The 66,621-nt window shown below is 43.5% G+C and overlaps 1 protein-coding gene across 2 annotated transcripts; it reads right to left on the bottom strand.

The window, feature by feature from the left end:
• Positions 1 to 28,433: 28,433 nt before the first annotated feature.
• LOC120025718 (tight junction protein ZO-2-like) lies at positions 28,434 to 65,597 on the bottom strand. 2 transcript variants are annotated; one of them, XM_038970298.1, is made up of 24 exons: positions 65,354 to 65,597; positions 55,941 to 56,079; positions 47,728 to 47,781; positions 43,314 to 43,438; positions 43,092 to 43,194; positions 42,216 to 42,924; positions 41,969 to 42,072; positions 41,640 to 41,793; positions 40,831 to 40,942; positions 40,512 to 40,654; positions 37,118 to 37,202; positions 36,791 to 36,941; positions 36,493 to 36,601; positions 36,165 to 36,384; positions 35,885 to 36,069; positions 35,543 to 35,638; positions 35,237 to 35,316; positions 34,840 to 35,050; positions 33,851 to 33,951; positions 31,034 to 31,261; positions 30,381 to 30,482; positions 29,981 to 30,271; positions 29,677 to 29,762; positions 28,435 to 29,505 (listed from the first exon to the last, which is right to left on the bottom strand). In XM_038970298.1, exons 3-24 carry the CDS (start codon positions 47,770 to 47,772, stop codon positions 29,340 to 29,342), a joined length of 3,606 nt encoding a protein of 1,201 aa, XP_038826226.1. In that variant the 5' UTR covers positions 47,773 to 47,781; positions 55,941 to 56,079; positions 65,354 to 65,597; the 3' UTR covers positions 28,435 to 29,339. The 2 variants fall into 2 exon arrangements, with proteins under 2 accessions (XP_038826225.1, XP_038826226.1); XM_038970297.1 differs by lacking the exons at positions 55,941 to 56,079; positions 65,354 to 65,597 and adding an exon at positions 51,055 to 51,304 and having other exon boundaries at positions 28,434 to 29,505.
• Between the last annotated feature and the right edge of the window lie 1,024 nt (positions 65,598 to 66,621).

The following is a 66,621-nucleotide window of genomic DNA, read 5'->3' as shown; positions in this document are numbered from 1 at the left end:
TTGTTATTGCTGATCATGTTATGTTGCTACCATGTTGTTGTCATGTTGTGTTGCTACCATGCTGTGTTGTCATGTGTTGCTGCCTTGCTATGTTGTTTTATTAGGTCTCTCTTTATGTAGTGTTGTCTCTTTTGTCATGATGTATGTGTTGTCCTATATTTATATTTTATTTAAAAAAATGTTTATCCCAGCCCCTGTCCTTTTGCCTTTTGGTAGGCCATCATTGTAAATAAGAATTTGTTCTTAACTGACCTGCCTAGTTAAATAAAACATTTAATAAATAAGATCAAGACAAGGACACACATGTTGAATAAGCATCCCTCTTTATTTCAGCATTAATCTAATGCATATTATTTTGAATACAACACAGCCTCTATTGCTGGGAAAATGTTGACTGACTACTACCAGTTTCTCTACAAAGAGCAAGTAGGGTCAGGTGTGACTGATAATTAAAAACGTGTACAGTGATATAATTTGATTGGTTGTAATGCGGAATCTCTTTTACTCAATTCGAGGCATTTTTTGTTTGACCTCAATATGTGCAAAACAATTCGGTGCTATTAGTACAGTGGCAAAATAAAAAATATGTTTGTGTACATTTTTGTCCGTATGTGCAACATAGTATTGATGCATGCATCTTATTCAGCACTCTTCCTGTCCTGCTCCTTCACTCAATGTCATTTGAGTTTCCTGGGGAATGGGTCATTTTGACTTCAATATCTGTGGACAAAAAATAAAATTAGCCATGAGTTAAAAGATTGCACAAAGCAAAACAATTCAACACAATCCTTGTTTGTAGAGGTTGTATAACATTAATCGGGAAACAGATACCTGGGCATGGTCCACTTTCAAACACAATGTCATCGATGGCTATGTCACTCCTTATTGAGGAACCCCTGATGGCCTCAAAAACAACCTATAACAATAGGAGAAAAAGGACAACAAATGATGCTCAGTAAAAAAGTATTTAGCCTGACCACATGTGAATAAGACTGGGTGCTTTAATTCTTCAAATCGTTGCCTGAATATATTGTTGTAATTTGGGGTTGGTGTGTAGAGGATAAGTTTTTCACCACTTGCCTGATGCTGTTGGTCACTCTGGTATTCCACAGTTGCTTTCAGCCAGGTGATGCTCTGCTCTCCAGTGTGTTTCCATAGCAACACATCCTTTCCATCCTGTCTCAGATGGATGCTAAGCTCACCTGTGCCTGAGCCGTACATCTGGTAGAAGAAACGTAGGCACTGAGGACCACTGGACCCCCTCAGAGGACTGGAGAGTAACCGGGCATTCTGACCAGGCAGCATGTTAGACGCCTCAATGTGCATGTAGTACCCTAACAGAGTTTCACAGGGTCAAATTCCAACTACCACAGTATAACATGGAAACAGACTACAATGATGTCACAATTACTCCTTTTAAGGAATGTTATAGGGCATTGGATACTCACCGACTCCTGTGGTGTGATCCCCCTTCGGCCCGGTGTAGGAGGTAGGGGTAGGCCCTCTCACCAATACCCAGTCACCCTTATCACCCTCCTTGTCTTGAATATACCCACAGTGACCCATCTCAAAGTTACAGTGCCCAGGGACAGACAGGAGTAAACCTGCAGATGGACACCCAAAATGACTCTCAAGGGACAATGTGTTTATCTCAGAGACACTATAACTCCCAGAGATCCTGTGGGCATCAGTGAGGGTGAAGTTACCTGCTGTAAGATCACAGTCCCCGAGGCTCACACTGATGTCATCCAGAGCAACTGAACCACAGTCCCAGAAGTTTGTACATGTGCTGACAAACACCACCTGGACAGCAGGGGCAAAGTCTTCAACGACATACATTCTCAGAGGATATGTCTTCTGAAAAAATGTAACTGCTTAATGCATTTCCAGACAGAGTTACACCTATTTAATTAACTGTGATAGGGTAATGTTTCGATTTTGAACAAATAATGCATGTTGTATCAGGGCAAAAGATTTTACAAAGAAAAACCAGTGAGGACAATCTCTGACTACTGACTTCGGCATCCTGTTTCATTTTATGTGAAACGTATTAAACCTTGTCATCTAACTGCTGCTGCTTACAAAGCTGGAGCCAAACCAAAGGACTGAGAATAAAAAAAATATGTCAAAGATATGAGCTATGTAAGGCTGAAGAAACTTCAAAGCCCCCAACACAACAGTTTCAGTTACATATAAAACATTATAGGCAGGGCATGCACAGGATATCAATTGTGACGAGGAATGAAAACAACTGACTAACTAAAGAGGGAATTAACCCTCTACTGGGGTTAATTAACCCTCTATGGCACATCATTGCCCTCAGGCATTATTTTGAAATTCATGACAATATGTGATATCATGTCTGCAAAAGTTCCAATGGGATGCAGAAGTTGGTATGATGTATGAATTGGGGGAGGGACCTTATTTCAGGAAGCAGAGCAATGTGAGTGCATGGTGTGAGCAATACATTTATTTCATTATTTTGCATGTTTAAATAGAGAGAACTTGACAATAAAAGAATATGTCCTTGTGTAGGGACCTCTAAATTAGCATATTTTATAGGTTTTGAACATATTTTGTTTTTATATATATTCAAAACATTTGCAACGTTGTGCAGTTAGGCTAATTTTCAGGGCAATATCATGCTCAATAAAATTATGTAAAATGATGGCCTTGGTCAATGTGTTTGCCAACATATCTATTGATATTCACAGGCAATGGACACAGGGACATTCTATCAGTGAAAGTAGCCTAATCGAAGAGTTAGAATCATACCATCTGATAGTGAGGGGGGGGGGGGGGGGGGGTCTGTCAGCAAGGAATAATGGACCCCAGAATCAGGTTAGAGAGGCAATGAAATGTAACTGTTCTGAAAATATCAGATTTTCCTTGGTGTTTTAGTACCCTTATGGCACAGCGTTGACCTGAGGCAACAAATACATTTCTGGGTGTGGGGGGGTAAAAGTTTTTTTTAAATTCTTATTATTGATACATTATCAGAAAGCCTAAATCTTCCAAAAAATAAGATGGAATATATATATATTTTTTAAACCAAAATGTGTGCATTAGAGGGTTAATATATTTGAATACATTTTACCTTTGCAGCCTGTGGACTCTGGAAGGTGATGTCCGTTGCTATCCAGACACCTCTGGACTTGTCGTTCTGGGTCCATATCCTGTCCTGTGTGATTCCACTCTGACCCTGAAGGTAAACGGTGAGAGCCTGGTCTGTCTGTAGGAATCCACGGAGAGAGTAGTGGAACCTCAGACAGTACTTCATGTTGCCGGGCAGAGGAGGCCCGAGCAGCCGGCTAATATAGCCAGCACGTGGATTCAGCCGAGAGTGAGCTAGAAGAAAGGACCCTGTGGGGAGAGAAATAACTCTTATTATTGTCTTTGGCAGCTCTGTTTCCTGTCTATCGTTTTGCCATGGAACATTTTCACTTTGCACCAGGCACTGGTCTTTCTGACACTTGAAACGCTTCAGGTTTTTACCAAAGTCAAATTGAATGCATTGCAAATGGTCAACAGGAGCAGCTAGAGAAACAATCTCTTGTTTACTCATTGCTCTTCTCGTATCTTTGTGTGATCAACATTGTATAATTTCTGACCTGCCCCTGTTGTGTGGTCCCCAGTCCTGTAGATGTTGGGCTTGACTGACACTCTCTTCCATGGGGATCCTTCCATCTGATCCTGGGTGTAGTGGCAGAAACCCACCTCAAAGTCACAGTTGGCGATGGAGGGATCAAATGTTGGCTCTGTAGCACAGATGGGACACATTAGGACGCTGCAGCCCAATACTCTTTAACAAAATGCTTTTCTCCTCTTTTACCTTTCAACTCCATCCATATCAGTCATGAGAGTTAATGTAAAGTAAAATGTAAATCTACTGTGTGATGGAAACAGGAGGAGAGAGACCAAACAGACCCACCTGTCTCTGCACTACAGAACTCAGGAGAGAAGGCAATATCATCGAGTGCCACGTGACCGCCTCTGGGGCTGTTGAAGGTGACTTCAAACACCACCTGTAGAGAACATACAATCACACTCATCGAACATCCGCAGATCAGGCCAACACATGAAGAAGTGAACATGCTGCTCACTGTACTCAGTATTCAATCAGAATGTAAATCCAATGTGCACTCCTTGTGAAAATATCTGCACCCCACTGACCTGCAGAGGGAACGGGGCCTTGATGTCCACCTGCACAGGTATCCACTCCAAGGTGGTAGCAGTCCAGTCATTAAGGTTCTGGTCCTCTGGGTCTGCTCTCCACAGCTCCTGGTACTGGCCTGCCTGGTCCCTGGTGTAGACAGAGAACAGGTTCCCTCGCTCCTCACCCCGCTGGTACTGGAAGCTTAGGCAGCCCGACATGGGCACCGTTGTCATAGCAGACACCAGTTTGGCTACCTCCTGGAATGTCTTGGCGTACACAGAATCCACATACATGTAGTGACCTGGGAGGGCAATGGCAGCTTTGATTTTCAACTTGAAGCCATTATGGATGATACCAACCAAATTTCCTAGATTCTGTTGTCCATTGTACTACCTCAAGCTACAATATTTTGGCATTCTGCTGCCATATGAAAAAAAACAAAATAGATTTTGTGAACTTAGCAGGAGGCCAATTGAGTGTCCCCTGCTGAATGTACGAAATGCCGTTGTTCTGTTGAATGTTAATACTGTATTGAGTTATTTGTTTTGGTTCTTGTTCATTTTGGCTGTGTCATTTGCTTGTGGCCTGTGTTGAGCAGTGGTATATTCTTTTTGAGTGTTGAGCTGCGATATCTGCTATACATCTACTAGCATTTAAATGTGTGCGTTGCTAAGGCTTCACCTGCTCCGTTGTGCTGTGTGTGGATGGAAGGTATGTTGCTCTGAGTGTCCCGGGCAGCTCCTCCTCCCCTGTACCAGTTGACATTGGTGTTCCACTGGTTTCTGTAGCCACAAAGGTGGGACTCCTCGTAGTCACACTCTTGCGACAACAGGACAGTAAACCATTAATACAACACTTCACTGTGAGGAAGCGGACCGAGGGGCCTCTCTCATTACAACCTTCTTGTTATATTTTATTATAGTAAATAGAGCAAGTTAAACAGGCAGATGATAAAAGGAGTAAAAGAGGAAAGCACATACATTATATATCATTAACATTTCATATACACTAGATAAAATATAAATGTGACTATTGTAATGTTATTGTCACATAATGAACATGTTTTGTTGGATGAAAAGTGATACGGAATGAGTCATTATGTTGTCATCGCGCACGTGTGTGTGTGTGCATTCATGCGTACCTGTGTGTAGTGCATGATATCAGTCACTTTCAAAGTCTTACAAATCTCGAGGGTATATGATATGGGTGTGACTCACTGACCTAAGCAGTATCCAGGGTTGATGCGTATCTCAAAGATGGCCACACTACTACCTTTGCTCTCACCAGGTCTGCCGTCAATGGCAATCTGATGGGAAACAGATGTTCAGTAATAGCCCTCAATCGGTAATGAATGAGGAGGGGATATGGAGGTATTGTACAGTATGTCTGTGCCCCATTATGTTGGGTGTAAATGTACGACATATAGACTATACCACCATAGGCTAATGGTACAGTTCCCAGCTCCCAGGTGAGTGGTTCCCAGCTCTCAAGTGCATGGTTAGTTACTGTAATGCTCATGCCTGACTGCCTGTGTGCAGTGCATGTTTCTATCATGCTCCCTTATTTCTATCAAACCAGTCAGGAGTGCAGCAGGAAGCACCTTTAAGATGTCACATGCAGTACATAGCAGCAGTTATCAGACCAGACCGGAGATTGAACAGCAGATACTGTACATGCATGTCATTTCATGTTTGGACTTATCAATGTTTATCTTTTGGGGGGCTCTTTAGAATATTTTCCAGGCCCCATTCCTCCACCTAAGTATGGCAGTGTTTATATTAGCCCATACATTTTAACAGTGTGTATGTGCCTCCCATGTTCCTGAGGGTGTGTTGTTTACCCTGTACGGCTCGGTGCTGTTCTGGAGGTCAATGCTGGAGATGAGCCAGCTGTCGGAGGCAGTCTGGGTGCTCCACAGGGCCTGGTCGAAGCTCTCGCCCTCTCTGCGCTGTTGGACCTGCAGAAAGCCCGACCCGGAAAGTTGGTACACCAGCCTCAGACAGCTCCAGTCCTCCTGCTCCATGGATGGGCCCAGCAGAACTGCCCTGCCCTCCCCCTCTGACCTCTCCTCTCCCTCTGACCTCTCTTCCTGCCCATCCTGGTCCTCTAGGCCTGGGTCCACTGAGATGAAAGACCCTGAGAACAGAGAAACAGTTTGAATAGAGGTTCTATGAAAAGAGCAAGAGAGGAAGAGAGTATAACAGGACCTCCATTGTCATTAGGCTTTTTTCAAAGGATGCCTAGGGTGACAGTGGCAGGGAAGGATGAATGAAAAAAGGAAGAGAGGAACCAGATGATGAAGAGGAAGGAGGGTGGATGGTCTGCCACAACAGGACACAAGTAATAGACAAAAACAGGAAGAGACACATTCTGCTTACAGTTTACATATAGTAGTCCCTGTCTTAAGGCAAACATAATGATTACATATAGTAGTCCCTGTCTTAAGGCAAACATAATGATTACATATAGTAGTCCCTGTCTTAAGGCAAACATAATGATTACATATAGTAGTCCCTGTCTTAAGGCAAACATAATGATTACATATAGTAGTCCCTGTCTTAAGGCAAACATAATGATTACATATAGTAGTCCCTGTCTTAAGGCAAACATAATGATTACATATAGTAGTCCCTGTCTTAAGGCAAACATAATGATTACATATAGTAGTCCCTGTCTTAAGGCAAACATAATGATTACATATAGTAGTCCCTGTCTTAAGGCAAACATAATGATTACATATAGTAGTTGTCATAAAAAATCAAATCTGCATTCTAATGTGTCCTTTGATCATTCTGGGATATAATAGTACTACTAAGTACCAAATCTGAGAGCTGTGAATGCCTAAATCTGTTATTTCACTGTTTCCAGATGTGTGCTGGAAACACAGACCAGATGGTTCTCTCCCCACTTTCTCTCCATCAGAGCAACAACTGCATAAACCACATCAACAAGTACAACTAGTACAACTAGGTCTACTACAGACACTACTACAGACACTACTACAGGCACTACTACAGGCACTACTACAGACACTACTACAGGCACTACTACAGGCACTACTACAGACACTACTACAGACACTACTACAGGCACTACTACAGGCACTACTACAGACACTACTACAGACACTACTACAGGCACTACTACAGGCACTACTACAGACACTACTACAGGCACTACTACAGACACTACTACAGGCACTACTACAGGCACTACTACAGACACTACTACAGGCACTACTACAGGCACTACTACAGACACTACTACAGACACTACTACAGACACTACTACAGACACTACTACAGGCACTACTACAGACACTACTACAGACACTACTACAGACACTACTACAGGCACTACTACAGACACTACTACAGACACTACTACACGCACTACTACAGACACCACTACAGGCACTACTACAGACACTACTACAGGCACTACTACAGGCACTACTACAGATACGAATACATGCACTACTACAGGCACTACTACAGACACTACTACAGGCACTACTACAGACACTACTACAGGCACTACTACAGACAGAAGAGAGGACAGTCTTCTCATGTTTTCAATAAGCAACAAGTTGCCATGTATTTCAAGCACTTTAAGGGGGATAACCCACAGGGCACATGCTGGTTGAATCAACGTAGTTTCCATGTAATTTCAATAAAATTTAGTTGAACCAATGTGGAATAGACGTTGAATTGATGTCTGTGCGCAGTGGGAAGCTACTGTATTATAGGCACTTGTCAGTGTTATTAAAAGGGACAGTCTTCAACCTTTTTCAAAGTCTCCTACCATCTTTGTTGAGCGTCCAGCTTAAAAAGTTTGGGTCTGACGTGTATCCACAGGTGCTGGACTCAAAGCTACAGGAGCCTGGCAAGTGCTGGATCTGGGCTTGGACTGTGGCTGGGAGAAGAGAGAAGATGGATGAATCATACAGACACTAAAACAAGCACCACTGCATGTATAAAAACATGCACATATTCACTGTAGATTTGTTTTCTATACTCACCAAACAGGGTGAAGAGGTAGAATGGAAGCATTGCAGTCTTAAATTTAAAAAATCCCAAACCAGGAGACAAGCGGAAGTACCTTCAAACTGATGCACGAGCGATTGTGTGTCCCAACCAAAATCAAAGCCAGCCCGAGGTCCACACTGTCAGTATTTCTCTGTCTGGTCCTGTGTGTCTGTCTGACAATTAATATCAATCTCTCAAGCTCACAAACTGCCAGCACACTGTACAGTCTCAGATAAGAAGACTCTGTCCAGACAGCAGTGCCGTGAGGAGGAGGGAGGGAGGGAGGGAGGGAGGGAGGGAGGGAGGGAGGGAAGGAAGGAAGGAAGGAAGGAAGGAAGGAAGGAAGGAAGGAAGGAAGGAAGGAAGGAAGGAAGGAAGGAAGGAAGGAAGGAAGGAAGGAAGGAAGGAAGGAAGGAAGGAAGGAAGGAAGGAAGGAAGGAAGGAGGGAGACTAGTAATAATCTGAACCAGACTCTTACAGAGCTCCAGAACTCTCTCTCACTCATTTTGTCTTAATTTACATTGTGGGAAGTAGCCTTTGAGGTATACTGCTTTTGTATTTATACTGAACACAAATATAAATGCAACACTTTCAAAGATTTTACTTTTACAATTCATAGAAGCAAATCAATCAATTTAAATAAATTCATTAGGCCCTAATCTGTCGATTTCACATGACTGGGCAGGGGCGCAGAAATGGGTGGGCCTGGGAGGTCATAGGCCCACCCACTTGGGAGCCAGGCCCAGCCAATAAAAATTTGTTTTTCCCCACAAGAGCGCTTTATTACAGACAGAAATACTCCTCAGCACCACCCCTCCCCCTCCTCAGATGATCCCACAGGCGAAGAAGCCGGATGTGGAGATCCTGAGCTGGCATGGTTACACGTGGTCTGTGGTTGTGAGGCCGATTGGATGTTCTGGCAAATTCTCTAAAACGATGTTGGAGGCGGCTTATTGTAGAGAGATGGACATTTAATTCTCTGGCAACAGCTCTGTTGGACATTCCTGCAGTCAGCATGCCAGTTGCATGTTCCCTCAAGATTTGAGACATCTGTGGCATTGTGTTGTGTCAAAAATGCACATTTTAGTGTGGCCTTTTATTGTCCCAAGCAAAAGGTGCACCTGTGCAATGATCATGCTGTTTAATTAGCTTCTTGATATGCCACACCTGTCAGGTGGCTGGATTATCTTGGCAAAGGAGAAATGTAAACAAATTTGTGCACAACATTTTAGAGAAGTAAGCTTTTTGTGTGAATGGAACATTTCTGGGATCTTTTATTTCAGCTCATGAAACTTTACATGTTGCGTTTATATTTTAGTTCAGTATAATGGCAATTATTTTTATTTTCTATTTTAATTTGTCTCTTATAATGCTGGTCATCACTGCAATTGTATTGATGAATAACATAGCCTATCAACATCGGTGTGTTTACCCCAGGGTATTTCTTGACCAGTCAGTCCCCAAGTAACCTCGACACCAGCTGTTCTAGGCTGGGTTCTCCAGAATGTCAATCACTGGCTCTCAGTTCACAAGAATATGATGTTCAGTTATGGCTCGCAACTTGTCTACAGGAAACAAAATAATAATAATACAAAACACAAAACAATTTCAGCAAGTAAGACATGCTACCAATAAAAGCTGAAACTTTTGTAAGCTGCTATTCCTTTTGCCTGCCCGGTCTGTAATGCATGTTGTAGGTTTGTGTACATGTCCATGACATGCAAAAATGAACATCATGAACTAGCCCTTAATTCCTTGCTGTTAAAACACACACACACACACACACACACACACACACACACACACACACACACACACACACACACACACACACACACACACACACACACACACACACACACACACACATGGAAACTTTGTAGCTGAAAAAGTGGCCTGATTGGAAGGAATTATGTGTAAAAAGTATCAGAAGTAAATCACAAGAGGACAGCCAGCTTTAGAGTGGCTTTTATAATAAGATGGTTCTCTTATATTTTGTAATTTCTTCAGAACTGAAGCAAATGAATGTCAGAGGGAGGTAAAAGTAAAGAGGCTTCAGGGTGATGGATTGTGCAGAGAGGGTCTGATGCTAGTTATAAGACACATGTTATCCCACATTTGTTCTCCATATGTACTTTAACTGCCTGGTCTGTCTTTCCCTCTTTCATGAAGGTGCAGGGAAATGCTATGAGAGAAAAACAGATGGAGTCCATTCTGGGTGAAATATTACAGTATATACACTTGATTATGTGAAGGAGGGCCAGACTTGAGCAATCAATGCATTTCATTTGCTAAGAGAGAAGAGTGGGGTCATTTCTAGTGTAAGGCCAAGCATTGAGAGAACTGAACCAGCATGCTACACAGAAATCAATTTTTATGGAAACAACCACAATCGTCATGAAATGACAATCAACAGAAACAGTATAAATAACAGCATGCCATTTCTCAAGCACCTTGTAAATATTGGGACAATGGTATCATTAACACCCACGTGTGGTTTAAAAATATGACATCTGTAGCCTAGTTTGGGTTGGCACAGTGCAGTTGTGTGTAAGCTGATACCCTGACGTGTTCTGTTCAGAATGTGGCAAGGTGCCAAGTCCTTCTGGGCCCCACCTATCCGCGGGGTCTGCCCAGCCCAGAGGGCCTCATCAGGGGCCTAGATGGATAATAGCTAGTCCCCCCTTTCCCCCCTTTCAGAACAATCATCAACGACAGAATCCCAAAATCATTTGTCTCTCAACCAGAAATTACCAGTGTGAGTTTGTATGAACTCCCTGTTTTTGAACTGCACCAAAGATCATCTGAGTAATAATATTATTACTGTAATAATGCAAGAGATAGGACATTAACTTTGAATATATATTCAAATGTCACACATTGCTTATGGGAGTGGACTGTTATGGAAATAGTTTAAGCCATGCAGCATATATTCTATTAACACAGGAGATTGATACCATGTGGTTGGTCAGCTCATATCAGAAGATTAAGAACAGTTCAGCTATTGGACAGTGCCACCTGCAGCCCAGCCCAGGCAATACTACACCATCCATCCCTTGCTTTCTTCAGTGTAGTTTAAGCCTGGAAGAAGGCTACTGCATGAACAATTCTGGAGGTATTGCATGTGGCCCATGGGTTTTCCGTGACAACACTGTAATGAGCCTGATCAAACATTTCTGAATGATATTTTCAGAGATGGGTTTTAAGCATGCTCTTAGCCAGTCATGTCAGTTAAGAACACATTTTTATTTACAATGACGGCCTACCCCGGCCAAATCCTAACCCAGACGACGCTGTACCAATTGTGCGCCTCCCTATGGGACTCCCAATCACAGCTGGTTGTGATACAGCCTGGGATCAAACCAGGGTCTGTAGTGACACCTCTAGCACTGAGAAGCAGTGCCTTAGACCGATGCGGCACTCGGGAGCCCAAGTTTCCATCTAACCATTCATGCAGATGAATTACCTGACACATGAAAAAAGTAATGACTGGGCTGAAAAACATGAAATGCCGACAGACAATTTGTTCGTTTGACATGGTGGGATAATTTGGTGTCGGTAAAATGAACGATGATGGTGGAAATGCCTTTATGAGCAAATATTGATATAATAACCATCATATCGAAGTAAACTTGGAGTCACACGATGATATGTTGTGTGATGCTCCTCTCCAATAAATATTGAGGGTCTTCTGATGCTGTCTGGTCAAAAAGAGTATGATATTGTTGCCGCCCGTAGCATTGAATGCAAGGGAAGCCAGCAAGCATTTGGCCTCCCTTGAATTTGTTTTACAATTAAATAATAACCAATAAGCTGAGTGAGCTCACATTTCAATGGTCCTGGCACACACCCCTAAAAAAGTGTCAAGGGAAGGCAGTTTGGATTTGGCTTCACACCAATCACATCACATCAAAAGCTTAAATCCATTTACAGAAAAAAATATTATTGTTGCATCTCATTGTTTTTCTCCTCCAGTGGCTAGCTAGGTAGCTAAAATTGGCCCTTTCCTAAATTAGCCATGGATGGAGATAGCGATTTGGACTTGTGGTTTTACTTAATTCTCAGTACTGGCCAATGATTAGAATGGTGATTCTGATCCAACCATTATTTCATACATTGTGCCCCTTGCCTGATAGGATGGAAGTTCAATATGTAGCTAGATGTAGAAGGCTAATGTTAACTTGCAGGCTCATCATTGCCCATTAAAGGAAGTTAGGCTAGCGATCAAGCATTTTAGCCAGGTAGCCTAGGACAACAAAAACTAAAAGCGTGTACTGTATGACAGAGTCATAGACCGTTTAGGCAACATGAAAGTGAGGAGGATGGCATTGGCGTTTCTCTACAAGTAGGGTGAGTCAGCAAGTTTTTCAGTGCGCACACATACACACACACAAAAATCAGTAGCATGGACAGCAATATCATATTTCGCTTATGTTGATTGAAGTAAATTGTTTTAGGTATATTTTAGTTGTCACTGTATTAGACTAAGTATTGGTGATTTGATGAGGTTGAAATGTTAACGTTTAAATGGTGCTAGCTGGAATAGTGGAGAAATCTCTTGTTTTCTTTGTGACTTGCGTAAACTCGTGATTCTAAATCACGTTTAGTAGTCTTGAAAATGACAGAAACATTAACTTGCTTGACCACGCTGTAGGCCATGTAACTGTTTGTAACATACAATATTCTTTGTGGACTTCACCAGACAGATGTTGCTCTCTGGTTTTGTGATGAAACACAGATGTGGTTGAATTTATTCTGCCACTGTGTCTTCTTATTGTCTCGGCCTTAGGCCTAAATATTACGGTGTCAAGGCATATGAACTAACAGATTATAGAGCAGACAACGCAATGATCACAACACATAGGTTGTAATATGGCACATTTTTCCTGGCTTGGCTTCCCCAGTGATTTTACCCACACACCGCTACTGGGGGAGGGGTGGTGATCAAAGATTGAATACCATTACCATGGTTACTACTCACATCAGTATCTTCAGTCACATGTTGTCACGGTAACGACAGCTCTGTTACGGTGAAGAGAGTCATGTGACTGAGGTGGGAGTGTGTTCTAGGGAATAATGTTCTCCCTAGATAACATAGCCCACAGCCTATATATAGCCTAGTATATTCTGATAAAATGCAGGGAGCGAGTGTCCTTGAATAGCTTGTTTTGTGTGGTTGACACCGTGGTGTGGATATTTTGCTTAGTTTACACAGGTGTTTCTCAGCCCCAGGGGTAGAATTGGCGGGCTCTGATATCTCACTGCGCTCACGAAAAAGTGGTGCAGAGCACACAGCAGTGTTGCCTACGAAGAGGCGGAATACCGCGGGTGCAGCTCCGTAAATATTATGTTGAAACACAGCAGTCTTTTAAAGGCGCTTTGTGCGTCGGTAATCCGCTCTGATGTCACGATCAGGAGGAGTTGACCGCTCAGGCCTAATCCATGCAAATTGTCTGAAGGGACAGAGGGACCAGCAAAAATGGTGAAACGGATTGTTACGCGACCAACCCATTCCTACTGACGAACAGGTAAGATTATATTTATCATCCAGAATATAGGGCAACGATTAACATGACAGCGACTGGCATGTCAACCGCATTCCGTCTGTAGTATATAGATTGGAATGGATGAAGGTAGCCTACCGGTGGCGCCGATTATTTGACCATGAAAAGCAGCTGGCAGATGGATAATTTCATTAGAGATGTGTCACATTGTATAATCTTTTATCGTCGTCGGACATTCAGACAGGTGCCTGTTTTTTAAATATGACGACAGTCCATTCGTAGTGCAGTTGTCAATAACAAAAATGTATTATTTAACCACAGGATCAAGCGCCTAAATTACTGTTTGCTTTCCTTTTGGGCTGTGACACAGGATGACAGAATCGGGAGAGCGCTTTCTCATCCCATAGAATAGTGACTGTTCTGTCCGGACTCCGGACATATCGCGGTTGAAAAGCCACGTTATTGCACATAGGCCTATAACTAATACTGAACAAAAATATGAACGTAACATGCAACAATTTCAAAGATTTTACTGAGTTACAGTTCATATAAGGAAATCAGTCAATTGAAATAAATGCATGAGGCCCTAATCTATGGATTTCACATGACTGTGCAGGAGCGCAGCAATGGGTGGGCCTGGGAGGGCATAGGCCCACCCACTGGGGAGCCAGGCCCAGCAATTATAATGAGGTTTTCCCCACAAAGGGGCTTTATTACAGACAGAAATACTTCTCAGAGCCCCCCACCACCCCTCCCTCTCAGACTATCCCACAGGTAAAGAAGCTGGATGTGGAGGTCCTGGGCTGGCATGGTTACACGTGGTCTGTGGTCTGTGGTTGTGAGGTCGGTTGGAAGTACTGCCAAATTCTCTAAAACGGCATATGGTAGAGAAATTAACATCTAACTATCTGGCGTCAGCTCTGTTGGACATTGCTGCAGTCAGCATGCCAATTGCACACCCCCTCAAAACTTGAGACATCTGTGGCATTGTGTTGTGTTACAAAACTGCATATTTTAGAGTGGCCTTTTATTGTCCCCAGCACAAGATGCACCTGTGTAATGATCATGCTGTTTAATCAGCTTCTTGATATGCCACACCTGTCAGGTGGCTGGATTATTTTGGCAAAGGATTTTAGAGAACATTTTATAGAAATAAACGTTATGTGTGTATGTCCATTTCTGGAATCTTTTATTTCAGCTCATGAAACATGGGACCAACACTTTACATGTTGCTTCTATATTTTTGTTCAGTATAGTTTTAGGAAATGGCAATTATTTTTATTTTCTATTTTAATTTGTCTCATATAATGCTGGCCGTCACTGCAATTGTATTGCATGAATAAAATAGCCTATCATTGGGCTGCTTCCAATGAAAATAAGAGTATTTGTCACAAGGTACCTGCTGTCCCACCCTTTTCATTTCCTCACATTCAGGCAGCTTTTTAAAAATGTCCTGCCTGCGGCCATGAAACGTGGGACTTGGATAAGCTTTAGTCAGTCATCACACTACCTTGCTTATACATTAATCCCATCCTGCTGAAACAACAAACATGTCATCAAAATGTAACCAGTAGACCTATTGATGCTACATGTAAACACTGTTTTAACATTTGCCTTGTCTCGTGTGTGTGTGTGTGTGTGTGTGTTTGTGTGTGTTAGGCTAATGTAAAATCAGTGAGTTAATGGCTTGGTTAATCCCCTCCCTGGGGCTTTCACTGGAGCCCTGACAGATGGAGGAGCAGTACACAGGTCACAGCTCCCTCCGCCGGCCCGGCTGCCTGGCCCATGTTGCCCACAGCCAGACCATCTGTGACCCGGGCACTGCCCCCCAGGTTCCCGCCCAGTCAGCAGCACCAAGCACCGGGGAAAGGGCATAAATAGAACATATCATCTGCACTCTGTCCTCCTCTCTGTCGGTTTCTGCCTGCACTAAGATTACTTTTCATCCTGAGGTTCTGCATTAACCTCTGCCCCTAGTCTCCACTCAGCTATCCAGCCTTTATTAAATCTGTACATTCTCTGCTTTCTGTATCCATCCAATTTGCATTTGAGCTACTCTCATTAATTCATAAAGTATAGAAGCCTATAGCTCTTAAAGCTACAGAATACTGTACCTGCAAAATTGTGAAAGCTAATCCTATAGTATACTTTGAAGTCAGTATACCGATGCTGAGTAAACTGCATAATCTATCCAGAGTCCAGACATCAATATTCTGTACACTGAGCATACAGTTCAGGATTCAGATCAGCCTCCTCTCTTTCAGGTCGGTGGTGATGGGGCTTTGTCCTTCCTACTCTTTCCTGCCAGCTGCTGTGCTGTGGTGGTGTGGTGTGGTGCTGCTGCTGGTGCAGGGAGAATATACCTGAGATTAAACACACCCAGATGAATCGCATGGGATTTAGGTTTTACCCTGGAGAATAGGGAACCCTGCAGCTTCTTATCTGTCAGTGTACATTATGTGTCTGTGTGTCTGTGTGTCAGTGTGTTTGCCTCTCTTTCTCTGTGTGTGTGTGCGTGTGTGTGTGTATGTGTGTGTGTGTGTGTGTGTGTGTGTGTGTGCGTGTGTGTGTGTGTGTGTGTGTGTGTGTGTGTGTGTGTGTGTGTGTGTGTGTGTGTGTGTGTGTGTGTGTGTGTGTGTGTGTGTGTGTGTGTGTGTGTGTGTGTGGTGCGTGCGTGCGTGCGTGCGTGCGTGCGTGCGTGCGTGCGTGCGTGCGTGCGTGCGTGCGTGCGTGCGTGCGTGCGTGCGTGCGTGTGTGTGTGTGTGTGTGTGTGTGTGTGTGTGTGTGTGTGCTTTGTACTATGTAGATCTGTGGGGTATTGGCAGATCTCAATATTTTTATTTTACCGAAATTGAGGATAGAATTGACATTAAAATGGATTTTGGGTGAGTGAGACATACTTCATAACCACAGTGGTGCTCTATCACTCACTCTCAAAACACAATCCCATTCTCCTGTTTGTAGACATGCCTTCCTGACCCTGCTGTTTCATCCAGACCCCTGAACTATGACCTATCTGTTCTCATGAATTTCCTGTCTCCCTGCAGGCAGTTCTGTGAGTGGTGTTTCTTTGGAGACGGAAGGACCATGTTCTATATGTAAACAGATTACAGCAGAGCGATGAGCCACAAGCAGCAGAGGGAGGGGCTAGGTGGTGCTGTGGGGGAGGAGCAGAAGTCTCCAGCTGTTCCCAGAAACAGGCAGCCCAATGGCACAGCAGGAGGAGGCGGAGGAGAGGGGGTCCCTGTCCGGAGAAGTTGGAGACCCTGCCAAATGCTCGGTCAGGACGGGCAAGATCCTTATCTTCATCACCACCATCATCATCCCTCTATTCCGCAACAAGGCTCGGGCCGCGGCCCCCCACGGCACCATAGGCGTTCACCCTCAGGGCAGGGCCTGTCCAGGCAGGGGGAGGGAGTGGCTATAGAGCCTCCTCACCACACCCAGCCGCCCCGCCCTGGCGTGGCCCGCTACCGCCGCCAGGGGGAGCCCAGGGTCAGAGTTCACAGACGGAGACAGCCGCCGAGAGACGTCCAAGAGATCCACGACCCGCCGTTTCCACATCAATGGTCATCTGACGCTTCTCTGACTGAGCAGAGTGACATGACTGGTCCAGCAACAATGAAGCAGCAGCACCCCCTGCACTCCCCTCAACCCCACCACACACAAGACAGTGGAGCACCTGACCTTACTGCTGGTACTCTTACGCCAACACACCACACACCATGTCCCCCTGCATCTGATATCCCTCCTCAAGAGCTGCCACCACCCCTTACCAACAGAGAGTCTCCCCAGCCTCAGGAGGATGAGGAGAAGGAGGAGGAAGGGTGCAGCTCATCCATAACTCAGTCTGTTAGTGCTCAGAGTGGATTTGACATCCAGACAGACCTAGAGTGGAACCAGGAGCAGGGGGGCCATGGAGAAGGGGACCTAAAAGAGACAAGTCTGGGAGAAGAGGACAAAAGAGAGAGGGATTTGGGAGAGGACAACCAGGAAGATAGAACAAATGGCCACTGTTCTGACACTGATAGTGCTGCCTCTCTAAGCATGGAGGCTCCGTCCCTGAGCCCACCTACTCGCCAATCACCACCTACCTCTCCATCTCCATTCTCGCCCCCTCCACTTCAGTCTGAGCTCTCGGACCAATGTAGTGATGAGTTTAGCCCAAGCCCCACCCACGACACTGACATACTGCCTGACGATGAGAGCTGCACTGATTCTCCACTGTCCCATTCCGAATCTTTCACCTTCACAGACTCGTATCCAAAGACCTATGCAGAATTTTATAATGAGTCCTACCCACAGTCAGAATCCATCACAGAATCCTACACAGAGCCCTACGCAAAATCCTACCCCCAGTCTTTCCCTGAACCCTTGAAATTAATGAATTATCCAGACTTAGACAGAGAGCTCCACAGGAGATCTGAGGCCGACCCTGATGAGCCATATGAGGAACCCTACCCAGAGCCCTATAGTTGTAGACAGAGGGAGCATGTTTATAAGGGAGCTACAGACACTGAGCCACCCACTGATCCACAACCCCATGCCTCCTGGCCAGGTAGGGATGTGGGGTTACCACAGACCAGCCCCCCTTGGCAGGGTCGCTCAGTTGGCTCAAGACTGCACCACTACGATGACACTACGTCTGATGGGGAGGGCGACAGCCTTAAAGAAAGCTCCAGCTCTCAAAGCCTGGGGCCACCTCCCAGGTACGTGCAGGGTGAAACCCAGGCAGAGTATCCCAGCTCTGGGCAGCCTATTTCAGGCGAGTTACAGGATGAGCAGGCCAGGATGGAGCTCAGGCTTCCAGCGGAAGGCCTTTCAGAGGACAGTGTCAGGGGATCAGGGAATGCCATCTCTCTGGCCATCAGGGACATCCGAGAGGCCATAGAGGAGGTGAAGACTAAGACGGTGAGATCGCCCTACACTCCTGACCAGCCCATAGAGCCTGTGTGGGTGATGAGACAGGAAGTCAGTCCTACTGAAGAGGAGTATTCCCCACAGCAGCCACCGGGAGGCAACGTGAGTGTGAGTATGAGGCAGCTCTGGATCACTATGGAAATCATTGTTTTGAAGTGTTTACATAGTTGTTGTTTACATAGTTGTTTGAAGTGTTTACATAGTTGTTGTTTACATAGTTGTTTGAAGTGTTTACATAGTTGAGTTGCGTCAGTGATCACTGCATCATTGATAATAGTGAACAACTCTATGGGTGTGTGAGAATGGGGTCTGGCCAGGTGTGATGTAGTTGTTTGTGTGATGTTATCATTTGTATGTGTATGTTTTGTATTGTTTAAAATAAAATCTTACAACAAAAAACGTGAACAACTCAGTGGCAATAATGTTATTTACTCTGATCTGTTTAAATGTGCCACCAGAAAACATCAATAATATCATTAACTTAAGTTTTCTATATGTATTTCTTAATCTTTCATACAGCCTGTCTCTCAGTCACCTTCACACTATACCCAAGTTCCAGCTCGCGACACAGTTCCAGTCCCTGTCCGTGTTCCAGTCCCATCCCCAGCCCAAGTTCTGGCGCAAGTCCCAGAGCCTGTCTGTCATGTGAGGGCAGAGTCCTCCAGAACACACCAGGTACAGCACAGGGAGCATAGAGCGCAGAAGGAACCGCCTAGGCCTCCATCGATTGAGGAGGTAAGTGACTGCTGTGCACTGTTTCAAATGCGGTTGACGTTTTATCATGAGTGGAGGCAGAACCGAGCGATTTCTCCTTAGGCCAGCTGCAAAGTCAAAATTGTCTATATTGTAAAAAGTCATGAAAACAAAATCACTTTTTGTTCTTAATTTAAGGTTTAAGGTTAGACATTGGGGTTAGCAGTGTGGTTAAGGTTAGGGTTAGGTTTAAATCAGATTTGATGACTTTGTGGCTGTGCCAGCTAGTGACCACTCTGCAGAGCTGCCTCTACAAGATTCATGATGAACGCACTACTCTGAAAAGAGATGACTGAGGTTTAAGGAAGTGCTATTCTATAGTTACTGTCATCACCATTACTGATGTATAACAGTAATATTCCAATTTCAGATCCGGAGGAGTATGCCCTTCTTTCCCTCATATGTGGAAGGTGAGTGTCTCAGTTGGGGGATTATTAGTGAGACAGGAGAAGGAGTGTATTCTTGGAGACAAAGCTTTGCTGTGGTATAAAGGTATTCAAATTACATTATGGAACAAGTCAGGAGCAGTGGTATGTTTTCACTCAAATCTGATGTACAGACATTGTAATTTATGATGACTATTGATTGTACCCAGCCTCAATGACCGTCTTGTCTATAGTCCCAGGGCCATGTGACCCAGAGGACCTGATCGATGGCATCATCTTTGCAGCCAGCTACCTGGGCTCCACCCACCTGCTGTCAGAGAGGACACCCACTAAGAGTGCCCGCATGCAGCAGGCCCAGGAGGCTATGAGCCGTGTCAGGGTGAGAGTCACATGGGGGTCATATCAACTAGGACCCAATTCTCTTCCCTCATTTTCCTTTTCCTTTTTCAATCTTTTAAATGACCACTAACAAGGAGGTAAGATTTTCATAGATAATAATTCTCATGTCCTTAGATTCATATAATTATGTGCATTACATTTTTACTGAATAGTTATTGATCGATCTGCCAAATAACATTATTTCATGTCCATAAACAAGCATTGAAGAATGCCTAGGGCATCTGTCAGTTAGTGTAGGTTGTTAACACATGCAGTCTGTTTCTTGAGGGGTGCTCATATCACATTGATAAAGGGGCAACTTTTGAGGATGTTTGCCTTATAACCTCTGGACCAGTAATTTTTGTCAGATGTGATAGACAGCTAACATCACACACGCCCCATCTTACTGTTCTTTACCAAGCACTGTTTTGAACGCTCTCTCTGGTTCTCTCTATCTCTCTCTCGATCTATTGCTCTTTCTATTCCATACGGCAGACCGCCCAAAAGCAAGCTAAACACAGAAAGAAGGTACAGTGACAGTGTTACGGCTGTTTGTTCTGTGTCTTTTTATTATTAGAACTAAGTCTTGTCTGTTATTGTTGTGAATAAAGTCTCATGTTGTTTAAATGCTGCTCTCCTCTCTCCCTAAATGTGCAGACTGAGGATGAGGTTCCTTCCTCCACTGAAGTGGATCTCTTCATGTCTACACAGAGGATCAAAGTGCTGAACGCAGACACTCAGGTAAATACTGTATACTATTCACCTTTACATAGACTCAAGGATAGCAAACACTATGTTGCAGGTACCAAACAATCTATAGTATTAGTAAATCCAACACTACAAGTTATCAAACTTACCTCTCACCAGTAGTCACTGCTACCACACACACCTAAACTACACCCACATAACTATACTGCCAAACACCTCTCTTTCCCTCTACAGCCACATAACCATGTCCTTATCCTGTGTTCCTAGCAGGAGTCCATGATGGACCTGCCTCTGAGGACCATCTCCTACATTGCTGACATAGGCAACATGGTGGTGCTGATGGCCAGGGGGAAGATGGTGCGCTCCAGGAGCGCTCAGGAAAACTTGAACCAAACCACTGACCACTCTGACCACACCAACAGCCCTGCCCGTGACGACCTCCCCCAGTACAGGATGGTCTGCCACGTGTTTGAGTCAGAGGATGTAAGTGTGTGCGTGTATGTGTGTGTTTACAAATTATCTGTTTGACTCAGACACAAGTGTGTCGATGTAGGAATTGTGTGACATGTGATATGTGCATATTTTTGTATTCATCAGGCATGTATGATGCCTCTCCTTCTCTCTGTCCAGGCCCAGCTCATAGCCCAGTCCATTGGCCAGGCATTCAGTGTGGCATATCAGGAGTTCCTGCGGGCCAATGGAATCGACCCAGAGGACTTGAGTCAGAGGGAGTACAGCGACCTGCTCAACACTCAGGACATGTACAACGATGACCTCATCCACTTCTCCAAGTCAGAGAACTGCAGAGACGTGAGTCAACCACTAGGGGGCAGGCCAGTGTTGTGCTTGATTGATATGGGATTTTAGATCTATAGTGGATATGTCAATTACTTTTAATACAGTACGAGGTAGACCTATAATACACGCAACCTTTCTTGTTAATGTAACAAATAGATGCACAAATTTCGTCCTTATTGCAGTCAGAATGCTAAATAGAACCATGAAGGAATTCAAGTGAACATAGTTGCATTGACCATAATTGTGTAAGTAGTGGTATATCTTACTGTTCTGTGTATCCTACCTCAGGTTAACATCGAGAAGCAGAAGGGAGAGATGCTGGGGGTGGTCATAGTGGAGTCAGGCTGGGGCTCTATCCTGCCCACCGTCATCATTGCTAGCATGATGCATTCTGGGCCAGCAGAGAAGTCTGGTCGACTCAACATTGGTGACCAGATTATGACCATCAATGGAACAAGTCTGGTTGGACTGCCCCTCTCCACCTGCCAGAGTATCATTAAGGTCAGTGTTTTTCCTTCTCTCTTTTTCTGTTTCCTGAAGTGTTTTTCCACGGTATCCTCTCCCTTTCTGTGTCACTGGAGCCCAACTGTGCATTTCTGCTGAAAATGCAGATACATGGTTGTCAACCTTAATCTAGTCTGCCCCTCTGCAAGCCGGCACACATTGAAAACAATTGACTGCTTGATCAGGCAGTTCTGCAAGCATCTGCATGTCTTTCCCTCGTCTTGGCTGTTAACTCCTGTTTACAATCCTCCCCTAAATATCCATCTCTACTCTCTAGGGTCTGAAGGCCCAGTGCAGGATCAAGTTGAACATCGTCAGGTGTCCCCCCGTCACCATGGTGCTGATCCGCAGACCAGACCTCAGATACCAGCTGGGCTTCAGCGTACAGAACGGGATTGTGGGTACCATGACAATAGAAACCAACAGATGTCCCCTATATATATATATTTTTTTTATACAGAATTGTAGTTTTCTTTATCAGCTGTTTGTGTCCCTCTCTCCTCCCTCTACAGATCTGCAGCCTGATGAGGGGGGGCATTGCTGAGAGAGGGGGGGTCCGCGTCGGTCATCGCATCATTGAGATCAACGGCCAGAGTGTGGTGGCCACGCCCCATGAGAAGATTGTTGACATCCTGTCTAATGCAGTGGGAGAGGTATGAGAAGACACTTAACAGCTAGAATGTACTACAGTCCAGGGTTGAGGGTCATTCTATTTGAACTCAGATAATTTAGTAATGAATTTAAATAATCCTAATTTAATCTGTAAATGGTGCTACAATTAATTTATGGGATTTTGAGTTTAGAACGGTAGGAAGCCTCATGCCCGGCTGTGTAGCATGTGTCTGATCATGCAACCTGTGTTGTTTCTTTGTGCTGCAGATCCACATGAAGACTATGCCTGCAGCCATGTACCGTCTGCTGACTGCCCAGGAACAGCCAGTCTACATCTGAAAATGCTGTCCACATTAAGAGGATTTACTTCCATTTTATTTAATTACATGCATTTATTTATTAACCATGTATTCATTGATTTTCACATTCTCACTGAAATGCTTGAAATGTTTTTTTTCTTCCCCATTTCTCAGCACTGACTTGCCTTAATCTGAATCCATTTTCATTATACATATGAATGACAAGTGCGTCGCTGAAGGCACAGATTAATTTACCAGACAGAGTATAAATGTGATGTGTTTGATCAATAACCAAAGAACTGAATTTAATGTGCATATTTAAGAAAAACAAAGAGCAAGGAATACATTTGGTCTTTCAGGGTCCTATGAATGTACTATAATACTACACATGCAAACAGTCTCCATGGGGGCATGGAAACCAAAATGTGAGCTTGTCATTGGACAAAAAACAAACAAAAAAACACTTACATTCAGGCTTGCATGTACAAATATGTAACTCTGCAAAGCAAAGGCAATGTCCTTAGATGTTAGATGTTGCAGCTATGCTATAATCTGCACCTGGTTGAATTAACTCCCAGAAGCCATCCTGCTTGAGCCAGCGTTAGAAATACACACAGCCCTGTCACCTTTATTTATAGAATGAACTAAGACACAAGTGAAAGTTAGTTATTTATTTATGTGTATTTGTTTGAGAAAGTTAAACTCCCTACAGTCGATTTCAGCAGCCTGAGGAACATGAATTTTTTTTTTTTTTTTTTTTTTTTTATTTCACCTTTATTTAACCAGGTAGGCAAATTGAGAACACGTTCTCATTTACAATTGCGACCTGGCCAAGATAAAGCAAAGCAGTTCGACACATACAACAACACATAGTTACACATGGAGTAAAAACAAACATATAGTCAATAATACAGTGAAAAAAATAAAAAAATAAGTCTATATACAATGTGAGCAAGTGAGGTGAGATAAGGTAGGTGAAGGCAAACAGATATATGTATAAATAAATAAAAATATAAAAAGGCCATGGAGGCGAAGTGAGTACAACACAGCAAGTAAAATAAAAACTAAAAAAAACACTGGAATGGTTGGTTTGCATTGGAAGAAAGTGCAAAGTAGAGACAGAAATAATGGGGTGCAAAGGAGCAAAATAAATTAATAAATAAATACAGTAGGTAAAGAGGTAGTTGTTTGGGCTAAATTGTAGATGGGTTATGTACAGGTGCAGTAATCTATGAGCTGCTCTGACAGCTGGTGCTTAAAGCTAGTGAGGGAGATAGGTGTTTCCAGTTTCAGAGATTTTTGTAGTTCGTTCCAGTCATTGGCAGCAGAGAACTGGAAGGAGAGGCGTCCAAAGGAAGAATTGGTTTTGGGGGTGACTAGAGAGATATACCTGCTGGAGCGCGTGCTACGGGTAGGTGCTGCTATGGTGACCAGCGAGCTGAGATAAGGGGGGACTTTACCTAGCAGGGTCTTGTAGATGACCTGGAACCAATGGGTTTGGCGACGAGTATGAAGCGAGGGCCAGCCAACGAGAGTGTACAGGTCGCAGTGGTGGGTAGTATATGGGGCTTTGGTGACAAAACGGATGGCACTGTGATAGACTGCATCCAATTTATTGAGTAGGGTTTTGGAGGCTATTTTGTAAATGACATCACCAAAGTCGAGGATTGGTAGGATGGTCAGTTTTACAAGGGTATGTTTGGCAGCATGAGTAAAGGATGCTTTGTTGCGGAATAGGAAGCCAATTCTAGATTTGACTTTGGATTGGAGATGTTTGATGTGGGTCTGGAAGGAGAGTTTACAGTCTAACCAGACACCTAGGTATTTGTAGTTGTCCACATATTCTAAGTCAGAGCCGTCCAAAGTAGTGATGTTGGACAGGCGGGCAGGAGCAGGCAGCGATCGGTTGAAGAGCATGCATTTGGTTTTACTTGTATTTAAGAGCAGTTGGAGGCCACGGAAGGAGAGTTGTATGGCATTGAAGCTCGCCTGGAGGGTTGTTAACACAGTGTCAAAAGAAGGGCCAGAAGTATACAGAATAGTGTCGTCTGCGTAGAGGTGGATCAGAGAATCACCAGCAGCAAGAGCGACATCATTGATGTAAACAGAGAAGAGAGTCGGTCCAAGAATTGAACCCTGTGGCACCCCCATAGAGACTGCCAGAGGCCCGGACAACAGACCCTCCGATTTGACACACTGAACTCTATCAGAGAAGTAGTTGGTGAACCAGGCGAGGCAATCATTAGAGAAACCAAGGCTGTCGAGTCTGCCAATGAGGATGTGGTGATTGACAGAGTCAAAAGCCTTGGCCAGGTCAATGAATACGGCTGCACAGTATTGTTTCCTATCGATGGCGGTTACGATATCGTTTATGACCTTGAGCGTGGCTGAGGTGCACCCATGACCAGCTCTGAAACCAGATTGCATAGCGGAGAAGGTGTGGTGTGATTCGAAATGGTCAGTAATCTGTTTGTTGACTTGGCTTTCGAAGACCTTAGAAAGGCAGGGTAGGATAGATATAGGTCTGTAGCAGTTAGGGTCAAGGGTGTCCCCCCCTTTGAAGAGGGGGATAACCGCAGCTGCTTTCCAATCTTTGGGGATCTCAGACGACACGAAAGAGAGGTTGAAGAGGCTAGTAATAGGGGTGGCAACAATTTCAGCAGATAGTTTTAGAAAGAAAGGGTCCAGATTATCTAGCCCGGCTGATTTGTAAGGGTCCAGATTTTGCAGCTCATTAAGAACATCAGCTGACTGTATTTGGGAGAAAGAGAAATGGGGAAGGCTTGGGCGAGTAGCAGAGGGGAGGGCAGTGCTGTTGTCCCGGGTAGGGGTAGCCAGGTGGAAAGCATGGCCAGCCGTAGAAAAATGCTTATTGAAATTCTCAATTATAGTGGATTTGTCGGTGGTGACAGTGTTTCCTATCTTCAGGGCGGTTGGAAGCTGGGAGGAGGTGTTCTTATTCTCCATGGACTTTACGGTGTCCCAGAACTTTTTTGAATTTGTGTTGCAGGAAGCAAATTTCTGCTTGAAAAAGCTAGCCTTGGCTGTTCTAACTGCCTGTGTATATTGGTTTCTGGCTTCCCTGAAAAGTTGCATATCACGGGGGCTGTTCGATGCTAATGCAGAACGCCATAGGATGTTTTTCTGTTGGTTAAGGGCAGTCAGGTCAGGAGAGAACCAAGGGCTATATCTGTTCCTGGTTCTAAATTTCTTGAATGGGGCATGCTTATTCAGGATGGTGAGGAAGGCATTTTTAAAAAATGACCAGGCATCCTCTACTGACGGGATGAGATCAATATCCTTCCAGGATACCCCGGCCAGGTCAATTAGGAAGGCCTGCTCGCTGAAGTGTTTCAGGGAGCGTTTGACAGTGATGAGTGGAGGTCGTTTGACCGCTGACCCATTACGGATGCAGGCAATGAGGCAGTGATCGCTGAGATCTTGGTTAAAAACAGCAGAGGTGTATTTGGAGGGCAAGTTTGTTAGGATGATATCTATGAGGGTACCCGTGTTTACGGAATTGGGGTGGTACCTGGTAGGTTCATTAATAATTTGTGTGAGATTGAGGGCATCAAGCTTAGATTGTAGGGTGGCTGGGGTGTTGAGCATGTTCAAATTTAGGTCGCCTAGCAGCACGAGCTCTGAAGATAGATGGGGGGCAATCAGTTCACATATAGTGTCCAGAGCACAGCTGGGGGCAGAGGGTGGTCTATAGCAGGCGGCAACGGTGAGAGACTTGTTTTTAGAGAGGTGGATTTTTAAAAGTAGAAGTTCAAATTGTTTGGGAACAGACCTGGATAGTATAACAGAACTCTGCAGGCAGTCTTTGCAGTAGATTGCAACACCGCCCCCTTTGGCCGTTCTATCTTGTCTGAAAATATTGTAATTGGGGATAAAAATGTCTGAATTTTTGGTGGTCTTTCTAAGCCAGGATTCAGACACGGCTAAAACATCCGGGTTGGTAGAGTGTGCTAAAGCAGTGAACAAAACAAACTTAGGGAGGAGGCTCCTAATGTTAACATGCATGAAGCCAAGGCTATTACGGTTACAGAAGTCATCAAAAGAGAGCGCCTGGGGAATAGGAGTGGAGCCAGGTACTGCAGGGCCTGGATTCACCTCTACATCACCAGAGGAACAGAGGAGAAGTAGGATAATGGTACGGCTAAAAGCTATGAGAATTGGTCGCCTAGAGCTACCAGAGCAGAGAGTAAAAGGAAGTTTCTGGGGGCGATAAAATAGTTTAAAGGAATAATGTACAGACAAAGGTATGGTAGGATGTGAATACAGTGGAGGTAAACCTAGGTATTGAGTGATGATGAGAGAGATCTTGTCTCTAGAAACATCATTGAAACCAGGTGATGTCATCGCATATGTGGGTGGTGGAACTGCAGGGTTGGATATGGTATAGAGAGCAGGGCTAGAATCTCTACAGTGAAATAAGCCAATAAACACTAACCAGAACAGCAATGGACAAGGCATATTTACATTAAGGAGAGGCAAGCTTAATCGAGTGATAAATAAGGGTCCAGTGAGTAGAGGTTGGTAGGGGTCGTGGCGATCCAGACAGCTGGCCGGGTATATGGCTATCGGTAGCAGCATAGGATGGAGGTCTGTTTGTAGATACCTCGTGCGTTTCCGTCGGTAGGTTCCGTGTAGTGGGGTTTTGTTCAGATAGCAGCCGATAAGACAGCTAACGATTAGCGGGCCTCAGATGAGCGTTCAGGTAACGCCGGGACGGAGGTGCCGGTTGGATAAATCCCTCGGGCAGATAACGTCGGCAGTCAGTCGTGAAGGCCCGGTGGGGTTCCGTATCTGCAGCAGCAACAAAGAAACGGGTCCGGATGGTGATGGAACTCCTCAGCTGGCTAGCTCCAGCATGATTTGAGTTAGCTCCGGGGTCGACGTAAGCCAATAGTCACACGGTATGCAGCTAGCTAGCTGCGAAATCAAGGTGCAAGTGTCCAGAGGCTGCGGTTGGAATCCGGGGAAACTGAGAGAAAAAAAGTCCCGGAATGCTCCGGTCCGAGTCGCGTTGCACAAAAGTGCCGGTAGATTATCGAGCTAGAGGAATAGCTGATGACCGCAAAACGTGGGCAGCTGAAACACCAACGCTAGCCAGCAAACCGGCTAATTTCGGGGCAGCTACAGATTAGCTTCTGGCTAGCTATCGGAGTAGCTTCTGGTTAGCTTTCAGGCTAGCTTCTGAATTAGCCCCTGGCTATCTTCCACGATGGATTTTCAGATTGAGGTAAATAGTACTTATTGTAATTGGTGAAGCGGGTTGCAGGAAAGCTTTTGCAGGAAAGCTTTTGTAGTTGAGTTCTTGGATAATAAAATAAATAAAAGATATGTGAAGAAAAGGTGTAAATATATATATATACAGGACACGACACGACAACACGGAAAAATACGTCTGAACTGCTAAGCCACCTTGGTAATCAACATGATAGAGATAGAGGATAGAGGAATACAGACATGTATAGCAAAGCAACAGACATGTTAAAGACAGTAAGAGTCACTCCTATACACCATGGTGAAGAAAAAAATAACGTATATACTGTATATACCATAAAAATGTGATCGTCTCAGGTTGTATGTATGCAGCTAATACAGAGAAGTAAACTGGCATGTTTTGCCCATCACCTCTGAGAGCCAAGTGTTGACTGCTTGCTTGTTCTTTCAGTGATCTGACACTGTTATACTTTCAGAGCTAAAGGCACTTTGTATGTGCTGATCTCTAGTATTTAAGGAGACAAAATGTCCAAGTGTAGAGTAAATCAAAAAGGTATGCAATGCATGACTTAAAAGGATAAAAGACTAGATTCTCCACCACTAGCAGACCATAGAGCAGCAGTAGACAGAATATTCTGTCCATCCAAATACATTTGTATTAATGTAACAAAGAATGCTTAAGATGTATAACATGTATAAAGATAAATATATACACAAATGTAAGGTTTATATATATAAAAAAAAGACCGGGTACTCAAGACTCCATTGGTTTGGGCAGATATGACCGAGGGGTTGAGGGTGAAGATCAAACACTACCCATCAGGGTAGACATTGTGAGGTTAAAATGCCGATTCACCATCCACATAGTGAGGCAAACAAACAGTCAAGGTAAGGACACATACTTGGTTAGTGGTCACAAGGAACGGGATATATCCTCCTGCCACTAGGTCGGGCCAAAGATTCGGATAGGCAACCGTAACACTAGGCTGCTTGAGTGAGCACGGTGAGGGCCTCACTGATTGGGTGAGAACGGAAGGGTGCGATAGGTGGGTCTGTCTGTCCTACAGCTCAGTGTCTTTGTATTTCTGGGGGTTACTGTAGTAGCCTCGTCTGGTCTGGTCAGCCAGCTGTCTGCGGTACTCTTCCTCATCATCGTCGTAGTGACCCCTGCTCTCAGAGTATGGTGGTCTGGAGGATGGGGTCTGGGGCTCCGGGTTGGAGCTGGAGCTGGACACAGGAGAGCGAGAGAGACATTTTCATTAATTCTGATTGTTGTGCATCAAGTCTGTAAAAAAAAACTTCAACACAACCTGAACCCAACCTATGACAGGCAGTGGAAAGTTCAGTAAAAATGCTAATTTGTGTGGTGACAGACAAGGTTAATATATACGAACTTACCCTATTGGCTGTGGGCGGTTGTGGTTGGGTTTTGGTAGTTTCACTGGGACTGCATAGATGTCTGGATGCTTCTGGGCTATTTCCAGCTACAGTCAGAGATCAGGAGGAAGCCCAGTTAAGTCAAAGCACATACATTAAACTAATAAGGCAACATCCGCACTTGAATATGCCTTTGGGTACATGCAATGCAAAGTTGACCAGAATATGACATGATTACACTCAGAATGCATGGTGCTGTAGCTCCATTTGTTTTTTTATGAAGCATTACTATCTATACTTAGTTTCCACTATCAGTAGTACTGACCCGTGCTTGCTCGGCCTCCTGGAGCTCCAGCATCCTCTGGGCTCTGGCCAGGTGGTCCATCTTTTCAAAGGCCTTCACCTTGCCCATGAAGGAGCGGTTGGCCGGGTCCTCTCCCTCCGGGACAGCGTGGTCCTCAGATGACTGGTTGAGTGCCCTCAGAGTAGGCTTAAGGGCCACGGTGGGCTTGAGGGCAACTGGAGGCGGGGCTGGCTTGGTCCCCCCGGCAGTGTCGCTGCTAATGGTGCTACTGGAGTGGGAGTCGTAGCCCCCGCGAGACTGCACCCTCACCTGCTGCAATAGAACAGGATAGTAACCTTCGTAAGTCTTATAAGTGCAAGATGTGGGTCAGAGTCAGGGTTCAGGGGATTGAGAGGTGATGGTGGGCTTCAAGGGGTCTCACCTTGGGGGGCTCAGGGACGAAGGAGGGGGGTGGACTGGGATCTCTCAGCCCCTCTCTGCTCCCTGATCTCCTCATACGCGGTATGGGGGCAGGATGGGGTCTCTAGAGAGGGGAGGGATGTACATATACATATGTCAACAGATATACATACACATGTCAACAAAAAACAGATTAGTTCAACACAACTAGTCAAGATATTTCACTGACAATGGGAGATTCACAGATTATTGGAGTATACTTAAAGCTGCAATATGGAATTTATTGGGCGATCCGTCCAAATTCACATAGAAATATCAGTTATAGATCTGTCATTCTTATTGAAAACAAGTCAAAAAGCAGTAGATCTGTTCTATGTGCGCTATTTCTATGCTTCCAGGTCTTTAGTTTTTTCTTTGACTTTCAGTTTTGTACACCAGCTTCAAACAGTTGAAAATGCAATGTTTTGGTTATGAAAAAGATTTTTCACAGCATTTTTTAATGGTACTTATGTCACAAACTGAAATTAGGCCAACTATTAGAATTTTAGCAACCAGGAAATGGCAGAGCGATTTCTGTACAGTGCACCTTTAACATGGAGGTTGATGGACAGAGAAATGCCAGTCTATCTCGGACACTGAATGAGCGTGATAGTGATTGACAGTAGTAAAGCCTACCTCCTCTGTCAGTACGGGCTCTGAGGAGCGGCTGATTGCCGACACCGGCTGATGGGGCTCGTCCATTGGCTCGTCCAGCTCGTTGTCGGTGTAAGCTCCGCCCTCATCGGCCGTGTCGTCGTAGTCGCTGGTCAGCCGGCTGTCCATGCTCAGGTAGTCAGCGCTCATCGCTGACAGGTATGACATGTGGTCGTCATGAATATCCAGGTCCTCCTCCGAGCCGTCCAACTGAGAAACACAGAGACAGAGAGATGCAGGTTGGTGTTTCAGAAGCTTGTGATTCAGACATAAGGAAGTGGATGGCGGCAAATTTTTCACTTTTAAACTCGGACAAAACAGAGATGCTAGTTCTAGGTCCCAAGAAACAAAGAGATCTTCTGTTGAATCTGACAATTAATCTTGATGGTTGTACAAGTAGTCTCAAATAAAACTGAAGGACCTCGGCGATACTCAGGACCCTGATCTCTCTTTTAAAGAAAATATAAAGACTATTTCAAGGACAGCTTTTTTCTATCTTTGTAACATTGCAAAAATCTGAAACTTTGCCCAAAAATGCTGAAAAATGTATCCATGCTTTTGTCACTTCTAGGTTAGACTACTGCAATGCTCTACTTTCCGGCTACCCGGACAAAGCACTAAATAAACGTTAGTTAGTGCTAAACACGGCTGCTAGAATCTTGACTAGAACCAAGAAATTTGATCATATTACTCCAGTGCTAGCCTCTCTACACTGGATTCCTGTAAAGACTAGGGCTGATTTCAAGGTTTTACTGCTAACCTACAAAGCATTACATGGGCTTGCTCCTACCCATCTCTCCACGCATGCTACGGTCACAAGAAGCAGGCCTCCTTATTGTCCCTAAAATTTCTAAGCAAACAGCTGGAGGCAGGGCTTTCTCCTATAGAGCTCCATTTTTATGAAATATCTGCCTATCCATGTGAGAGATGCAGACTCGGTCTCAACCTTTAAGTCATCTCTTCAGTAGGTCCTATGATTGAGTGTAGTCTGGCCCAGGGGTGTGAAGGTGAACGGAAAGGCACTGGAGCAACGAACTGCCTGGCCGGTTCCCTTCTCTCCACTGGGATTCTCTGCCTCTAACCCTATTACAGGGGCTGAGTCACTGGCTTACTAGTGCTCTTCCATGCCGTCCCTAGGAGGGGTGCGTCACTTGAGTGGGTTGAGTCACTGACATGCTCTTCCTATCCGGGTTTGGCGCCCCCCTTGGGATTCGTGCCGTGGGGGAGATCTTCGTGGGCTATATTCAGCCTTGTCTCAGGGTAGTAAGTTCGTGGTTTGAAGATATCCCTCTAGTGGTGTGGGGGCTGTACTTTGGCAAAGTGGATGACGTTATATCCTACTGGTTTTCCCTGTCCGGGGGTATCGTCGGACAGGGCCAGTCCAGTGTCTCCCGACCCCTCCTGCCTCAATGACAAAACTAACAGTTTAAAAAAAAAAATGTGCTAATTTAAACTGAAATATCACATTTACATAAATATTCAGACCCTTTACTCAGTACTTTGAAGAAGCACCTTGGGTAGTGATTACAGCCTCGAGTCTTCTTGGGTATGACGCTACAAGCTTGGCACAACTGTATTTGGGGAGTTTCTCCCATTTATCTCTGCAGATCCTCTCAAGCTCTGTCAGGTTGGATGGGGAGCATCGCTGCACAGCTATTTTCAGGTTCAAGTCTGGGCTCTGGCTGGGCCACTCAAGGACATTCAGAGACCTGTCTCGAAGCCACTCCTGCGTTGTCTTGGCTGTGTGCTTAGGGTCGTTGTCCTGTTGGAAGATGAACCTTCGCCCCAGTCTGAGGTCCTGAGCAGGTTTTCATCAAGGATCTCTCTGTACTTTGCTCCGTTTATCTTTCCCTTGATCCTGACTAGTCTCCCAGTCCCTCCCGCTGAAAAACATCCCCACAGCATGATGCTGCCACCACTATGCTTCACTGTAAGAATGGTGCTCGGTTCCCTCCAGACGTGACGCTTGGCATTCAGGTCAAATAGTTAAATCTTTGTTTCATCAGACCAGAGAATCTTGTTTCTCATGTTCTGAGTCATTATAGTGCCTTTTGGCAAACTCCAAGCAGGCTGTCATGTGCCTTTTACTGAGGAGTGGCTTCTGTCTGACCACTCTACCATAAAGACCTGATTGGTAGAGTGCTGCAGAGATGGTTGTCCTTCTGCAAGGTTATCCCATGGTCACCTCCCTGACCAAGGCCCTTCTCCCCCAATTGCTCAGTTTGGCCGGGTGGCCAACTCTAGAAAGAGTCTTGGTGGTTCCAAACGTCTTCCATTTAAGAATGATGGCAGCCACTGTGTTCTTGGGGATCTTCAATGCTGCAGAAATGTCTTGGTACCCTTCCCCAGATCTGTGCCTCGACACAATCCTGTCTCGGAGCTCTACGGACAATTCCTTGAACCTCATGGCTAGATTTTTGCTTTGACATGCACTGTCAACTGTGGGACATTATATAGACAGGTGTGTGCCTTACCAAATCATGTCCAATCAAGATGTAGAAAAATCTCAAGGATGATTAATGGAAACAGGATGCACCGGAGTGCAATTTCGAGTCTCATTGCATAGGGTCTGAATACTTATGTAAATAATCTGTTTTTTATTTTTAATACATTGGCAAAAATTTCAAAAAAACATTTTTCACTTCAACATTATGGGGTATTGTGTGTAGATTTATGAGGGGAAAAAATGAATTCAACCAATTTTTGAATAAGACTATCGTAACAAAATGTGGAAAAAGGGAAGGGGTCTGAATACACTGTTTATACTGTATACATTTATTAAGCACAACCAGAGCTTACCTTGCCCTCACAGACCCACACGGCCCGCTCCTGCTGTGCCCGGATAGAGTCCTTCACACTCCCGTACCACCCGTCATTGGCTGAGTTCAGGTCAACGGTCGCTGTGCATGGAAACAAAGCAGAAAGATTGGCACAATAGCCACCCTGGCTATCCAACACTGCAACCGGGGACCGCCAGTGTAACTGCAATACTGCTTGCTGTACACTGTACTGTATAATTGTACACATGAATTGGATTGTGGGTTTACTAACGCATTAGTTATAGTTTGTTGACTATAACGTTAATATGGTGACAACAATGTATGCAGTGTAACGGTTATGGTATGAGGGTTTGGCTTGAAGCGGTTTTTGCTCCCGGTCACAGGCAGCTGTTGTGGTGTGCATTGAAGTCCACAAGCGAAGGGAAAATGTGAAAGGAGGATAGCGCGTATATGCGAGAAGGAATTATACAACGAGCAAAGTGATGATGCTGTATGTGGCTGCTACGAAAGTGAGCTGTGTGAACTGGGTTTATTCATTCCACCGATTCTGTGGCAAAACATTTTTTTAAACGGAAGCATACGGAAAGAAACGGAGGGACCTACCTGAATTTGCCGAATAGAAACTCATTTTGCAACTGTTTGGACTAATGATGACACCCCTGATCAGTTAGATGAAGGCAAGAGTGTGCAAAGCGGTATTGAATGTTTCACTGTCTGTCACCTTGATTACTCCAATTTTCTCTCGACCTGTGCACCTACGTTGTAAACTTAATTCATAGGCTAGGTTGTAGCAACGTCATGATGGGTATAGGGTAAATCTGAGTATCATGTAGCAGCCTAAACCTATCGCTGTTACATTGAGCTGGGTGAATGGAATATGAATGCCAATAATCTAATATGCCGTAAAATAAACAACACCACACCAATAAAAAATGTAATAAAAAAATCCTCCCTAATCTCAAACGGCACCGACCGCCACTGGTGTGTGTGTGCGTGTGTGTGACTGACTGGTGAAGAGGTGAGAACAGGTCTTCCTCAGTTTGACCGCCTGCTCGTAGAGTTTGCGGGCACTGCGGTTGGAGCCGGGCACCAGGCGGTTCCTCATGGTCTTGACGCCACCCTTGCTGTCCGGGTTGAGGAACACCACGATGGGGTACCACTGGGTGTAATTCAGGGTGTCCACCGCCTTGGGAGTTACATCCAGCAGGGCATGGCGGTCCTGGGGAGACAGGGAAGTGTGTCAATGTGAGGGGAGGCTGGAAAAGATGACGACAGTGAAAGAAGAGTAAGGTGAGGTGTAGTATGATGGAAATGGGAATGCCGTGTTCAAAAGAATGAGGAATATTACTATGGTGATGAAGACGATGGTAATGATCAGGATGAAGATGCTGGTGGTTGTCTTTACCTGTTCTATGATCTGTCGAATGGTATTGAGTCTCACCACACCGGAGGACTTCTCAGTGCCTGCATCCTTGGGCTCAGTCTCTGTGTGGGCAAACAAAAACACATCAGCTTCTCACCAAAACCACAGACACACACATAAACACACACGCTCATAGAAGCAAAAAGGCAAAGCTCAATTTAGCTTGCCTGGTCAGCGAAGGGTGAGAAATTTGCATTGAAATAAAAAAAATGCTAAAATAGAGCGCACCTAACGTAAATACATGCTGCAAATTCATTCACAAGCAGAAGTTAGGAGCACCATACTTACTGGCTATGACAAACTCTTCAGGCAGGTCGTTTCCCAGTTTCTCATTGACTGCGTCTGCGATGGGCCCAAACACAACCACTGGTCTCCTGAAGCCAGCTGAGAATCAACACAGACACACAGTTAGTATCTCACATCTGGAATGGACTTCTACTTGCGGTCTAGTGCAGACCATTATGGGAAATTAAGAATAATTTCAGAAACATTCAGTTGAAGTTAGGAAGTTCAAACAAAGGTTTAGTGTTCTGATATGTCCTTTTTGATCTTACTCTGTTCTATGCAGTCAAGTGGCTCTTAGACCACATCACAACAGGAGATAGGAGTCTTCTGCCTTGGGAGACCTACCTTCTCGTAAGACCACCCTCTCATAGGCAGGGAAGCGTGTGGTGACAGAGATGGCAGTAAGGTCCTCTCTGCTCTTACGGAGGTCCTTCTTCTTCACCGCTCTTTGACCTCTCAACCTCCAGAAGTCTCCTCTGTCATTGGCTGTTCCTCTCTGGGCGTTCTGCACATTTGACATTTGTTCGGCCCTGAGAAGCAGAGAACACCATGCATCATAAATTGGCACCAACTACCAATCATTGCACGCACGCACACACACATAATCCTTGACACACACAATCACCTGCTCTTATTGGGGATGATACCCTTCTCCAGCAGCAGGTTGTCTTTGTCAGTGCGGATGGCCAGCCAGTTGCCAAGCTTGCCGTCATAGAGTGTGTCCGTCACCTTGAAGATCTCCCCCCGGAAGAAGGGCAGGCTCTGGGGAACCTCTTTCTCATACTCAAAGTGGGTCCTGATGAAGAAAGAGTCCCCCCTACCAGATGCCAGGATGTCTTTATAGACTAGAACAGACAACACACACCACAAACTTCAAATTACTTCACCTGCAATATGACCTGAAATAATATGACAGACTTGCCTTAAATCTATAGAGTGAAGGCGTTGCTCACCATCAGGTTTGCTCTGAGCCAGGATGGTGACATCATCTCCCTTTGGAATCTCCAGCAAGTACAGGACAGCATCCTCACGCACTATGCCCCTGAAGTCCATGTTATTCACCTGGACAAACAGACAGACATAACATTAGATCTATCACGTAAAGCACTCATGAACAGACCTAAGGGCTTTCAAACATGACACACATTAAAAACACAGGAGACACAAAAATAAATCAGACAACGATATGCTATTCATATAGTGACACAGGTCAAACAATGACATTAGACTAAGAGTTAACCCTTCCCTTACCTTCATGATCTGGTCCCCGGTGTGAAGGCCCTCCTGTTCTGCAGGGCTGTCCTCCTGAACGCCTGCAATGAAGATTCCCACATCGTTTCCTCCCGCCAGCCTCAGCCCCACGCTATCTCCCTTCTGGAAACGCACCATCCTCGTGTTTGGGCTGGACAACACATAATACATTTAAGACAAATGACAAGTTGATAACATTTGTACATTTCTATACATAATCTACTTTAGAGTATATTACACTGTTGAGTTAACAGAATCTGCACCCTAGACACATTCTCTGTAGATGAGGAACCAACACATACTGTGCATGTAAAGTCGATGACTCACCCGTATATGTCCTGGTCCTCTATGCTTGGCCTCAGTGGCAGCTTTGGGGCAGCGTGGACTTTTGGGGCAACATTGACTACCGGTGCTGTAAAAAGAAAATCCTAGTGAGACAGATCAGTGATTGTGTGCTTCTTTTAGCATTACTATGATGGAGGTGTAAGTAGAGCTGTGACGGTCATGAAGTTTTGTCCGCCGGTTATTGTCATGCGAAAGACTGCCAGCCAGTCTCTCGGTAATTCCCCGGTAATTAACATAAAGATGTTGAGCATCGCCAAGCCTCCACCCATACAAGCCACGTGCTTTTTGAACATCTACATAAAAATAAAAAATCTAAATAAATAAAATGTAATATACACTATCACAAATCCATGACTTATTTTATGCAGGTATGAAGAAACATTATGATATGATGAACATGTATTTCAGAAGAACAGAATATGAGTTGGCCTACTGTATGTTATCTGGCTATGCACCATGCCATAGGCTTGTTCATTTAGCAGACAAGATATGCTATCAGTCCAGTGTGATTATTTTATATGATTTTATAGTAAGAAGAATATAATTGAACTGTGCTGAATAAAATATAAAGGATATTTTTCCCATTCTGGAGCGAGTGAGCATATGAAGCGTAAAAGTGATCATTTGAAACAGGTCCTATACCCTAGATTTATAGTTATTTTGATCATTTAGTTGTGAAGGATACAAACCTTAATGTCTTAGAAATCAAAACATATGGGCTGCACGATGCAACTACAAGCTATTGATGAGAACATAAAAAATAAATAAAATTGCACTCTGTTCCTTGCTTCAGGCTGCACATGCTGTTCTCACATCAAGAGGTCATATTTTCACCCATCAGACTATTCTCAATTTAATCTTGTCTTGTAAAATTAGTTTCGATTTAGAACAGCCCATTATCAAATGGGCAGGAAGAGTGGCAGGGGGGAAAAAATGACATGTAATGCACTCAATAGCCAACAGAGGCCGCTTTCCTACCGGTTCATTCAATCATGCAGGTAGGCTACTCCATTTATTTTACTCCATGCATCAACTCCTGTTTGAGAAGCATGCAGCCTCTTGCTGCTCGACAGGTAATATTCCACCCAAACTCTGTACGCTATAGGCTCTCCAACCCTGTTCCTGCAGCTACCCAGTGCTTAATTTGGGAAACCAAATTAAATATTTTCGGGAACATCAATAGTAGTGTCGGCAGGTAGCCTAGTGGTTAGAGCGTTGGGCCAGTAACCGAAAGGTTGCTGGATCAAAACCCTGAGCTGTGATTCGTCGTTCTGCCTCTGAGCAAGGCAGTTAACCCACTGTTCCCCAGGCGCCGAAAACGGATGTCGATTAGGCAGCCCCCACCCGCACCGCTCTGATTCAGAGGGGTTGGGTTAAATGCAGAAGACACATTTCAGTTGAAGGCATTCAGTTGTACAACTGACTAGGTATCCCCCTTTCCCACTAGTAGGCCTAACGTGTTTCCACAATGAAACATAATTCAACTCTGCGCTGGAGAAAGGAATTAAAGAGAGCGATGTTAACGCACAGTGGTGAGATATTCTGTAGCTAAAAAAGGTAATTATTAATTTAATTATGAAAATATAAAAAATGCCCTATTACTAGGCTACTCCAAATCAAGTACACTATAATTGTAGGCTAACTGTTGCCCTGCACAGACCTGGTGGATCTTCAAGGCATTTCTAGTCGATCACCAAACATTGCTATTGAAAAGCCAATGATAAAGGCTTGTGCTCCTTTTTTATTGTTCGTGTTGCACTGTTAGCGGTAGGTGCACTTGATTCAGAAGCCCTGCGCACCGGGTAGGCAAAGTGTTCCCATTTTGAACCATTTTATTTGTCTGAAACAAAGAAGCTCAAATCACAGCGCCTACAAGTTTGATACTAGCCTATGTGAGATTTCATAACTTAAAACCATGACCAGAGAGAGACTTCAAAGAATACAGCAAAGAGCTGCTGTTTTTATGAGTGAGTTAATGTTAAATGTTTTACTTGGCACTGTCAACAGTCTATTACAAAACATAAAAGGCCTTCTCCCTCCCACTTGCTCCGCAGCAGCAATGAATGAGTAGCCAAGTGTATCGATAGCCCTGCGTTTGTATTATTATTAGCAGCTCGTCGTGTCTATTTTAATATCAAGGAATATTTCACTTTCTCTGGTCATAGGAACAACATGAATTTGTGCTTGATGAGGATGCGGTGCGACTCGAGTTTCATCATAAGGTGGAAGACTGTGTCCCCTCTCTCTAGTCAGTCTCACCGGAGGAAAGGAATGAGAGAGCAGGGACTTAGAGGCTGACCCTTTGCTGCTCTCTCCCTCCCTCCCTCCGTTGAGACTATTGCCATGTTCAAAACAACTAGAAACTCAGACATCTCCCGACTTCAGTACGTTCAAGACAACTGGGAACTCTGAAAAAAAAATTGATTGCCTGGGCAAAACCGTTTTGAGCAGTCATCCAACTCGGAATTCCAAGACGGAAACTCGGGCACCTTTCTAGAGCCCCGATTTTCCGACTTGAACATCACGGACGTTGTGATTTTACCTAGTTCCCAGGTGTCTTGAAAGCACCATGACCAGGTACCATCAGTCCATTAAAATAAAACATATCATTATTTCAATCAGAGCTACACCAACTGATCTATTTTGTTATCAAAGCTTGAGTTTTAAAATATATGGTCTGATAAGAACAATATTGGCAGGCCAGGCATATCGCCAATAACCGCAGTCAAATTCCACGTGACCATTGAATCACGGTATTCTCCTTTTATGCACTCTGAACATGCGTTGGTAGTACCCAACTTGTTAATGACCATCAGGTCATTGGTACTCAGGACTGTGATAATGTACAAGGCCTGCCTACAGCACAAATGGAATTCATACAGAACTGTTTTTATTAGGTTAATGTTAGATTTTTCTTAAACATCACTTAAATGTAAGTGTTAGATCTCGGCTTGCTTTTTGGCAGGAAAGTGATCTTTACTCAGAAAAGGTTGGTGACCACTGGCCTAGGCCTATAAGTTCTTTCACAGACTGATTAATAGAATGCATAGTAGAAAATAACCAGCCCATCCAGTGTGCATAATAAACATTTGCATTAACGTCAGAGTGGTTAGAGGGACAGTAGAGTCCTGAGTACCATTAGTGACCTGATGGTCATTAACAAGTTAGGTACTACCAACGCATGTTCAGAGTGCATAAAAGGAGAATACCGTGATTCAATGGTCACGTGGAATTTGACTGCGGTTATGACATGACTGCCGGTAATAAGGTACAGCCCTAGGTGTAAGTTACCCAATGCTGGTTATATAATAACAGGTAAATGTGATGATAACATTTGTATCTATCGTATTCATTTGTTTAAAGACATTGTAGTTACCTGGGGACATTTCTGGGCGGGACTCCTCCCTCTCTGCTGGCAGAGGGGGCGTGTCCTCCATAACTCTATCTGATACTCGTGCCGGCATGACGAATGGTGTCGGCATGGCGCCCATCTTAGCCAGCCTGCTTGGTGGGTCCTCCCTGATGTTAACGCACACAGAATCCTATGGTTCTCAAACTCTACAGCACAGCTACAGTCAAAGTAGACTTTTCTCATAGTGACGGAGTAAAAACAGTCATTCTGTAAATATCTGAACTTGTTACCGGTACATAAGAGTGATCCATAGTGCAGGTGGGACCAGAGGGTGACGGTTTACCTGGGTTTGTCTCGGAGCCTCTCATTGGAGGAATGGGAAGACAGGTCTGAGGTGGGGGCCCGTCGGTCATCCTGTGGCGAGTAGGAGCGGTACGACTCGATCTCCGAGATATCTGGAACACAAAATATCACCAACATCTAGTTCATCTTCAGACAGATCACCCAAGTCATGTTTCATATATACAGCCTCAGTGAAACACCAACTCAACTTTTTACCCAAGAAACATGAAACATATTCTAAGTAGAGTGAAACAGACACAGCAAACCTCACACAGTTACACTGTGGCAGTGGCTGACACACAGACATGCACTTCTGTACTCAATAACCTAGCTGCAGTTCCAATCTTAGACAGCACATATGCTACATTTCAGACCATAAGATAATACAATTCTGTCATATTCAATAGGTGGATTATGATGGGTATTATATTCCCCAGGCAAGCGCTCACACACACCACATCCCTGAATGGAACATTGTGAGTGAGAAGTCTCTGGGGCATGTGACATCTCTATACCAATGATCGTGTGGAGGGTGAGTAAAGAAAAAAAAGAAAAAATAAAGGATTATCCCAAAAGGTGGAAAGTGCTTTTTGCGAAAATCAAACAAAAACTAACAGACATTTCAATAAAACCAGACAGGGACAGAACAATAGACAGCAGAAAGCGTACATGTTCAAATCACCAGATTATACAGAAGGTCAATGAAAGAAAAAAGCACTGGGACAGTTCTGAATCTGTACACATAAAAAGTTTTTTCCCTCAAAAAGGAAAGGAGCTGCTGCCACAGAGACAGAGTGGAGGGTCTCTCACCATCGAGCTCAGAGTCACTGTCTGCCAGGGGAGGAATTCTGATGAGGACCTGTCTTCTGTCTCTCTGCACCACCAGCTGCAGCTTCCCACGAGACTTCTCGATCAGCTTCCCTGCATCACTCAGAGACAGGTTCTCTGTCACCGTACCATTGATCTGACACAGGGTGAGATGTCAAAGCACATTCACATCTGTAGCCACCTGTCTAAGATAGTGCTGTCATGCTTTTGGCCAACTCTACACATCATTTTTGAAGAGGCAGCACTGAAACAATACTTCCCCCAGGGCAGAGATGAAACAGTGGTGTGTCTGTGTGTGAGGCCCTTCCTACCTTCAGTATGATGTCTCCCTCCTGGAGGTTGCCATCCCTGCATGCCAGACCTGTGCTGGTCATCTCCTTAATGAACAGCTGACTACCCAGATGCAGACCATACTCTACAACACAAACACACGTCAACATAAAAACAAAGTAAACATTTAAACACAGGCAGTCTTGGGGGAGAGGGTAGGTAGAGTCAACAGAAATGGAGGAGCAAGAGATCAAAATAATGTAATGTTTCGTATAGCCCTATTCTGACCTTCGTTGGGCCTGTTTTTTAGTAGCAGCACACTAACGGGTTTCTCCAGGGGCTCCGGCTCCCGAGGAGGGCGGGACATGGGGATTGGCATGGAGGTGGGGGAGGGTGAACGGTCCAGACGTTCCCTGCTCCCACTCTTCATCTGCTCCTTCCTCTGGTCGTGGTCACTAGGAACACGTTTGCGGTTCCGCTCAAAGCTGCGGTCGCGACCGTGACTGCGGGCAGGACTGTGACCAGCTCTGTATCGCAAGTCAGGGCTGTTAGTGCGGTCCAGAGTGCGTTCGCTACGGAAACGCCTGTCAGGGCTGGGGTCGCGGTCAAGAGTGAGATCACTACGGTAACGCAGATTGGGGCTGCGGTCACGGTCAAGAGTGCGGTCACTTTTGTAGCGGCGGTCAGGGCTACGTTCGCGGTCCAGAGTCCGACCTTTGCTGCCGTCTCGTCTGTACTGCCTCTCTGGATCAAGGTCCCTCTCCATACTCCTGCCCCGGTCATCTCGACCGTAATCCCGGTCAAAGCCCTGTCCCTGGTAGCCAGCGTCTGTGTAACCTCCCCTCTCCTGGCTGTGGTCGCGATCTTGATGACCGCTGCGTCCACTGTACACACTGTGGCGGTCCTGGTCATAATCATTGTTGCTGAAGACACGGTCGTCAGGGGAAGGGCCATGTTTCAGCAGGTTGACCGGAACCTTCCTGGGCCTCTTAACCGTCTGTCAAAACCAAAGACCACATCAGGCACTGACTGAACAGTTAGGAATCATTGACACTTATCCAACCCTCAGATCCCAAACTCCTATACTTGAGTCCTAAATGTAAAATAGCAAGCATCTTCATCTTTTGCCACCATAATAAAACAGATGTCAAATATTATACTCACAATTTTGGCTACTTTTCCACACTTTCTGAGGGTCTGTACAGCGAAGGAGTGTGGCACACCATCCATGGGAGTAGCGTTCACCTGCACCACCCGGTCATTCGCACTACAAAACACAATTAACATATGAGGGAAAACAAATCCACTGTGAGATATTCAAACTGTAGATTCAAAATGACAGAACACATGATGCATCATTATGATTGATTGACAGGAGGTACGTACAATAGCAGGCCATCGGCGGGCCCTCCCTGAAGCACGTCAGACACTACTATGGACATCTCCCCGCTTTCCTCGTTGGGGTTGTCCCGCCCCCCGGACACTGCAATACCAAAACCCATCTTGGGGTCCTGCAGTGGAGAGGACATGTATTAGAGATGTGTTTGTATGGGTGTTTTGATTAGATTTTTGTGCATGCAAGCGCCTGTGTACTAGTCTGTTCAGGTTAGTGTCTGAGTGAATATATCTAATTATTTTAAGTACGTCTAAGTTTACTTTGTGTGTGTGTACCCTTCTGTCCTGGTCCTTGTTGTCTGAGTGGTGTACCTGCCCCTGCGCTGCCCAGATGAGATTGGAGCAAAGATTTGATGGTCCTCTAAGACTCCCCCCCACACCCCCATCTGTACAATTAAAAAAATAATAATAATTGCTCCACTCCAATGTCTTTCAGTACCAGAGAGAGACAGGGACAATGGAGGCAATGGATTGTTAGAGAGCGAGTGATGTGGTAAGCTAAAGAAAGAGGACAAGAGGAAGGGTAAATTGGAACGTGAAAGAAACTGGGACTAAGGAGATGTAGAAGGACGGATGAAGAAAGAGAGATAGTCTAGAGAGCGCATATGACAGCTGGATGTGGAAGGGTCAGTGATGTGGTGGTCAACAAAATCTATTTGTTAAAGACAACTTCATAGCCAGAGCATAGAGTGAGGCTATGAGACAATGAGTGTGAGCTCCACACGATTATAACAGTGCTGGGCAGATGTGCTGCATGCATGGAATGTGTGCTGTAGATGGATGAACATGTTCTAGATCAGTGGTTCCCAAACTTATTATAGTCCCGTACCCCTTCAATCATTCAACCTCCAGCTGCGCATCCCCTCTAGCACCAGGGTCAGCCCACTCTCAAATGTTTTTTTGTTGACATCATTGTAAGCCTGCCACATACACTACATTTATTAAACATAAGAATGAGTGTGAGTTTTCCCACGAGCCGGGTTGTGACAGTGACAAAGAAATCTTATAGGACAAGGGTACAAATAATAATAATTAATAGTTTTGCTCTTTATTTAACCATCTTACATATAAAACCTTATTTGTTCATCAAAATTGTGAATAACTCACCACAGGTTAATGAGAAGGATGTGCTTGAAAGGATGCACATAACTCTGCAATGTTGGGTTGTATTGCAGAGAGTCTCAGTCTTAAATAATTATCCACACAGTCTGTGCCTGTATTTAATTTTCATGCTAGTGAGGGCCGAGAATCCACTCTCACATAGGTACGTGGTTGCAAAGGGTATCAGTGTCTTAACAGCGCATTTTTTTGCCAAGGAAGGATACTCTGAGCGTAGCCTAATCCAGAAATTTGGCAGTGGCTTCTGATTAAATTACATTTTTACAGAACCGCTTGTTGCAATTTCAATAAGGCTCTTGTTCAGATATCGGTAAGTGGACTGGAGGCAGTGCATGAAAGGGATAATGAATCCAGTTGTTTGGGTCATCCGTTTCAGGAAAGTACCTGCATAATTGCGCACCCAATTCACTCAGGTGCTTTGCTATATCACATTTGACATTGTCCGTAAGCTTGAGTTCATTTGCACACAAAAAAAAAAACATACAATGATTGAAAGACCTGTGTGTTGTCCTTGTTTTTGCAAACAGAGAACTCCAACTCCAACTTCTTAATCACAGCCTCAATTTTGTCCCGCACATTGAATATAGTTGCGGAGAGTCCCTGTAATCCTAGACTCAGATCATTCAGGTGAGAAAAAAACGTCACCCAGATAGGCCAGTCGTGTGAGAAACTCATCAAGCAAGTGGTCAGGCAAGTGAAAATGATGATCAGTAAATAACTTTAAGCTAGTCTCGCAATTCAAAAAACGTATCAATACTTTGCCCCTTGATAACCAGTGCACTTATGTATGTTGTAAAAGCGTTACATGGTCGCTGCCCATATCATTGCATAGTGCAGAAAATACACGAGAGTTCAGGGGCCTTGCTTTAACAAAGTTAACCATTTTCACTGGATTGTCCAAAACATCTTTCAAGCTGTCTGGCATTCCCTTGGCAGCAAGAGCCTCTCGGTGGATGCTGCAGTGTACCCAAGTGGCGTCAGGAGCAACTGCTTGCACGCCCGTTACCACTCCACTATGTTTCCCAGGCATGGCTTTTGTGCCATCAGTACAGATACCAAAACATCTTGACCACCAAAGTCCATTTGATGTCACAAAGCTGTCCAGTACTTTAAAAATATCCTCTCATGCTGTCCTGGTTTCCAGTGGTTTGCAGAAGAGGATGTCTTCCTTAGTTGACCCCCCATAAATGTAACGGACATATACCAGGAGCTGTGCCAGGCCCGCCACATCTGTTGACTCATCCAGCTGTAAATGCATAGAATTCACTGGCTTGTATGCAAAGCAGTAATTGTTTCAAAACATCTCCTGCCATGTCACTGATGCGTCGTGAAACTGTTGTTTGATGAAGACATTGTCTGTATAGTTTTTTTGGCCTTTTCCCCCAGCATTGTACCAGCTATATCTGCAGCAGCAGGAAGAATTAAGTCCTGCACAACGTATGGGGCTTGCCTGTCCTAGCCACTCGGTAGCTCACCATATAAGATGCTTTTAGCCTCTTCTTATTAATGGTATCTGTTGCTTTTATAGGTCTTACTACTCGAAAGTCTTAATTCCCTCTCAAAAAACTCCTGCGGCTTATTTTTCAAATTGGCATGTTTTGTTTCTAAAATGTCTGTGCAAGAGTGAAGGTTTCATCGAGTTGTGAGATAGTACTTTTGCACATATAACACACTGTGGCTGAGGAAAGGCACTACTCCCAATATAAGTGAACCCCAAATCAATGTAGTTCATCATATTTGCGCCTCTTTGATGGTCCAATGTCTGTTGTTCGGTGCTTTCCCCGGGTAAGGGGGCAGTAGCTCTTCAGCTGCATCAGATTCACAACTGTCAGTGTCCATGCTAGCTGGGCTAACAACAAATGTAGAATTACTGATGCTAGCATTGGATGTGCTCGTGGAAGCAGAACAACTTGTGTCGTCGACAGATGCAGGTGTAGTACTGCTGGTAGTAGCAGTATTACCAGTAGAGCTGGTATGTATGCGTCTATGGACGCGGGCCTTACTTTGAACCTTTTATCCATTTTCGAGCAAACGGAATGAGCAGCAGCTACTTTTGGCTACATACGGACCATTAGTGGAATTTTCGCGAGAGAGTAACACCGTACCTAAACCAGCGGCGCGTGTGCCAATTGATTTTGTCCCCCCACACCAAACACGATCACGACATGCAGGTTGAAATTTCAAAACACAACCAATTATATTAATTTGGGGACAGGTCAAAAAGTATTAAATATTTACGGCAATTTAGCTAGCTAGCTTACAGTTGCTAGCTAATTTATCCTATTAAGCTAGCTTGCTGTTTCTAGCAAATTTGTCCTGGGATATAAACATTGTGTTGTTATTTTACCTGAAATGCACAAGGTCCTCTACTCCGACAATTATTCCACACATAAAACAGTCAACCGAATCGTTTCTAGTTCTCTCCTCCTTCCAGCTTTTTCTTCTTTGGACTTTCTATGGCGATTGGCATTGAACTTTCATAGTTATCACGACGACCGACCGAACTCCGTTCATCTTTCAATCCCCCACGTGTGTATAACCAACGAGGAGTTGGCACGTGGGTATCTGCTTCTATAAACCAATGAGATGGGAGAGGCAGGACTTGCACCACGTTCAGGGTTACAAATAGAACTGACTTCTATATTAGCGCTTGGCAACGCAGACGCTTGTTGGCGCGCAAGCAGTGTAGGTGCAATAATTGAATAACATGCATGTTTACATTTATTTTGCAACGCTTGCGCACGCGACTCGAGAGGTGTGGTCAGCATTTAACGGTTAATATGATTGGATGTTAATTATTTGACTAGGCTACCTGTATTTGACATTGTGTTGTGATTTTGCTGAACACTAGATGGTTTAATTTTGGGCAGTGAAACGAGGCTACTCAGGCGAGAAAAAAACCTCACCCAAATGTATAGCCCCGTTGGAAAATATAAAATGGACTGTTTCAAAATGTGACAATTTATTTTTATGTGGATCACATTTTTATTTGGCGTACCCTCGACGGCACTGTACTTACCCCTGGGGTTGATAGTATAGCACATGTTCTGAAAGAAACAGAGCTTAAAAGGATCCACAGTATATTGCATTGTAATCTGGTGGTGTAGCTGTAGATGGCAATTATAATTCATATCTGGTTTGGTTATAACCCTACAAGAAGAGTAATGTTATGCACTGAAATGTGATATGGTTGGAGTAAAGGGTGTTATGGTTGCAGTAATGGCAAGCAATATATTGTATTGTGTAGTAATCCAGTGTGGTGTGTGTATTGCAAAGCTAGACTCACCCTCTGCAGTGTCACAGTATACTGCTCCCACATAGTTTCCTCCATGACTGGGCTCTATGGGAGAAGGGCACATTCCACAATAAGGGTAAGAACAGGATATATTAACCATTTGTTTCTCATTTCAACAAGACATACGGAGTCAGATTAATCTTGAATGACCATGCCAATAGAATACATCAAAACACCATACTCCAAATCTCATATAGCCAACAACACAAAAGATAACAGTACTATACCTGGCACAAACAAACTTATGTTTCCAACACATGCTCTCTGAGCACATAGTACAGTACACACCAACACCAACTAATCACTTTCCCTGGCTAACCAGGCTCCTTGCTCCCGCCAAACGCTACGCCACGCCCATAGAAGAGTTCCTTCTCCATAATGAGTCTAGATCGGAGTACCTCCCAGACCCGTCACAGAATGTGAACACATTAGGGGCCGTCCGATTGGTCCAGAAACCGAGGGGTTGGGCCAGAGCCAGAACACACGTGGGTAAAGTGGCAGTTTGAAAATGTGTCATTGGCTTTGATACTTGGTTAGAGACGATCCTATCACGGATTACTTTTGTACAAGGCCCCCCGTGCCACAAACAACTTCAATGATGGCAGTCTCTGACTAAAATATGTAGCGAACGACAAAGCAGCGGAAGAATTTAGTGTGAGTTGTCAGTCTACTAACCAGCGTCACACATGGACTACTGATTCCACACACCCTCAGCCTTACAACACAGAACCCATACCACCAGTTGAAAACAGAAAACTCTACCAAAATAATCACTGACACACATTTTTACCAACTTCACTCACTGAAACTACTACACCCATCATGAAAAACTTGTCACAACTGCCTGTCTACCTGCTTACCTTTCCACCCAAAGACCACCTGTCTAACTATCTAGAGCCAAGCTGGAGTCACTCACAAGCCACTTGAGGATGGGGGTGGCCTTGTAGGTGTGGATCCATTTCCTGTGCAGGTGAAGGACAGTCTTCATGGTTCCTCCTCTGCTCCACTGATGCTCTGCTCCACTGATGCGCTGCTCTGGCTGCTACGATTCTACCTCCTCCATTTCCACAGCAGCACCAGCAGTAACCGCAACACCCTGCTTTGGTCTGCCTGCCTAGCTTTGACGTAAGCTGGATTCTGCTGGCCTACATTCTGCGCAAATCCCACCATCCACAGACTGTGTGTTTACACAATCGCACACGACCATGCTGATGATTAAAATACACACACAAAATAACGCACCAACCTAATCGCACACAAACACATACAAATGAGTATGCAATTGTGTGTGTAAGGATTTAACCCAAATACTCACACATACCAAAAATCAAACGCTTTAACTACATACTTTAAAAAACACACGGGGGCACACAGCCAATCTGAGAGCGCAGGTTTTAAGAAGTACTTTATTTTCCTTACTTAAGTGGAGCCGAATCCCTGTGCTGCTTACATCTCCAGCCCAGGCTTTTAGAAATGGGGGCATCACTCTGGCTGACAGAGGATGGGACAGATCATAATCCACTTTTAGAAGTTTGGACTCACAGGACAGATAAGGAGTGGTCAGGGAGGACTGGGGTGTATTCATTAGTGCACACTAGCAAACCTTTTGCTGCGAAAATTAACATTTCTTATTGGGAAAGTACAGGCTAGTCCACTGTTTGGTTCCTAGTGAATAAACCCCTGGACTATTGCTATGACTCAATATAGAATGAGCATATATTGACACACAGGTGTTCTACAGACTAGTAGAACTACATTGTAAATCACTTGTGATTAAGTGTGAGGAATGAGGATATAGCCACACATGGAGGATATTGCAAAATCCACCATGATAAAAAAAAAAGGGAGAGACAAGAAAATTGGAATCGGCGTGGATACTAGATAGCAGACCAGAGCGTGGGAGTCTGGGGGTCTGTAGTGTGTATACCTCCAGGCAGAGAGATGGAATGTTGGGCAGTGCAACAGTGCTTTCCCGAATATCTGAAGTAGCCAGCATTATGGAAAAAGTATCCAGCTTGTGGATCAGCGAGGGAACATTTTACAGGACAGGAGCTCACCTACAATACCAACATTTACCACACACGTATTCCATCTCCCACAGTACAGCATCTTAAAACCACTCCTAACAAATCCTTCCCTTCATTCACCTGACCAGCTGGCGGTGAGAGTGGTGCTACATCCTAGTGGTAGGACAGTGGTATTGAGTATGGAGGCACAGAGAGAACCAAGTGCGTATAGTCTGCTTGCTCCTACTGTACGTCTGTCTCTCCTGAACAGTGATGAGAACAGGGTACAGGCAAGCCCAGTGGCACAGTGAGTCAAATTGCCTTTTTCTGCTGTGTGATGTCATTTAGTTCACTGGCAGGTCAGCTGGCTGAGTCTTGGCTTCCTGAGAGTTTTACACGAGAACACACAGTTTCTCTGATGAGATTGAGAATGAGCATTTCTACATTGAAATGGCTGAAATAACACTGAGCTACCCTCATGGGATGTGGCTTAGAAGAATAGATCCTTTAATCTCACTCAGACAAAAACAAAAGTGCATGCAGCGCTCTCAATCATAAACACACAGACACACAACTGCAAAGACAGCACAAGCAAGGCAACCAACCACACTAAAAAAACGAATCTACACACATGACAGCTAGAACTCCGGCAATGAAACTCTATAGTTCCCATTATGGCAGAGAAGTAGTGTGGTTTTATCTTTAGGGTAGCCATCCTAGCCATCAGTCTAATCCACTCTAGATTGTTTTGTTGTAGTACGCCCTCTACTTGCAGTACAGCCACATTACATGGAGTGACTACGCACTGTCTATTAAATACACTGGAACGTTAAAAAAGGATCATAACTACACTGTATATCACCTCAGGGTAGGTAACTTCTACCAACAGCAATCCATTAAAAACACTAGTAGGATTTTTTTGGGGGGATGACTCCCAAATATTGCCACCCTTGTTCAGACGCAATCGTGAATGAATTTTTACTGAATTATACATTTGACTGCCCATTGTGCAATGACTTCAAACACCATATTAAGTAATATCTTCACTTCATACGGAATATCACAACGTGGCTTGCAAAAGTTGACAGGCACAGCCTTTTGATGGTTGCTACGAGTGAACTCATTCCTTCGTGATACTATGTAACGTTAGCAGCAGCAGGTGGAAACATTCCAGTAAGGGTCCCGTGACAGACTTGAAACTTTGTAAAACATTTGTGCTCTAGTGTGTGTCAGCGAAATGAACATTGCAACAGTATGATTAAACAATAAGGAATCATTTATAATGGACCTTAGAATCGTTGGTTTTACTTACTTTGAAATAATGTGTCTCATATCTGCTAAGACTGAAGAGTCTCCCTCCATTTACGGGCATCATGCACTTTCAAACCAGAGACCACTTTTCTTGTGATTAAAACAAAGGAAATTCGGCAACGACTATTGTTAAAAGTAACATGTAGCCTATCCAATATAATATCCAAAATATTTTCCCATGTTTTTGAAATTATCAGTAAAACAACCCAGCAAATTGAGTGAATCAGAGAGCGCCGAAAGGGAAGACCGTATTAGGATGTACCAATTCAAGATGGGGTAACCTAAGTGGTCTCGATATTTTCATCTCGACAAATACGTAGAGCAATTGCAGTCCATTGCTACAACAAAGAATCAAATAACTGATAGCAATGCTCAAATGTGTATTTTACTTGTACCCCAAAAAAGTAAAACACGCATTCATTTTTGCTTGGAATGCTGTCAATTTTCTGGCAAAATGGATCCTTCCAAATTACTGAAAGCAACCACATTCACATAGAAATATGAGGTATAGATCTGTCATTATAGAAAGCAAGTCTAAGAAGTGGCATCTCTCTTCTATGTGCGCATGCTTAAGTTTAGTTTTTTTACTATCAGTTTTGTACACAAGCTTCAAACAGCTGAAAATACAATATTTGTGGTTATGGAAAAGTAATTTCACAATGGTTTCGATGGTACAATGATGCTTTACACCAGGGGTACTCAACTACTATTTCAGAAGGTCTAGTGACAAATTTCCTTGGTGGCAAAGGTCCTGATGGATATCGTCCTTTATTGGCAGTGTGGTACAGCATAGTAACAAACAGGTCTGTAGATTAAATGAGACTAAGAATTTGAATTACAACTAATTTAGAATGTACACATGCTGAAGAACAAAAGTGGTTGCATAATTGTCTATGCAAAAACCTTTGCTTGAAGGTAAACTAAAAGATGAGCTCATGGAAAAGATCAAACAGATCCCACTACATGAGGCCATTCAGAATGCACCATGCATTTAACTCTGAATGGCCTCAAGCTATTAAGGTAAATCTTCAGCCAAAATTTCAGTTCTCCTCATTGCTGTGGAATCTGACATTGGGATCAGTTAGATCTTTTCCATGAGCTCATCTTTTAGTTTACCTTCAAGCAAGGTGTCAGCAACTTCACATATGCATTATTTTACCATCTCAGCATCTGAAAAAGTTGTTTTCTCCCAAAACCCAAGCTATCCTCAGTGAACACTCCATTGCACGTTGTTGGGCTGTCAGGGAATTGACAAGGACTTGTGTGGGATTTGAGTAAATTAATCTTGTTTTTTCTCACCTCCGTGTTCAGGGGATACATCTGATCGAATTTACTATGCCTGGTGTGATAATGGCACTTAACATTGACACTTTTCACAAGAGCTACGGACACATTGGTTTTGTGCTAGTTGCAGGGAGAATGAATGAATACTGTTCCGTCCACTCGTCTTTGAATATGGTTTAACTTTATTTTTTATTTAACAAGCCATATTAAACAAAGATACTGGTAAACAAAGCTCCTTCTGTCATATTTACAGTTGAACTGCGGTCAAATCTGCTTCTTTCTGCCTGCTTGTCCCAAGGTTCCACAAAGGATATTTGAATTAATGTGATTGTGTAAGACGTGGCCTCTTGTATTTGCACATAACCACGCTGTTGGATTAGTAGGCACTAGTAGAGGTGGGCGTTGCTTCGATAGAGAGCAGTTGCCAACTTAGCGACTTTGTCTCTATATTTAGCAACTATTCAGACCACTCTAGCGACAGATTTTCAAAAAAGTGACTAGCGACAAATCTAGCGACTTTTTTTGGTGTTATTGGAGACTCTGACGTGAAAGCACATATCGTTCTTACTCTTCTCAATGAGCAGCGGGTGCTGCCGTGGGCCCCACCCCCGTCCCAAAGCACTCACTCGGCGGCCCAGTCCCTCCCAGCTGCAGTCAGAGCAGGAGATGTTCACCCCTCCTCATCCAGACTGCAAATGAATCGCGCATGCGGGAAGATCCCGCCGTGGCTTACATAATTTTTATTTTATTTTTTACCTGAATTAGGGCCAGACTAGTTACCATAATTTTCTCACATTGCCATTGACAGTTTTTTCTATTGTCTCTTTTTGGTCCATTTAGATTGTATACAATTTTTTTATTTTTTATGTTATGGTTAAAAATGTTCATGTTTTACTGTGACTTGTTGTAGGCTCCTAAGTGGACCATAAGGTTAAAAACCAAACCAAATTAAGAAAACGAAACAATTTTAAAAAAAAAAAATTAAAAACGAAGTAACTCTGCAGAGTGCCTCTTTTGGGTCACTTTTGCCGGTCCCAAGCCCGGATAAAGGAGGAGGGTTGGAATTGTGACATTAAAAAAAAACAAGAATGACAGAAGAAAGTTCATTTGTAGTTCTAAACATATTTAGGGTGTTTTTTACTCACATTTTGTCTCTCCCACAACATTATTCCTCTCTCCTACAGCGTCCATCACAAATACATGCACATGGCCAATTATGCAAATTAGGTGATGGCGTCATTTAGCGACCTCTAGCGACTTTTAGGACAGCCAATAGCTGGCAACACAGCGAGAGTGAGAGGTTGCTGAGTTGAAGAGGCCGCTGCGCCCGGTAGATTTTATAATGCTGTCAAAAAATAATGTATTGACTTTAATATAACAAAATGCAATATGTTGTCCCATCCGGATTGACTGTTCTCTGGGTCAGGACTCGGACCGCCAGTTGAGTTTGGCTGCTCTACACTATACTTGCTGCTTGTTTGTCACAATCTGAAATTAGGTGAACTATTCAAATTTTAGCAACCAGGAAATGGCGGAGAGATTTCTGCATAGCGCGCACACGCAGGCACACACACACACACACACAACCGGTCAAAAGTTTTGGAACACCTAATCATTCCAGGGTTTCTCTTTATTTTTGCTATTTTCTACATTGTAGAATAACAGTGAAGACATAAAAACTATGAAATAACACATATGGAATCATGTAGTAACCAAAAAAGTGCTAAACAAATCAAAATATATTTTATATTTGAGATTCTTCAAAGTAGCCACCCTTTGCCTTGATGACAGCTTTGCACACTCTTGGCATTCTCTAAACCAGCTTCATGAGGTAGTCACCTGGAAAGCATTTCAATTTACAGGTGTGCATCGTTAATAGTTAATTTGTGGAATTTCTTTCCTTCATGCGTTTGAGCCAATCAGTTGTGTAGGGATCAATTACAGAAGATAGTTCTATTTGGTAAAATAGAATAGAAGTCCATATTATGGAAAGAACAGCTCAAATAAGCAAAGAGAAATAACAGTCCATCATTAGTTTAAAAACATGAAGGTCAGTCAATCCGGAAAATTAAGAACTTTGAAAATGTCTTCAAGTGCAGTCGCAAAAATCATCAGGCGCTATGGGGACCGCCACAGGAAAGGAAAACCCAGGAGTTACATTAGTTCATTAGAGTTACCAGCCTCAGAAATTGCAGGCCAAATAAATGCGTCACAGAGTACAAGTAACAGACACATCAGGTATTCATGGTCGAATTGCTGTAAAGAAAACACTACTAAAAAAAGACAGCAATAAGAAGAGACTTGCTTGGGCCTAGAAACACAAGCAATGGACATTAGACCGGTGGAAATTTGTCCTTTGGTCTGGAGTCCAAATTTGAGATTTTTGGTTCCAACCGCCGTGTCTTTGTGAGACGCGGTGTGGGTGAACCATGGAGAAGGTGTTATGGTGTGGGGGTGCTTTCCTGGTGACACTGATTTAGTTAGAATTCAAGGCACACTTAACCAGCACGGCTACCACAGCATTCTGCAGCAATACGCCATACGATCTTGTTTGGGCTTAGTGGGTCTATCATTTGTTTTTCAACAGGATAATGACCCAACACACCTCCAGGCTGTGTAAGGAGTATTTTACCAAGAAGTAAGCTTTTCTCCTTTGCCAAGATAATCCATCCACCCGACAGGTGTGGCATATATCAAGAAGCTGATTAAACAGAATTTTGTTAATTTCTCTACCATAAGCTGCCTCCAACTTCTATTTTAGAGAATTTGGCAGTACATCCAACCGGCTTAACAACCACAGACCACGTGTAACCACGCCAGCCCAGAACCTCCACATCCAGCTTCTTCACCTGCAGGATTGTCTGATGAGAGGTGGGAGGGATGCTGAGGAGTGTTTCTGTCTATAATAAAGCCCTTTTGTGGGGGAAAAAAACTCATTCTGATTGGCTGGGCCTGGCTCCCCAGTTTGTGCACCTGTGTAATGATCATGCTGTTTAATCAGCTTCTTGATATGTCACACCTGTCAGGTGGATGGATTATATTGGCAAAGGAGAAAATGCTCACTAACAGGGATGTAAACAAATTTAGGCACACAATGAGAGAAATAAGCTTTTTGTGTGCATGGAAAATCTCTGGGACGTATATTTCAGCTCATGAAACATGGGACCAACACTTTACATGTTGCGTTTATATTTTTGTTCAGTGTAGCACAACAATACGTGTTGTGATGGTTGGCCTGAATTTCTCACTCGGAGTTCTCTTTGAACCGCATCTATGGGGATGAGTCCTGTCTTCCTGGTTAAATTTGCATTGGGGGAGGGGAGAGAACCAGAAACTTCTAAATAGGGCAATGGGACAAAGGCCTTGGATACATACACTTTGTGAATGGGGAATGTGAATAACTGAAGGAAGATCTAAGGCAATAGATATCCATCAGAGCTTTTCCAACTGACTTAAAACATAGGCAAAACCATTCTGGATTTCCTGTTTAAAGACTAGATCACATGGCACCATAAATAATATGTCCAACCACACACGCTCACAGTGTTAGGGCAGAAAATAGGATGGGTAAAGAATACAAAGTAGGCAGAAAGGATGAGGTACCCTCAGAATAGCAGAGTAGCTGGGTGCAGAGAGTCGACGGAGACACAGGTACTGGGCTTCCTTGGTCCAGTAGAACCTATCCCAGGAGCAGCTGGACCTGAACAGGTCAGTGTTGGACTGGTCAGTACTGGGTGTGTCCCTGTTGGGAGAGACAGCAGGGTTTAAATAACCATTACTCAACATTAGGAATAGAGTTAAACTTTGTATAAAGGATTGTTATTGGTAACCTATGTAAAATCTCAACTGAAAAGAGTAGAAACTGTATGAAAAGAATTTCATTCCACATTAGAGAATTAAAACGCTGACGGGCCATTGAAGTGAAACATTAACACAGTGAAAGGTATTGGTTCAAATACCAATCCATAACAAAACAAAGCCTTGCCCTGGTCACAACCAGACAAACAAACACTCACACATGCAAAGGCACAGTCTGATGCACAGCCATGCGCACACACAAACTTAAGGCCTCAATGCAGCTGTAATCTGTTTGCGCTTGAGCCAAACATTTGCTCTGCAGCCATTTGACCTCATGTCAGAATAGTAATAAATAAAGTGATTGACCTTGCTGTGATCTTTGACCAAATGATCAGCTTGTGTTGTTTGACTTTTCCTTTCCAACGAACTCCCCAATCCCCTGCCCTAGCCGTGTTATAGTTGATCAGGGAAGCGATAGACAAGCTTCTGTCAGCATGAGACCCACACAATTAGGACATTTCCAAACTGAGAACACATTCATGTCCAAAATGGAATTCCTGTACCTTGGGAGAATTACTAAGAGCAATGTTGTGTATAATGAATAATTGATCCACAACATCAACCTCAGTGAGTGAGGGGGGGGGTCACATAAATATACACACGCAAACAAAAAAACCTTCCTTGACAACTTAGTAACCGCTTGAGTGGCAATACACTGCACATTTTATTTGCAACAATAAATACAGTAGCAGCCATGGACTAAAGAATGGTTCCATAGTGGATCTGATAATGGATCCAGTGAGTGACTGTGTGCTGGATTGGTCCAGCTAAGGAGAGCCATGCTACTCACAGGAAGGATCTCTGCTACATTCATTCATCTGCTGTGCTCCAATAGCAGAGTCACAATCAAAATGCAGCATCCATGACCTGAGCAGTAACTAATGGCAACACACATGCTCATACTGTAGCATGTAGGCTAGTACCATCTGGTGAGCAAAGCAGAAACATACATTCCAAATCATGTTTGTGATTCGCCTAGCGATATTGGCAACATTTTGAATACTTGTGCAAAGGATTCAAATATTGTAGAGGTACAGTAGATGCTTGTACTTGAATACACCAACAGCTACATACAGACAGTAGACAAACATTCATTTCATGCATACAAGCTCATATGCACACCTCAGTTTAACTCACCCTGGGGGTCTCCAGAGTTTCCTCCCAGGTGGTAGGAGCTCTCGTTTGTTGAGGGGGACAATGCCCATGGCCGCCTGCATGATGGTAATGAACTTCTTAAACTTCATATTTGAGCCCTCGGCCGTTTCTCCACTTACAACTGCATTACATACACCCCATGCTACTCACAACGGCTCCACTAACATCTCACTTCCCTCCGCAATATTCTGAAAGGCAGCCCTGACTTCTAACCATCTCTGCCACCACTGTGCTCACTGCCGGCATACACACTACACTGAACCCACTGAGCCCTGCCCACTTGCTACTACGTTCGCAATCACGAGCCCTGTGTCCCCTACCGCCGGCTCTGACAGATGTTTTTTTCCCCTCAGAGAAATGAAATGGACAACAGTCATGCTACTGGCGGTGGGCAGGCCCAGAGGGGATGACAGCGCGTCACTGTTACATAATTCTGGAGATCTCTAAACATTACACTAATGAAAACACTGCTGCTGCCGCCGGGATAATTGTGGTACGAAGCCCTGACAGATCATGTATGTACACCGCCCCATTTTCCCAAAATCCCTATGTAGGTTTAGTCCCCATTAAAACCCATAGCCCCCCATCATCATCTCACTCACTCAACTTTCCATCATCACACCATACCCTCTCCCATCCCCCAAAATATTATCCATCTAGCAGACTATTCACTTCTTTATTCACTTCAACATTCACATTCCCTGTCACCCACTGACAGCATGCAGCCATGTCCCGTGAGGGGGGAAATAAATAAATAAATAAATGCAGCTGGAGAACTGCCAGCCAATACAAACCTCTGGATAGGAATTATATCCCAGCAGTTTGCATGTCTGGATTACTGCTCTCTATATGGCTGGGCCATGAGAGCAGGAGATTTCACTGCGAATGAGCAGGGCACAGAAATCCCTTAGCACTCTAAGGGCCCCAAACCAGCAGCAAGCCCATAAATAACAGACTATTTATACCCAGTTAGGTAACAAAAACACTACAGCATGGAATAACTTTAATGGCTATGCATTGTGCATCATCCAGGCAGCAGGCACTGCCTAAAGGGCATAGGGGACATAGGGACAAAGAGCATGTAGGATGCTTCCACTGTGCTGCTGACTAATGACTAGGATTATAATCTAAAACCCTCACTACCTCCCAGAACAATATCTTAATAAATAAGGCATGGTCCCATAGAATCAAAAACTTTATAGTAATCTCATCAAATACATTTCTAGTATTAATCCATGTAGTCAGTGGCACATGCGCACAAGTGTCTCACTTCTCTCTTGCTGAGCGTGGATGTCAGCAGAACAAAAGCATTAATCCTGTGGCCTCGTTCAGTCTTTAACTGTAAATCTCACCAGCTGGACCCGTGTCATGGCACATTACTACACACACACTCATCCCTCCACCATGCTGTCCCAAATATCACAATATGTCTTCTACATGATGTAATCACTGAATTCAGCATTAAACTGGTTTAAGAAAATCCTTTATGGACATCTGAAAAGCAGTGACACCACAACAGGGGAATGAGAATATGTTTTACATCAAATAACATTTCCCTCAAATCAAAACAGCTCATCTCCTAAGCTGCAAAGTGATGCAATTTGACCAGAGCATTGTGATGCAAAGTCTCTTGTGGTGATGGGTGTTTGGGTTGCGACATTTAGTTAAACTAGTTAACGTTTTAGTCACAGCGTCTATTCTGCCTGTTCCAAAAAATAACAATGAGATGAATGAACATCAGAAGCCAGCAAAGTACCCAAACCACCCTCAATATAAAAAAAGCCAGGTAGGCCTACCTGTTTGGACCCCAGGAAGAGAAGCGGCTGCCTTGGAAGCAGCTAATGGGGAACATAATAAAATACCCACATCCGAATGCCTACCACAAGCGGGAGTGCCACATGCTCAGATAAGCGAAAAGGATAAAAGATGCTTGGTTATCTGTAGTTTACTATTTATATTTTTGACTACTTTTACTACATTCCTAAAGAAAATATTGTACTTTTTACTCCATACATTTTCCCTGACTCCCAAAAGTACTCGTTACATTTTGAGTGCTTAGCAGGACAGGAAAAGTCAAATTCACACTCTTATCAAGAGTCGTCCCTACTGCCTCTGATCTGACAGACTCACTAGACACAAATGCTTAGTTTGTAAATGATGTCTGAGTGTTGGAGTGTGCCCCTGGCTATCCGTACATTTTCATAACAAGAAAATGGTGCCATCTGCTTTGCTTAATATAAGGAATTGTATGTATATTTGAGCAATTAAATATACGTAGGTATCAAAAGTAAATGTAAAACCAAATAATTTTACTCAAGTAGTATTTTACTAGCTGACTTTCACTTGAGTCATTTTCTATTAACATATCTATACTTTTACTCAAGTATGACAATTGGGTAGTTTTTCCACTACTGGTGGTGTTTTCTAAATCGGTAGCCAGTCTGTTTGCAAGTTGTTTTGTCATGTTTTGATTGTCTTTATAGCTTTACATAAGCAGTCTGTTTTATTGCGACCCTGTCTCTCACCAATTACCACTTTCAGTATTATTGTTGTATTTTTCTCGATCGGCTTTCACTTGATTATGCATTGTCCCTATGGAATGCATACAGTATGCCAGACGGAGAGCCATGTCACTCACAAATAAGTTCAATACATTCATTTGATTTCCTACTAAGTTCAATACATTTTCTAATACTGTTGAATTCCGTTTAAATATCTGGATTCCATGATTCCATCCTCTTTTGCCGCAACGCAGATTTTATAGGACCCTACTCCAATGCGGGTGTGGTTATTTTTTAGTATTTTTTAAAATCTCAATATCAAATCATTTCTGGGTAACAATTAAGTACCTTACTGTGATTGATTTAAATTAAAATGTTCAAAAATAGCTTCTTAGCAAAGAGCAATTTCTCAAGCAAGAACTGACTGTTTGGTAGGACTGTTTGGGAATGGTCTGAGTGGGGAGAGGAAAACTGAACACTAGCTGTTATTGGCAGGTTTGGAAATACTGTATCTTTCTTATTGGACGATTAACAAATTTAGCAGGCAGGCCAAAATTAAATCCCACCAAAATGGTCTGAATCTTCAGGCGATCTTTTAAAACATCTCTTCCATTAAAAGGGCATTATCATACATTTTACAATATTATTCCAACCTCAGTGTGGAAATACACTGAACAAAAATATAAGACGCAGCATGCAACAATGTCAAAGATTTTACTGAGGTATGGTTCATAGAAGGAAATCAGTCAACTGAAATAAATTCATCAAGCCCTAATCTATGGATTTCACATGACTGGGAATACAGATATGGACCTGTTGGTCAGAGATGCTGTCCCTTAAATAAAGTAGGGGCATGGATCAGAAAACCAGTCAGTATCTGGTGTGACCACCATTTGCCTAATGCAGCGCGATGCAGCTCCTTCGCATAGAGTTGATCAGGCTGTTGATTGTGGTCTGTGGAATGTTGTCTCACTCCTCTTCAATGTCTGTGCAAAGTTCCTGGATATTGTCAGAAACACACTGGCATACACGTTGTTCCAGAGCATTCCAAACATGCTCAATGGGTGACATGTCTGGTGAGTATGCAGCCCATGGAAGAACTGGGACATTTTCTGCTTCCAGGAATTGTATACAGAGCCTTGTGACATGGGGCCGTGCATTATCATGCTGAAACATGAGGTGATGGCGGCAGATGAATGGCATGACAATGTGCCTCAGGATCTCGTCATGGTATCACTGTGCATTCAAATTGCCATTGATAAAATGCAATTGTTTTCTTTGTCCATAGCTTATGCCTGCCCATACCATAACCCCACCTCCACTATGGGGCACTCTTGTTCACAACGTTGACATCAAACTGCTCACCCAGACGACACCATACACGCTGTCTGCCATCTTCCCGGTTTCATCTGTGAAGAGCACACTTCTCCAGCGTGCCAGTGGCCATCGAAGGGGAGCATTTGCCTACTGAAGTCGGTTCCGACACCAAAACTGCAGTCAGGTCAAGAGCCTGGTGAGGACGACGAGCACGCAGGTGAGCTTCCCAAGACAGTTTTTGACAGTTTGTGCAGAAATTCTTCGGTTGTGCAAACCCACAGTTTCATCAGCTGTCCGGGTAGCTGGTCTCAGATGATCCCGCAGGTGAAGAAGCCGGATGCGGAGGTCCTGGGCTGGAGTGGTTAGACGTTGTCTTGGACGCTCTGCCAAATTCTCAAAAAATTATGTGAGATAATTGAACATTCAATTCTCTGGAAACCGCTTTGGTGGACATTCCCCCCTTAAAACTTCTGTCTTCTACACATTACCAGTCAAAAGTTTGGACACATCTACTCATTCAAGGGTTTTTATTTTACACATTGTAAAAGAATAGTGAAGACATCAAAACTATGAAATAACACATATGGTATCATGTAGTAACCAAAAGTGTTAAGGAAATCTAAATATATTTTATACTTGAGATTCTGTAGCCACCCTTTGTATTCTCTCAAGTAGGTGTAGCCAAACTTTTGACTGGTACTGTGTACCTACATATACACACAGTGCAAAGAAAAAGTATATGAACCCTTTGGAATTACCTGGATTTCTGCATGAATTTGACCAAATTTGATCTGGTCTTCATCTAAGTCACAACAATAAACAAACAGTGTGCTTAAACTAATAACAAATTGCATTTTTCTTGTCTATATTGAGTACATCATTTAAACATTCACAGTGTAGGTTGGAAAAAGTATGTGAACCCCTTGGCTAATGACTTCTCCAAAAGCTAATTGGAGTCAGGAGTCAGCTAACCTGGAGTCTAATCAATGAGACGAGATTGTAGATGTTGGTTTAGAGCTGCCCTGCCCTATAAAAATAAACACTAAATTTGAGTTTGCTATTCACAAGAAGCATTGCTGATGTGAACCATGCCTCAAACAAGAGAGATTTCAGAAGACCTTGCATAAAGTTGGAAAGGGTTACAAAAGTATCTCTAAAAACGTCAGTCCACGGTAAGACAAATTGTCTATAAATGGAGAAAGTTCAGCACTGTTGCTACTCTCCCTAGGAGTGGCCGTCCTGCAAAGATGACTGCAAGAGCACAGCACAGAATGCTCAATGAGGTTAAGAAGAATCCTAGTGTCAGCTAAAGACTTACAGAAATCTCTGGAACATGATAACATCTCTGTTGACGAGTCTACAACACGTAAAACACTAAACAAGAATGGTGTTCATGGGAGGACACCATGGACGAAGCCCCTGCTGTCCACAAAAAAAAACATTGCTGCATGTCTGAAGTTCGCAAAAGAACACCTGGATGTCCCACAGCGCTACTGGCAAAATATCCTGTGGACAGATGAAACTACAGTTGTGTTGTTTGGAAGGAACACACAACAACACTATGTGTGGAGAAGAAAAAGGCACAGCACAACAACATCAAAACCTCATCCCAACTATAAATTAAGGTGGAGGGAGCATCATGGTTTGGGGCTGCTTTGCTGCCTCACGGCCTGGAGAGCTTGCTATCATGAACGGAAAAATGAATTCCCAAGTTTATCAAGACATTTTTCAGGAGAATGTAAGGCTATTTGTCCCCCAATTGAAGCGCAACATAAGTTAAGTGATGCAACAGGACAACAACACAAAACACAGAAGTAAATAAACAAAATGGCTTCAACAGATGAAAATACACCTTCTGGAGTGTCCCAGTCAGAGTCCTGACCTCATCCCGATTTGAGATGCTGTGGCATGACCTCAAGAGATGGTTCACACCAGATATACCAAGAATATTGTGGAACTGAAACAGTTTTGTAAAGAGGAATGGTCTGCATTTCTGATTATTTTGTGCCCAATAGATATTTAAAGGTAAATAATGTATTGTGTAATTTTGTAAATACGATTTATTGTAGATGTAAATAAGAACAGAAGGTTTCTAAAATGTTTTACATTAATGTGGATGCTACCATGATTGTGGATAATCCTTAACTCGTCAATAATGATGAATGAGAAAGTCAAAGGGTCAAAGATCATAACCCAAAGACATGCTAACCTCTAACCATTACCAATAAAAAGTAAGGTTAGCATGTCTTGGAACTTTCCCACTCATCATTATTCATTCAAGATATTACCGTAATCATGGTAGTATCCACATCAATATAGAAGTGTTTAGAAACATATATTCTTATTTACAATAAAAGTGACTCCTAAATGACACAATACATTACCCCCGAATTAAGATTAAAAGATGTCTGCAGAAAGAATGGGGCGTCAGCTATAATGGCACTTTGAGTTTGAAAAAATCTATTTTGTTTATTGAACTACAGTAAGTGAAGTGGATCAACACCCGGTAACAGAATGATGGTACCAGAATGAAATCATGGGCCTATACTTGTGCTTATAACTTTTGCTTAGACCATGGTCTAAAATGCTTTCACATAGGCCAACCTGGCCTAATTAGCAACGATGCTGAGGACGGCCAGCTGAGCAGACAGAATTTGTTACGGGATATAATTTGTCTCAGACAATTAAAATTATTCACGTAGTTGGATGTGATCCAACCCTTTTTTTCACTAAAGCATCCTTACCAGAACTCCACCAGCACATTCTGATACTCAAATCAAACTGCATCAATTGCAAAAATGTGTCTAAACAATTATCTCACAGTATAAGACCTAGTTCCTCACACTTTTCAGGACTTGCAATGTAAGTTAGGGATTCTAAGGGGGGTCATAATTTTTCCTTTGACATGTCTCCCTTCATAAATCTACACATAATACCTCATAATGGACAAAGCAAAAACAGGTTTTTAGAAATGTTTGCAAATGTATTCAAAATAAAAAACTGAAATATCACATTTACATAAATATTCAGACCCTTAACTCAGTACTTTATTGAAGGACCTTTGGCAGCAATTACAGCCTAGAGTCTTCTTGGGTATGACACTACAAGCTTGGCACACCTGTATTTGGAGGAGTTTCTCCCATTTCTTCTATGCAGATCCTCTCAAGCTGTCAGGTTGGATGGGGAGCATCATTGCACAGCATTGCCATCTTTGAATGCATCAACTTTATTTTCAGAAACTCTTCAGGGACTATTGTGATGAGCCCAAAAACCAAATTTGGAGTTTATCTGACTTGTACTCCACCAGAAAATATAAATATATATATTTTTTAAATGTAAGCATTAGTGTTACATTGGCAAGAAAGTGAATTGTTGATTGATATCTTTAAAAAACAAGGAAACTATGCTAAACTTAACATGGTTCATCATGGTAATGTCTGAAATCAGATTTTTGATTTATCAATACCAAATTTGTTGTTATTTAGGCTAATGAGAAGTTTTTCAAACGTTTTCCAAGAGGGAGGAAAATCTTTCCTAACGGACCTTTGGGGGAAATTATTTGGCAAATTTGTTCCGCATGAGGAAAGACACCGACATACAAAGTTTCAAATTGAGGGTTTAAGCAAGACTGCCTATAAACAGCGCCACCTTTAGCAGTGGCATTATTTTTTACCAAAGTTCCTCATGTCCTGTAGTTAATGGGGTTTTTTAAGTTACCAAGCTATGCTTGAGTTATTTGACTATGTCAACAACAACAAAAAGGTTTCACAGCTTTGTTGTGAACCCCAAAAGGTCATAAGTTATACATGATTTAAAGATTAAATAGGTTTTGGTTGCCCAAACAGAAAAGCCAGAGTGGATAAATACATCAACTATTAGGGCGGGAGGGGTCAACAACATTGAGGCCTCAGAATGTATGACAAATCGTAACGTTATTGTAACAGAATAGCACTTCCCTGTGGGCTACAAAGGACAAACTCTGAAGCCGCCCAAGCCTGGTCAGTAGTAACTGTACTCTATTTTCAGAAGCTTTGTTTTTCTTATGAATTAAGCGCATGAGAAGGCTACTGAATAAGCGCAACAGAGGCTACTGCAAAGAATGGCAATGCCAAAATAAGGCAAAAGAAGCAAGCAGACAGTAGGCTAGGTTAGAAAAGGACATGTCAGTTTCGAAGTTTTACTTACCTAATGGAAGTTCTGGATATTTGATAGTTTGCTATGGAAATGCACAATTAAATACCGAATATGATAGTCCACCAACAGAATGTGAGTTTTGAAGTAACAAAATAAGCAGTTCGTCTGCCATCAAATATTTATATTTCCTGGTTTCTGCAGGTATGGGCGTGGCGTTGAAACTGAAGGTGAGTCGCACACGCTGCTGTGAACTACCACGTGAGCGTAGGTGGATGAGTTCAGGGGTGTAATCCTTACACCAAACAGTTGCAAAACGTTCTGTTTTGCAACGACAACTAGCATTTCTATTTGACAGATTCAAGTAGGTCCCGCCCTGTTTGCTGAACATGACCAATATAAACGCTTGTTTTTGTGTTTGGCGTAATGATTACACCCTAGTTTCGACCAAGGGCATGAGTCACACCACAAATGTTTACTTATGGCCCACTTTCCGTTTGATGTCCACTCTCCAGTGAATTGTACAGAAACTGAATGTCAGCTCATAAATATTTGTGAGGTGGGGGAAAGCCTAATCGCTCATCTCTACTACTCACTCCTTTGAATTAAAAGTAATCCACACTAAAACTGTATGAATCATACCTGGGAAGTGGAACATAAAAGGAAACATCCTCCACAACCAACTTTACTTAACCATGAGCACACTCCAACCCCTACCTTTTATCAATAGGCTACAATTTGAATACCTGCCTAGTTGGTTTGACTTGTCATGTAAGAGGAGGACCCTGTGGCATATCCAATGTCTATCAGACAGAAGGCCTATGTATGGCTTAAATAGCACACAGTTATGTGTGCTAAATGAGCATGACAATTGTTATAAGGGCTTCAATTGAATCACATCCTGGGCTGGATGTGTTAGGACTTGTACTATTATTTTGTTACTCGAGTCATTGACTTGGGTTGTAGAGAATCAAGTAATGCACAGGTAAGTTGAAACAATGCATACAGCACGCTATGTTCCCAAGATGTCAACTTTTGCTTTTTTGCATATGAAAATCATGCATGCATGGTTGTAATGCACCCATTATTTTAGAGGGGGCACAAAGTATGTAAGGATGAAACAGCTTTTTCCTGCAATCTAGAGCCATAATCATTGTGCCTACTGTAATTCTATGTACAAAAATATTTTTCTGCATATGTTATCTAAGCATACCTCTTTACCTGTTAAATTGTCATCTTGTTAAGGGTGTCATTCTGACTTTTGTAAATCACACATCTCAATATACTGTACTACAATGGTGTGTATTCAAGGATGCTAAGAG

The sequence above is a fragment of the Salvelinus namaycush genome, chromosome 31 (genome assembly GCF_016432855.1).
Source record: "Salvelinus namaycush isolate Seneca chromosome 31, SaNama_1.0, whole genome shotgun sequence".
Classification (NCBI taxonomy): Eukaryota; Metazoa; Chordata; class Actinopteri; order Salmoniformes; family Salmonidae; genus Salvelinus; species Salvelinus namaycush.
This window is presented reverse-complemented; position numbering and strand designations above follow the sequence as displayed.

Bases quoted from the DNA above. Each gene is read 5' to 3' on its own strand.
- LOC120025718 (XM_038970297.1), bottom strand. From the start codon at position 51,117: ATGATGCCCGTAAATGGAGGGAGACTCTTCAGTCTTAGCAGATATGAG. The intron at 40,655-40,830 runs GTAAACCGTCAC...CGTTAACATCAG, and splicing joins AGGCTCCGAGACAAACCCAG to GGAGGACCCACCAAGCAGGC. The intron at 30,272-30,380 runs GTGAGACCCCTT...GTTCTATTGCAG, and splicing joins TCGTCCCTGAGCCCCCCAAG to CAGGTGAGGGTGCAGTCTCG.